This window comes from Kogia breviceps, chromosome 4 (assembly GCF_026419965.1).
Source record: "Kogia breviceps isolate mKogBre1 chromosome 4, mKogBre1 haplotype 1, whole genome shotgun sequence".
Classification (NCBI taxonomy): Eukaryota; Metazoa; Chordata; class Mammalia; order Artiodactyla; family Physeteridae; genus Kogia; species Kogia breviceps.
In genome coordinates this window covers 127028101-127099593 of record NC_081313.1, presented here as the reverse complement: position 1 = coordinate 127099593, position 71493 = coordinate 127028101, and positions in this window count along the sequence as shown.

The following is a 71493-nucleotide window of genomic DNA, read 5'->3' as shown; positions in this document are numbered from 1 at the left end:
TGGGGTCCCTGTGTCTGGTTGATTTTTTCATTTTCCCAAGGTCAACGCCCATGTGTGGAAGTGCACTATGCTCTGTGGTTCTGTGTTTTACATGGTTTGGGAAAGAGGATACATTTGTGAAGATTGGCTGTTGGCCATTGACATCCCGCCCATCAGCTTAACAAGGCTCCCTTGACTCCGTGGGCTGTCCTGCCTTTCTGGTTTTTAGACTGTTTTCGCCTGGCCCTTTTGCCCCGGGGGGGGGCGAGAGATTTCTTTGTAGTGCTGATTTGCTCTCCCAGGTTGCTTGGTTGGCCAAAAAGGGCGTATGCGTTTTATCCTGAATATATTCAGGAAAAAACGCATACGCCCTTTTTGGCCAACCGCATCATTGTCCACGTTCTGGCGCTTTTCATGTGCTCTCGGGGCCATTCCGATGTACCCGTTGACATCCGTTTCCTGCAATTCTGCCTTGCGTTCAACGCCTCTTCGTAGCCTGACCTCAATATATTTTGGGGCGATAGTTATCGTTTAGAACTCTGCAGGTTTGGGAAGTGCAGTGCCCCTGAGCTCCATTTCCCAAGTCGCTTTTTTGTGAGTGGGTCGCAACACGGCTGGATGGCTTCACGCCCTATTGTCGATCCGCGGTGGCAGGCTGAACCTCTGGTGAATTCTTCTTCGTGATGGGAAATGAGAGTGACATGTGCCCGACCAAACACCTCTAGCGAGTCTGTCATTGGTTCCCCCTCTTGCAGTTCATCCTGCGGACAAATTGCAGACGGTACGAAAGAGGCATGGAAAGGCGCCGAGTCTCCAAGTGGGGAGATTGTTAGTAAGGGGGCCTGAATGGAGAACACGAGCACCAGGAGATGAAAACTGAGGTGAGTTTCAGAAAGCTTTCCCGATCCCACGGTGTAGCATCCGCTGGGTTTCCAATGAGTGCTTTCGCTGTCGGAAGATTGCGTTGAACCTGGAGAGTTGGGACCCATGGAATGGGGAGCACGCAGGATTCCTTTCAAGGGTCTGCATTTGCTTTCCCAACCTCACCAATCGTCTCAGCCCCAAGAGTGTCCAGCCTTATGTCTTCTGCCGCTGGGGCTGTAGATGTGGTCAATCCTGGTTGCATGCCAGTCCCTGAACGCATTTTGGAAGAATTTCTCTCTGTTTTGCCCTGCTTGTTTCTTCTTTATGTTGGAAATGTATCCTCAGAATGGGTCTGAGCTGATTTTCCCTGCTGGTTTTAGGCCTCTTTACACACACTTGATGCACTTACACAGAGATATCAAGACTTAGCTTTTAAGATGCTTACTAGTCGGATAGATACTTGTGCGATGAACAGGGTCTGGTGAGTCCAGTTGATTGAGCAAGGAGTAGGTCGTGTCCATTCCATATTCGGTTTTCGGAAGGGTATCTGTGCTCATTTCAAACTCGAGTTTTATGCGTCACCCCACCTCACCTTTCCCCTGAAGCAGGCATAAGTGTGTTTTCTAAAAGCGTGACTCTGTTCTGTTTGGGGATTCAGTGCATGGGGAGCGATTTTTACATTCCCTCGATAAGTGATATCAGTTTCTTTTTTTGTGGGACTTACTTCACTGAGGATGATCGTACCTAAATCCACTCAGGATGCTGCTACCAGCCTCATGACGTGGATTTCATGGCTGAGTGACACTCCATTGGACCTACGTAGCACCACTTGTCCACTTGTCCACTTGTCTTTGTCCACTTGTCCACTTGGCTCTTTCCTGGGATATGAAACGTGTACCGGAGTGGAGGTTCTTGTCAAGACAGCAGCCCTCAACTTTGGGGTCCCTGTGTCTGGTTGATTTTTTCATTTTCCCAAGGTCAACGCCCATGTGTGGAAGTGCCCTATGCTCTGTGGTTCTGTGTTTTACATGGTTTGGGAAAGAGGATACACTTGTGAAGATTGGCTGTTGGCCATTGACATCCCGCCCATCAGCTTAACAAGGCTCCCTTGACTCCGTGGGCTGTCCTGCCTTTCTGGTTTTTAGACTTTTTTCGCCTGGCCCTTTTGCCCCGGGGGGGTCGAGAGATTTCTTTGTAGTGCTGATTTGCTCTCCGAGGTTGCTTGGTTGGCCAAAAACGGCGTATGCGTTTTTTCCTGAATATATTCAGGAAAAAACGCATACGCCCTTTTTGGCCAACCGCATCATTGTCCACGTTCTGGCGCTTTTCATGTGCTCTCGGGGCCATTCCGATGTACCCGTTGACATCCGTTTCCTGCAATTCTGCCTTGCGTTCAACGCCTCTTCGTAGCCTGACCTCAATATATTTTGGGGCGATAGTTATCGTTTAGAACTCTGCAGGTTTGGGAAGTGCAGTGCCCCTGAGCTCCATTTCCCAAGTCGCTTTTTTGTGAGTGGGTCGCAACACGGCTGGATGGCTTCACGCCCTATTGTCGATCCGCGGTGGCAGGCTGAACCTTGGTGAATTCTTCTTTGTGATGGGAAATGAGAGTGACATGTGCCCGACCAAACACCTCCAGCGAGTCTCTCATTGGTTCCCCCTCTTGCAGTTCATCCTGCGGACAAATTGCAGACGGTACGAAAGAGGCATGGAAAGGCGCCGAGTCTCCAAGTGGGGAGATTGTTAGTAAGGGGGCCTGAATGGAGAACACGAGCACCAGGAGATGAAAACTGAGGTGAGTTTCAGAAAGCTTTCCCGATCCCACGGTGTAGCATCCGCTGGGTTTCCAATGAGTGCTTTCGATGTCGGAAGATTGCGTTGAACCTGGAGAGTTGGGACCCATGGAATGGGGAGCACGCAGGATTCCTTTCAAGGGTCTGCATTTGCTTTCCCAACCTCACCAATCGTCTCAGCCCCAAGAGTGTCCAGCCTTATGTCTTCTGCCGCTGGGGCTGTAGATGTGGTCAATCCTGGTTGCATGCCAGTTCCTGAACGCATTTTGGAAGAATTTCTCTCTGTTTTGCCCTGCTTGTTTCTTCTTTATGTTGGAAATGTATCCTCAGAATGGGTCTGAGCTGATTTTCCCTGCTGGTTTTAGGCCGCTTTACACACACTTGATGCACTTACACAGAGATATCAAGACTTAGCTTTTAAGATGCTTACTAGTCGGATAGATACTTGTGCCATGAACAGGGTCTGGTGAGTCCAGTTGATTGAGCAAGGAGTAGGTCGTGTCCATTCCATATTCGGTTTTCGGAAGGGTATCTGTGCTCATTTCAAACTCGAGTTTTATGCGTCACCCCACCTCACCTTTCCCCTGAAGCAGGCATAAGTGTGTTTTCTAAAAGCGTGACTCTGTTCTGTTTGGGGATTCAGTGCATGGGGAGCGATTTTTACATTCCCTCGATAAGTGATATCAGTTTCTTTTTTTGTGGGACTTATTTCACTGAGGATGATCGTACCTAAATCCACTCAGGATGCTGCTACCAGCCTCATGACGTGGATTTCATGGCTGAGTGACACTCCTTTGGACCTCCGTAGCACCACTTGTCCACTTGTCCACTTGTCTTTGTCCACTTGTCCACTCGTCTTTGTCCACTTGGCTCTTTCCTGGGATATGAAACGTGTACCGGAGTGGAGGTTCTTGTCAAGACAGCAGCCCTCAACTTTGGGGTCCCTGTGTCTGGTTGATTTTTTCATTTTCCCAAGGTCAACGCCCATGTGTGGAAGTGCCCTATGCTCTGTGGTTCTGTGTTTTACATGGTTTGGGAAAGAGGATACATTTGTGAAGATTGGCTGTTGGTCATTGACATCCCGCCCATCAGCTTAACAAGGCTCCCTTGACTCCGTGGCCTGTCCTGCCTTTCTGGTTTTTAGACTTTTTTCGCGTGGCCCTTTTGCCCCGGGGGTGGGGCGAGAGATTTCTTTGTAGTGCTGATTTGCTCTCCCAGGTTGCTTGGTTGGCCAAAAAGGGCGTATGCGTTTTTTCCTGAATATATTCAGGAAAAAACGCATACGCCCTTTTTGGCCAACCGCATCATTGTCCACGTTCTGGCGCTTTTCATGTGCTCTCGGGGCCATTCCGATGTACCCGTTGACATCCGTTTCCTGCAATTCTGCCTTGCGTTCAACGCCTCTTCGTAGCCTGACCTCAATATATTTTGGGGCGATAGTTATCGTTTAGAACTCTGCAGGTTTGGGAAGTGCAGTGCCCCTGAGCTCCATTTCCCAAGTCGCTTTTTTGTGAGTGGGACGCAACACGGCTGGATGGCTTCACGCCCTATTGTCGATCCGCGGTGGCAGGCTGAACCGCTGGTGAATTCTTCTTCGTGATGGGAAATGAGAGTGACATGTGCCCGACCAAACACCTCCAGCGAGTCTCTCATTGGTTCCCCCTCTTGCAGTTCATCCTGCGGACAAATTGCAGACGGTACGAAAGAGGCATGGAAAGGCGCCGAGTCTCCAAGTGGGGAGATTGTTAGTAAGGGGGCCTGAATGGAGAACACGAGCACCAGGAGATGAAAACTGAGGTGAGTTTCAGAAAGCTTTCCCGATCCCACGGTGTAGCATCCGCTGGGTTTCCAATGAGTGCTTTCGCTGTCGGAAGATTGCGTTGAACCTGGAGAGTTGGGACCCATGGAATGGGGAGCACGCAGGATTCCTTTCAAGGGTCTGCATTTGCTTTCCCAACCTCACCAATCGTCTCAGCCCCAAGAGTGTCCAGCCTTATGTCTTCTGCCGCTGGGGCTGTAGATGTGGTCAATCCTGGTTGCATGCCAGTCCCTGAACGCATTTTGGAAGAATTTCTCTCTGTTTTGCCCTGCTTGTTTCTTCTTTATGTTGGAAATGTATCCTCAGAATGGGTCTGAGCTGATTTTCCCTGCTGGTTTTAGGCCGCTTTACACACACTTGATGCACTTACACAGAGATATCAAGACTTAGCTTTGAAGATGCTTACTAGTCGGATAGATACTTGTGCGATGAACAGGGTCTGGTGAGTCCAGTTGATTGAGCAAGGAGTAGGTCGTGTCCATTCCATATTCGGTTTTCGGAAGGGTATCTGTGCTCATTTCAAACTCGAGTTTTATGCGTCACCCCACCTCACCTTTCCCCTGAAGCAGGCATAAGTGTGTTTTCTAAAAGCGTGACTCTGTTCTGTTTGGGGATTCAGTGCATGGGGAGCGATTTTTACATTCCCTCGATAAGTGATATCATAAGTTTCTTTTTTTGTGGGACTTATTTCACTGAGGATGATCGTACCTAAATCCACTCAGGATGCTGCTACCAGCCTCATGACGTGGATTTCATGGCTGAGTGACACTCCATTGGACCTACGTAGCACCACTTGTCCACTTGTCCACTTGTCTTTGTCCACTTGTCCACTTGGCTCTTTCCTGGGATATGAAACGTGTACCGGAGTGGAGGTTCTTGTCAAGACAGCAGCCCTCAACTTTGGGGTCCCTGTGTCTGGTTGATTTTTTCATTTTCCCAAGGTCAACGCCCATGTGTGGAAGTGCCCTATGCTCTGTGGTTCTGTGTTTTACATGGTTTGGGAAAGAGGATACACTTGTGAAGATTGGCTGTTGGCCATTGACATCCCGCCCATCAGCTTAACAAGGCTCCCTTGACTCCGTGGGCTGTCCTGCCTTTCTGGTTTTTAGACTTTTTTCGCCTGGCCCTTTTGCCCCGGGGGGGGGGGGTTGAGAGATTTCTTTGTAGTGCTGATTTGCTCTCCCAGGTTGCTTGGTTGGCCAAAAAGGGCGTATGCGTTTTTTCCTGAATATATTCAGGAAAAAACGCATACGCCCTTTTTGGCCAACCGCATCATTGTCCACGTTCTGGCGCTTTTCATGTGCTATCGGGGCCATTCCGATGTACCCGTTGACATCCGTTTCCTGCAGTTCTGCCTTGCGTTCAGCGCCTCTTCGTAGCCTGACCTCAATATATTTTGGGGCGATAGTTATCCTTTAGAACTCTGCAGGTTTGGGAAGTGCAGTGCCCCTGAGCTCCATTTCCCAAGTCGCTTTTTTGTGAGTGGGACGCAACACGGCTGGATGGCTTCACGCCCTATTGTCGATCCGGGGTGGCAGGCTGAACCGCTGGTGAATTCTTCTTCGTGATGGGAAATGAGAGTGACATGTGCCCGACCAAACACCTCCAGCGAGTCTCTCATTGGTTCCCCCTCTTGCAGTTCATCCTGCGGACAAATTGCAGACGGTACGAAAGAGGCATGGAAAGGCGCCGAGTCTCCAAGTGGGGAGATTGTTAGTAAGGGGGCCTGAATGGAGAACACGAGCACCAGGAGATGAAAACTGAGGTGAGTTTCAGAAAGCTTTCCCGATCCCACGGTGTAGCATCCGCTGGGTTTCCAATGAGTGCTTTCGCTGTCGGAAGATTGCGTTGAACCTGGAGAGTTGGGACCCATGGAATGGGGAGCACGCAGGATTCCTTTCAAGGGTCTGCATTTGCTTTCCCAACCTCACCAATCGTCTCAGCCCCAAGAGTGTCCAGCCTTATGTCTTCTGCCGCTGGGGCTGTAGATGTGGTCAATCCTGGTTGCATGCCAGTCCCTGAACGCATTTTGGAAGAATTTCTCTCTGTTTTGCCCTGCTTGTTTCTTCTTTATGTTGGAAATGTATCCTCAGAATGGGTCTGAGCTGATTTTCCCTGCTGGTTTTAGGCCGCTTTACACACACTTGATGCACTTACACAGAGATATCAAGACTTAGCTTTTAAGATGCTTACTAGTCGGATAGATACTTGTGCGATGAACAGGGTCTGGTGAGTCCAGTTGATTGAGCAAGGAGTAGGTCGTGTCCATTCCATATTCGGTTTTCCGAAGGGTATCTGTGCTCATTTCAAACTCGAGTTTTATGCGTCACCCCACCTCACCTTTCCCCTGAAGCAGGCATAAGTGTGTTTTCTAAAAGCGTGACTCTGTTCTGTTTGGGGATTCAGTGCATGGGGAGCGATTTTTACATTCCCTCGATAAGTGATATCATAAGTTTCTTTTTTTGTGGGACTTATTTCACTGAGGATGATCGTACCTAAATCCACTCAGGATGCTGCTACCAGCCTCATGACGTGGATTTCATGGCTAAGTGACACTCCATTGGACCTACGTAGCACCACTTGTCCACTTGTCCACTTGTCTTTGTCCACTTGTCCACTTGGCTCTTTCCTGGGATATGAAACGTGTACCGGAGTGGAGGTTCTTGTCAAGACAGCAGCCCTCAAATTTGGGGTCCCTGTGTCTGGTTGATTTTTTCATTTTCCCAAGGTCAACGCCCATGTGTGGAAGTGCCCTATGCTCTGTGGTTCTGTGTTTTACATGGTTTGGGAAAGAGGATACACTTGTGAAGATTGGCTGTTGGCCATTGACATCCCGCCCATCAGCTTAACAAGGCTCCCTTGACTCCTTGGGCTGTCCTGCCTTTCTGGTTTTTAGACTTTTTTCGCCTGGCCCTTTTGCCCCGGGGGGGGGGTTGAGAGATTTCTTTGTAGTGCTGATTTGCTCTCCCAGGTTGCTTGGTTGGCCAAAAAGGGCGTATGCGTTTTTTCCTGAATATATTCAGGAAAAAACGCATACGCCCTTTTTGGCCAACCGCATCATTGTCCACGTTCTGGCGCTTTTCATGTGCTATCGGGGCCATTCCGATGTACCCGTTGACATCCGTTTCCTGCAGTTCTGCCTTGCGTTCAGCGCCTCTTCGTAGCCTGACCTCAATATATTTTGGGGCGATAGTTATCGTTTAGAACTCTGCAGGTTTGGGAAGTGCAGTGCCCCTGAGCTCCATTTCCCAAGTCGCTTTTTTGTGAGTGGGACGCAACACGGCTGGATGGCTTCACGCCCTATTGTCGATCCGGGGTGGCAGGCTGAACCGCTGGTGAATTCTTCTTCGTGATGGGAAATGAGAGTGACATGTGCCCGACCAAACACCTCCAGCGAGTCTCTCATTGGTTCCCCCTCTTGCAGTTCATCCTGCGGACAAATTGCAGACGGTACGAAAGAGGCATGGAAAGGCGCCGAGTCTCCAAGTGGGGAGATTGTTAGTAAGGGGGCCTGAATGGAGAACACGAGCACCAGGAGATGAAAACTGAGGTGAGTTTCAGAAAGCTTTCCCGATCCCACGGTGTAGCATCCGCTGGGTTTCCAATGAGTGCTTTCGCTGTCGGAAGATTGCGTTGAACCTGGAGAGTTGGGACCCATGGAATGGGGAGCACTCAGGATTCCTTTCAAGGGTCTGCATTTGCTTTCCCAACCTCACCAATCGTCTCAGCCCCAAGAGTGTCCAGCCTTATGTCTTCTGCCGCTGGGGCTGTAGATGTGGTCAATCCTGGTTGCATGCCAGTCCCTGAACGCATTTTGGAAGAATTTCTCTCTGTTTTGCCCTGCTTGTTTCTTCTTTATGTTGGAAATGTATCCTCAGAATGGGTCTGAGCTGATTTTCCCTGCTGGTTTTAGGCCGCTTTACACACACTTGATGCACTTACACAGAGATATCAAGACTTAGCTTTTAAGATGCTTACTAGTCGGATAGATACTTGTGCGATGAACAGGGTCTGGTGAGTCCAGTTGATTGAGCAAGGAGTAGGTCGTGTCCATTCCATATTCGGTTTTCGGAAGGGTATCTGTGCTCATTTCAAACTCGAGTTTTATGCGTCACCCCACCTCACCTTTCCCCTGAAGCAGGCATAAGTGTGTTTTCTAAAAGCGTGACTCTGTTCTGTTTGGGGATTCAGTGCATGGGGAGCGATTTTTACATTCCCTCGATAAGTGATATCATAAGTTTCTTTTTTTGTGGGACTTATTTCACTGAGGATGATCGTACCTAAATCCACTCAGGATGCTGCTACCAGCCTCATGACGTGGATTTCATGGCTGAGTGACACTCCATTGGACCTACGTAGCACCACTTCTGCACTTGTCCACTTGTCCACTCGTCTTTGTCCACTTGGCTCTTTCCTGAGATATGAAACGTGTACCGGAGTGGAGGTTCTTGTCAAGACAGCAGCCCTCAACTTTGGGGTTCCTGTGTCTGGTTGATTTTTTCATTTTCCCAAGGTCAACGCCCATGTGTGGAAGTGCCCTATGCTCTGTGGTTCTGTGTTTTCCATGGTTTGGGAAAGAGGATATACTTGTGAAGATTGGCTGTTGGCCATTGACATCCCGCCCATCAGCTTAACAAGGCTCCCTTGACTCCGTGGGCTGTCCTGCCTTTCTGGTTTTTAGACTTTTTTCGCCTGGCCCTTTTGCCCCGGGGGGGGTGGGGCGAGAGATTTCTTTGTAGTGCTGATTTGCTCTCCCAGGTTGCTTGGTTGGCCAAAAAGGGCGTATGCGTTTTTTCCTGAATATATTCAGGAAAAAACGCATACGCCCTTTTTGGCCAACCGCATCATTGTCCACGTTCTGGCGCTTTTCATGTGCTATCGGGGCCATTCCGATGTAGCCTTTGATATCCGTTTCCTGCAATTCCGCCTTGCGTTCAACGCCTCTTCGTAGCCTGACCTCAATATATTTTGGGGCGATAGTTATCCTTTAGAACTCTGCAGGTTTGGGAAGTGCAGTGCCCCTGAGCTCCATTTCCCAAGTCGCTTTTTTGTGAGTGGGACGCAACACTGCTGGATGGCTTCACGTCCTATTGTCGATCCGGGGTGGCAAGCTGAACCGCTGGTGAATTCTTCTTCGTGATGGGAAATGAGAGTGACATGTGCCCGACCAAACACCTCCAGCGAGTCTCTCATTGGTTCCCCCTCTTGCAGTTCATCCTGCGGACAAATTGCAGACGTTACGAAAGAGGCATGGAAAGGCGCCGAGTCTCCAAGTGGGGAGATTGTAGTAAGGGGGCCTGAATGGAGAACACGAGCACCAGGAGATGAAAACTGAGGTGAGTTTCAGAAAGCTTTCCCGATCCCACGGTGTAGCATCCGCTGGGTTTCCAATGAGTGCTTTCGCTGTCGGAAGATTGCGTTGAACCTGGAGAGTTGGCACCCATGGAATGGGGAGCACGCAGGATTCCTTTCAAGGGTCTGCATTTGCTTTCCCAACCTCACCAATCGTCTCAGCCCCAAGAGTGTCCAGCCTTATGTCTTCTGCCGCTGGGGCTGTAGATGTGGTCAATCCTGGTTGCATGCCAGTCCCTGAACGCATTTTGGAAGAATTTCTCTCTGTTTTGCCCTGCTTGTTTCTTCTTTATGTTGGAAATGTATCCTCAGAATGGGTCTGAGCTGATTTTCCCTGCTGGTTTTAGGCCGCTTTACACACACTTGATGCACTTACACAGAGATATCAAGACTTAGCTTTTAAGATGCTTACTAGTCGGATAGATACTTGTGCGATGAACAGGGTCTGGTGAGTCCAGTTGATTGAGCAAGGAGTAGGTCGTGTCCATTCCATATTCGGTTTTCGGAAGGGTATCTGTGCTCATTTCAAACTCGAGTTTTATGCGTCACCCCACCTCACCTTTCCCCTGAAGCAGGCATAAGTGTGTTTTCTAAAAGCGTGACTCTGTTCTGTTTGGGGATTCAGTGCATGGGGAGCGATTTTTACATTCCCTCGATAAGTGATATCATAAGTTTCTTTTTTTGTGGGACTTATTTCACTGAGGATGATCGTACCTAAATCCACTCAGGATGCTGCTACCAGCCTCATGACGTGGATTTCATGGCTGAGTGACACTCCATTGGACCTACGTAGCACCACTTGTCCACTTGTCCACTTGTCTTTGTCCACTTGTCCACTCGTCTTTGTCCACTTGGCTCTTTCCTGGGATATGAAACGTGTACCGGAGTGGAGGTTCTTGTCAAGACAGCAGCCCTCAACTTTGGGGTCCCTGTGTCTGGTTGATTTTTTCATTTTCCCAAGGTCAACGCCCATGTGTGGAAGTGCCCTATGCTCTGTGGTTCTGTGTTTTACATGGTTTGGGAAAGAGGATACACTTGTGAAGATTGGCTGTTGGCCATTGACATCCCGCCCATCAGCTTAACAAGGCTCCCTTGACTCCGTGGGCTGTCCTGCCTTTCTGGTTTTTAGACTTTTTTCGCCTGGCCCTTTTGCCCCGGGGGGGGGGTGTTGAGAGATTTCTTTGTAGTGCTGATTTGCTCTCCCAGGTTGCTTGGTTGGCCAAAAAGGGCGTATGCGTTTTTTCCTGAATATATTCAGGAAAAAACGCATACGCCCTTTTTGGCCAACCGCATCATTGTCCACGTTCTGGCGCTTTTCATGTGCTATCGGGGCCATTCCGATGTACCCGTTGACATCCGTTTCCTGCAGTTCTGCCTTGCGTTCAGCGCCTCTTCGTAGCCTGACCTCAATATATTTTGGGGCGATAGTTATCGTTTAGAACTCTGCAGGTTTGGGAAGTGCAGTGCCCCTGAGCTCCATTTCCCAAGTCGCTTTTTTGTGAGTGGGACGCAACACGGCTGGATGGCTTCACGCCCTATTGTCGATCCGGGGTGGCAGGCTGAACCGCTGGTGAATTCTTCTTCGTGATGGGAAATGAGAGTGACATGTGCCCGACCAAACACCTCCAGCGAGTCTCTCATTGGTTCCCCCTCTTGCAGTTCATCCTGCGGACAAATTGCAGACGGTACGAAAGAGGCATGGAAAGGCGCCGAGTCTCCAAGTGGGGAGATTGTTAGTAAGGGGGCCTGAATGGAGAACACGAGCACCAGGAGATGAAAACTGAGGTGAGTTTCAGAAAGCTTTCCCGATCCCACGGTGTAGCATCCGCTGGGTTTCCAATGAGTGCTTTCGCTGTCGGAAGATTGCGTTGAACCTGGAGAGTTGGGACCCATGGAATGGGGAGCACGCAGGATTCCTTTCAAGGGTCTGCATTTGCTTTCCCAACCTCACCAATCGTCTCAGCCCCAAGAGTGTCCAGCCTTATGTCTTCTGCCGCTGGGGCTGTAGATGTGGTCAATCCTGGTTGCATGCCAGTCCCTGAACGCATTTTGGAAGAATTTCTCTCTGTTTTGCCCTGCTTGTTTCTTCTTTATGTTGGAAATGTATCCTCAGAATGGGTCTGAGCTGATTTTCCCTGCTGGTTTTAGGCCGCTTTACACACACTTGATGCACTTACACAGAGATATCAAGACTTAGCTTTTAAGATGCTTACTAGTCGGATAGATACTTGTGCGATGAACAGGGTCTGGTGAGTCCAGTTGATTGAGCAAGGAGTAGGTCGTGTCCATTCCATATTCGGTTTTCGGAAGGGTATCTGTGCTCATTTCAAACTCGAGTTTTATGCGTCACCCCACCTCACCTTTCCCCTGAAGCAGGCATAAGTGTGTTTTCTAAAAGCGTGACTCTGTTCTGTTTGGGGATTCAGTGCATGGGGAGCGATTTTTACATTCCCTCGATAAGTGATATCATAAGTTTCTTTTTTTGTGGGACTTATTTCACTGAGGATGATCGTACCTAAATCCACTCAGGATGCTGCTACCAGCCTCATGACGTGGATTTCATGGCTGAGTGACACTCCATTGGACCTACGTAGCACCACTTGTCCACTTGTCCACTTGTCTTTGTCCACTTGTCCACTTGGCTCTTTCCTGGGATATGAAACGTGTACCGGAGTGGAGGTTCTTGTCAAGACAGCAGCCCTCAACTTTGGGGTCCCTGTGTCTGGTTGATTTTTTCATTTTCCCAAGGTCAACGCCCATGTGTGGAAGTGCCCTATGCTCTGTGGTTCTGTGTTTTACATGGTTTGGGAAAGAGGATACACTTGTGAAGATTGGCTGTTGGCCATTGACATCCCGCCCATCAGCTTAACAAGGCTCCCTTGACTCCGTGGGCTGTCCTGCCTTTCTGGTTTTTAGACTTTTTTCGCCTGGCCCTTTTGCCCCGGGGGGGGGTTGAGAGATTTCTTTGTAGTGCTGATTTGCTCTCCCAGGTTGCTTGGTTGGCCAAAAAGGGCGTATGCGTTTTTTCCTGAATATATTCAGGAAAAAACGCATACGCCCTTTTTGGCCAACCGCATCATTGTCCACGTTCTGGCGCTTTTCATGTGCTATCGGGGCCATTCCGATGTACCCGTTGACATCCGTTTCCTGCAGTTCTGCCTTGCGTTCAGCGCCTCTTCGTAGCCTGACCTCAATATATTTTGGGGCGATAGTTATCCTTTAGAACTCTGCAGGTTTGGGAAGTGCAGTGCCCCTGAGCTCCATTTCCCAAGTCGCTTTTTTGTGAGTGGGACGCAACACGGCTGGATGGCTTCACGCCCTATTGTCGATCCGGGGTGGCAGGCTGAACCGCTGGTGAATTCTTCTTCGTGATGGGAAATGAGAGTGACATGTGCCCGACCAAACACCTCCAGCGAGTCTCTCATTGGTTCCCCCTCTTGCAGTTCATCCTGCGGACAAATTGCAGACGGTACGAAAGAGGCATGGAAAGGCGCCGAGTCTCCAAGTGGGGAGATTGTTAGTAAGGGGGCCTGAATGGAGAACACGAGCACCAGGAGATGAAAACTGAGGTGAGTTTCAGAAAGCTTTCCCGATCCCACGGTGTAGCATCCGCTGGTTTTCCAATGAGTGCTTTCGCTGTCGGAAGATTGCGTTGAACCTGGAGAGTTGGGACCCATGGAATGGGGAGCACGCAGGATTCCTTTCAAGGGTCTGCATTTGCTTTCCCAACCTCACCAATCGTCTCAGCCCCAAGAGTGTCCAGCCTTATGTCTTCTGCCGCTGGGGCTGTAGATGTGGTCAATCCTGGTTGCATGCCAGTCCCTGAACGCATTTTGGAAGAATTTCTCTCTGTTTTGCCCTGCTTGTTTCTTCTTTATGTTGGAAATGTATCCTCAGAATGGGTCTGAGCTGATTTTCCCTGCTGGTTTTAGGCCGCTTTACACACACTTGATGCACTTACACAGAGATATCAATACTTAGTTTTAAGATGCTTACTAGTCGGATAGATACTTGTGCGATGAACAGGGTCTGGTGAGTCCAGTTGATTGAGCAAGGAGTAGGTCGTGTCCATTCCATATTCGGTTTTCGGAAGGGTATCTGTGCTCATTTCAAACTCGAGTTTTATGCGTCACCCCACCTCACCTTTCCCCTGAAGCAGGCATAAGTGTGTTTCCTAAAAGCGTGACTCTGTTCTGTTTGGGGATTCAGTGCATGGGGAGCGATTTTTACATTCCCTCGATAAGTGATATCATAAGTTTCTTTCTTTGTGGGACTTATTTCACTGAGGATGATCGTACCTAAATCCACTCAGGATGCTGCTACCAGCCTCATGACGTGGATTTCATGGCTGAGTGACACTCCATTGGACCTACTTAGCACCACTTGTCCACTTGTCCACTTGTCTTTGTCCACTTGTCCACTCGTCTTTGTCCACTTGGCTCTTTCCTGGGATATGAAACGTGTACCGGAGTGGAGGTTCTTGTCAAGACAGCAGCCCTCAACTTTGGGGTCCCTGTGTCTGGTTGATTTTTTCATTTTCCCAAGGTCAACGCCCATGTGTGGAAGTGCCCTATGCTCTGTGGTTCTGTGTTTTACATGGTTTGGGAAAGAGGATACACTTGTGAAGATTGGCTGTTGGCCATTGACATCCCGCCCATCAGCTTAACAAGGCTCCCTTGACTCCGTGGGCTGTCCTGCCTTTCTGGTTTTTAGACTTTTTTCGCCTGGCCCTTTTGCCCCGGGGGGGGGTTGAGAGATTTCTTTGTAGTGCTGATTTGCTCTCCCAGGTTGCTTGGTTGGCCAAAAAGGGCGTATGCGTTTTTTCCTGAATATATTCAGGAAAAAACGCATACGCCCTTTTTGGCCAACCGCATCATTGTCCACGTTCTGGCGCTTTTCATGTGCTATCGGGGCCATTCCGATGTACCCGTTGACATCCGTTTCCTGCAGTTCTGCCTTGCGTTCAGCGCCTCTTCGTAGCCTGACCTCAATATATTTTGGGGCGATAGTTATCGTTTAGAACTCTGCAGGTTTGGGAAGTGCAGTGCCCCTGAGCTCCATTTCCCAAGTCGCTTTTTTGTGAGTGGGACGCAACACGGCTGGATGGCTTCACGCCCTATTGTCGATCCGGGGTGGCAGGCTGAACCGCTGGTGAATTCTTCTTCGTGATGGGAAATGAGAGTGACATGTGCCCGACCAAACACCTCCAGCGAGTCTCTCATTGGTTCCCCCTCTTGCAGTTCATCCTGCGGACAAATTGCAGACGGTACGAAAGAGGCATGGAAAGGCGCCGAGTCTCCAAGTGGGGAGATTGTTAGTAAGGGGGCCTGAATGGAGAACACGAGCACCAGGAGATGAAAACTGAGGTGAGTTTCAGAAAGCTTTCCCGATCCCACGGTGTAGCATCCGCTGGGTTTCCAATGAGTGCTTTCGCTGTCGGAAGATTGCGTTGAACCTGGAGAGTTGGGACCCATGGAATGGGGAGCACGCAGGATTCCTTTCAAGGGTCTGCATTTGCTTTCCCAACCTCACCAATCGTCTCAGCCCCAAGAGTGTCCAGCCTTATGTCTTCTGCCGCTGGGGCTGTAGATGTGGTCAATCCTGGTTGCATGCCAGTCCCTGAACGCATTTTGGAAGAATTTCTCTCTGTTTTGCCCTGCTTGTTTCTTCTTTATGTTGGAAATGTATCCTCAGAATGGGTCTGAGCTGATTTTCCCTGCTGGTTTTAGGCCGCTTTACACACACTTGATGCACTTACACAGAGATATCAAGACTTAGCTTTTAAGATGCTTACTAGTCGGATAGATACTTGTGCGATGAACAGGGTCTGGTGAGTCCAGTTGATTGAGCAAGGAGTAGGTCGTGTCCATTCCATATTCGGTTTTCGGAAGGGTATCTGTGCTCATTTCAAACTCGAGTTTTATGCGTCACCCCACCTCACCTTTCCCCTGAAGCAGGCATAAGTGTGTTTTCTAAAAGCGTGACTCTGTTCTGTTTGGGGATTCAGTGCATGGGGAGCGATTTTTACATTCCCTCGATAAGTGATATCATAAGTTTCTTTTTTTGTGGGACTTATTTCACTGAGGATGATCGTACCTAAATCCACTCAGGATGCTGCTACCAGCCTCATGACGTGGATTTCATGGCTGAGTGACACTCCATTGGACCTACGTAGCACCACTTGTCCACTTGTCCACTTGTCTTTGTCCACTTGTCCACTTGGCTCTTTCCTGGGATATGAAACGTGTACCGGAGTGGAGGTTCTTGTCAAGACAGCAGCCCTCAACTTTGGGGTCCCTGTGTCTGGTTGATTTTTTCATTTTCCCAAGGTCAACGCCCATGTGTGGAAGTGCCCTATGCTCTGTGGTTCTGTGTTTTACATGGTTTGGGAAAGAGGATACACTTGTGAAGATTGGCTGTTGGCCATTGACATCCCGCCCATCAGCTTAACAAGGCTCCCTTGACTCCGTGGGCTGTCCTGCCTTTCTGGTTTTTAGACTGTTTTCGCCTGGCCCTTTTGCCCCGGGGGGGGGGTTGAGAGATTTCTTTGTAGTGCTGATTTGCTCTCCCAGGTTGCTTGGTTGGCCAAAAAGGGCGTATGCGTTTTTTCCTGAATATATTCAGGAAAAAACGCATACGCCCTTTTTGGCCAACCGCATCATTGTCCACGTTCTGGCGCTTTTCATGTGCTATCGGGGCCATTCCGATGTACCCGTTGACATCCGTTTCCTGCAGTTCTGCCTTGCGTTCAACGCCTCTTCGTAGCCTGACCTCAATATATTTTGGGGCAATAGTTATCGTTTAGAACTCTGCAGGTTTGGGAAGTGCAGTGCCCCTGAGCTCCATTTCCCAAGTCGCTTTTTTGTGAGTGGGACGCAACACGGCTGGATGGCTTCACGCCCTATTGTCGATCCGGGGTGGCAGGCTGAACCGCTGGTGAATTCTTCTTCGTGATGGGAAATGAGAGTGACATGTGCCCTACCAAACACCTCCAGCGAGTCTCTCATTGGTTCCCCCTCTTGCAGTTCATCCTGCGGACAAATTGCAGACGGTACGAAAGAGGCATGGAAAGGCGCCGAGTCTCCAAGTGGGGAGATTGTTAGTAAGGGGGCCTGAATGGAGAACACGAGCACCAGGAGATGAAAACTGAGGTGAGTTTCAGAAAGCTTTCCCGATCCCACGGTGTAGCATCCGCTGGGTTTCCAATGAGTGCTTTCGCTGTCGGAAGATTGCGTTGAACCTGGAGAGTTGGGACCCATGGAATGGGGAGCACGCAGGATTCCTTTCAAGGGTCTGCATTTGCTTTCCCAACCTCACCAATCGTCTCAGCCCCAAGAGTGTCCAGCCTTATGTCTTCCGCCGCTGGGGCTGTAGATGTGGTCAATCCTGGTTGCATGCCAGTCCCTGAACGCATTTTGGAAGAATTTCTCTCTGTTTTGCCCTGCTTGTTTCTTCTTTATGTTGGAAATGTATCCTCAGAATGGGTCTGAGCTGATTTTCCCTGCTGGTTTTAGGCCGCTTTACACACACTTGATGCACTTACACAGAGATATCAAGACTTAGCTTTTAAGATGCTTACTAGTCGGATAGATACTTGTGCGATGAACAGGGTCTGGTGAGTCCAGTTGATTGAGCAAGGAGTAGGTCGTGTCCATTCCATATTCGGTTTTCGGAAGGGTATCTGTGCTCATTTCAAACTCGAGTTTTATGCGTCACCCCACCTCACCTTTCCCCTGAAGCAGGCATAAGTGTGTTTTCTAAAAGCGTGACTCTGTTCTGTTTGGGGATTCAGTGCATGGGGAGCGATTTTTACATTCCCTCGATAAGTGATATCATAAGTTTCCTTTTTTGGGGGACTTATTTCACTGAGGATGATCGTACCTAAATCCACTCAGGATGCTGCTACCAGCCTCATGACGTGGATTTCATGGCTGAGTGACACTCCATTGGACCTACGTAGCACCACTTGTCCACTTGTCCACTTGTCTTTGTCCACTTGTCCACTCGTCTTTGTCCACTTGGCTCTTTCCTGGGATATGAAACGTGTACCGGAGTGGAGGTTCTTGTCAAGACAGCAGCCCTCAACTTTGGGGTCCCTGTGTCTGGTTGATTTTTTCATTTTCCCAAGGTCAACGCCCATGTGTGGAAGTGCCCTATGCTCTGTGGTTCTGTGTTTTACATGGTTTGGGAAAGAGGATACACTTGTGAAGATTGGCTGTTGGCCATTGACATCCCGCCCATCAGCTTAACAAGGCTCCCTTGACTCCGTGGGCTGTCCTGCCTTTCTGGTTTTTAGACTTTTTTCGCCTGGCCCTTTTGCCCCGGGGGGGGGGCGAGAGATTTCTTTGTAGTGCTGATTTGCTCTCCCAGGTTGCTTGGTTGGCCAAAAAGGGCGTATGCGTTTTTTCCTGAATATATTCAGGAAAAAACGCATACGCCCTTTTTGGCCAACCGCATCATTGTCCACGTTCTGGCGCTTTTCATGTGCTATCGGGGCCATTCCGATGTACCCGTTGACATCCGTTTCCTGCAGTTCTGCCTTGCGTTCAGCGCCTCTTCGTAGCCTGACCTCAATATATTTTGGGGCGATAGTTATCGTTTAGAACTCTGCAGGTTTGGGAAGTGCAGTGCCCCTGAGCTCCATTTCCCAAGTCGCTTTTTTGTGAGTGGGACGCAACACGGCTGGATGGCTTCACGCCCTATTGTCGATCCGGGGTGGCAGGCTGAACCGCTGGTGAATTCTTCTTCGTGATGGGAAATGAGAGTGACATGTGCCCGACCAAACACCTCCAGCGAGTCTCTCATTGGTTCCCCCTCTTGCAGTTCATCCTGCGGACAAATTGCAGACGGTACGAAAGAGGCATGGAAAGGCGCCGAGTCTCCAAGTGGGGAGATTGTTAGTAAGGGGGCCTGAATGGAGAACACGAGCACCAGGAGATGAAAACTGAGGTGAGTTTCAGAAAGCTTTCCGGATCCCACGGTGTAGCATCCGCTGGTTTTCCAATGAGTGCTTTCGCTGCCGGAAGATTGCGTTGAACCTGGAGAGTTGGGACCCATGGAATGGGGAGCACGCAGGATTCCTTTCAAGGGTCTGCATTTGCTTTCCCAACCTCACCAATCGTCTCAGCCCCAAGAGTGTCCAGCCTTATGTCTTCTGCCGCTGGGGCTGTAGATGTGGTCAATCCTGGTTGCATGCCAGTCCCTGAACGCATTTTGGAAGAATTTCTCTCTGTTTTGCCCTGCTTGTTTCTTCTTCTTTTTTTTTTTTTTTTTGCGGTATGCGGGCCTCTCACTGTTGTGGCCTCTCCCGTTGCGGAGCACAGGCTCCGGACGCGCAGGCCCAGCGGCCATGGCTCACGGGCTTAGTTGCTCCGCGGCATGTGGGATCCCCCCGGACCAGGGCACGAACCCGTGTCTCCTGCGTCGGCAGGCGGATTCTCAACCACTGCGCCACCAGGGAAGCCCGTTGTTTCTTCTTTATGTTGGAAATGTATCCTCAGAATGGGTCTGAGCTGATTTTCCCTGCTGGTTTTAGGCCGCTTTACACACACTTGATGCACTTACACAGAGATATCAAGACTTAGCTTTTAAGATGCTTACTAGTCGGATAGATACTTGTGCGATGAACAGGGTCTGGTGAGTCCAGTTGATTGAGCAAGGAGTAGGTCGTGTCCATTCCATATTCGGTTTTCGGAAGGGTATCTGTGCTCATTTCAAACTCGAGTTTTATGCGTCACCCCACCTCACCTTTCCCCTGAAGCAGGCATAAGTGTGTTTTCTAAAAGCGTGACTCTGTTCTGTTTGGGGATTCAGTGCATGGGGAGCGATTTTTACATTCCCTCGATAAGTGATATCATAAGTTTCTTTTTTTGTGGGACTTATTTCACTGAGGATGATCGTACCTAAATCCACTCAGGATGCTGCTACCAGCCTCATGACGTGGATTTCATGGCTGAGTGACACTCCATTGGACCTACGTAGCACCACTTCTGCACTTGTCCACTTGTCCACTCGTCTTTGTCCACTTGGCTCTTTCCTGGGATATGAAACGTGTACCGGAGTGGAGGTTCTTGTCAAGACAGCAGCCCTCAACTTTGGGGTTCCTGTGTCTGGTTGATTTTTTCATTTTCCCAAGGTCAACGCCCATGTGTGGAAGTGCCCTATGCTCTGTGGTTCTGTGTTTTCCATGGTTTGGGAAAGAGGATATACTTGTGAAGATTGGCTGTTGGCCATTGACATCCCGCCCATCAGCTTAACAAGGCTCCCTTGACTCCGTGGCCTGTCCTGCCTTTCTGGTTTTTAGACTTTTTTCGCCTGGCCCTTTTGCCCCCGGGGGGGGGGGGCGAGAGATTTCTTTGTAGTGCTGATTTGCTCTCCCAGGTTGCTTGGTTGGCCAAAAAGGGCGTATGCGTTTTTTCCTAAATATATTCAGGAAAAAACGCATACGCCCTTTTTGGCCAACCGCATCATTGTCCACGTTCTGGCGCTTTTCATGTGCTATCGGGGCCATTCCGATGTAGCCTTTGATATCCGTTTCCTGCAATTCCGCCTTGCGTTCAACGCCTCTTCGTAGCCTGACCTCAATATATTTTGGGGCGATAGTTATCCTTTAGAACTCTGCAGGTTTGGGAAGTGCAGTGCCCCTGAGCTCCATTTCCCAAGTCGCTTTTTTGTGAGTGGGACGCAACACGGCTGGATGGCTTCACGTCCTATTGTCGATCCGGGGTGGCAGGCTGAACCGCTGGTGAATTCTTCTTCGTGATGGGAAATGAGAGTGACATGTGCCCGACCAAACACCTCCAGCGAGTCTCTCATTGGTTCCCCCTCTTGCAGTTCATCCTGCGGACAAATTGCAGACGTTACGAAAGAGGCATGGAAAGGCGCCGAGTCTCCAAGTGGGGAGATTGTAGTAAGGGGGCCTGAATGGAGAACACGAGCACCAGGAGATGAAAACTGAGGTGAGTTTCAGAAAGCTTTCCCGATCCCACGGTGTAGCATCCGCTGGGTTTCCAATGAGTGCTTTCGCTGTCGGAAGATTGCGTTGAACCTGGAGAGTTGGGACCCATGGAATGGGGAGCACGCAGGATTCCTTTCAAGGGTCTGCATTTGCTTTCCCAACCTCACCAATCGTCTCAGCCCCAAGAGTGTCCAGCCTTATGTCTTCTGCCGCTGGGGCTGTAGATGTGGTCAATCCTGGTTGCATGCCAGTCCCTGAACGCATTTTGGAAGAATTTCTCTCTGTTTTGCCCTGCTTGTTTCTTCTTTATGTTGGAAATGTATCCTCAGAATGGGTCTGAGCTGATTTTCCCTGCTGGTTTTAGGCCGCTTTACACACACTTGATGCACTTACACAGAGATATCAAGACTTAGCTTTTAAGATGCTTACTAGTCGGATAGATACTTGTGCGATGAACAGGGTCTGGTGAGTCCAGTTGATTGAGCAAGGAGTAGGTCGTGTCCATTCCATATTCGGTTTTCGGAAGGGTATCTGTGCTCATTTCAAACTCGAGTTTTATGCGTCACCCCACCTCACCTTTCCCCTGAAGCAGGCATAAGTGTGTTTTCTAAAAGCGTGACTCTGTTCTGTTTGGGGATTCAGTGCATGGGGAGCGATTTTTACATTCCCTCGATAAGTGATATCATAAGTTTCTTTTTTTGTGGGACTTATTTCACTGAGGATGATCGTACCTAAATCCACTCAGGATGCTGCTACCAGCCTCATGACGTGGATTTCATGGCTGAGTGACACTCCATTGGACCTACGTAGCACCACTTCTGCACTTGTCCACTTGTCCACTCGTCTTTGTCCACTTGGCTCTTTCCTGGGATATGAAACGTGTACCGGAGTGGAGGTTCTTGTCAAGACAGCAGCCCTCAACTTTGGGGTTCCTGTGTCTGGTTGATTTTTTCATTTTCCCAAGGTCAACGCCCATGTGTGGAAGTGCCCTATGCTCTGTGGTTCTGTGTTTTCCATGGTTTGGGAAAGAGGATATACTTGTGAAGATTGGCTGTTGGCCATTGACATCCCGCCCATCAGCTTAACAAGGCTCCCTTGACTCCGTGGCCTGTCCTGCCTTTCTGGTTTTTAGACTTTTTTCGCCTGGCCCTTTTGCCCCGGGGGGGGGGGGCGAGAGATTTCTTTGTAGTGCTGATTTGCTCTCCCAGGTTGCTTGGTTGGCCAAAAAGGGCGTATGCGTTTTTTCCTAAATATATTCAGGAAAAAACGCATACGCCCTTTTTGGCCAACCGCATCATTGTCCACGTTCTGGCGCTTTTCATGTGCTATCGGGGCCATTCCGATGTAGCCTTTGATATCCGTTTCCTGCAATTCCGCCTTGCGTTCAACGCCTCTTCGTAGCCTGACCTCAATATATTTTGGGGCGATAGTTATCCTTTAGAACTCTGCAGGTTTGGGAAGTGCAGTGCCCCTGAGCTCCATTTCCCAAGTCGCTTTTTTGTGAGTGGGACGCAACACGGCTGGATGGCTTCACGTCCTATTGTCGATCCGGGGTGGCAGGCTGAACCGCTGGTGAATTCTTCTTCGTGATGGGAAATGAGAGTGACATGTGCCCGACCAAACACCTCCAGCGAGTCTCTCATTGGTTCCCCCTCTTGCAGTTCATCCTGCGGACAAATTGCAGACGTTACGAAAGAGGCATGGAAAGGCGCCGAGTCTCCAAGTGGGGAGATTGTAGTAAGGGGGCCTGAATGGAGAACACGAGCACCAGGAGATGAAAACTGAGGTGAGTTTCAGAAAGCTTTCCCGATCCCACGGTGTAGCATCCGCTGGGTTTCCAATGAGTGCTTTCGCTGTCGGAAGATTGCGTTGAACCTGGAGAGTTGGCACCCATGGAATGGGGAGCACGCAGGATTCCTTTCAAGGGTCTGCATTTGCTTTCCCAACCTCACCAATCGTCTCAGCCCCAAGAGTGTCCAGCCTTATGTCTTCTGCCGCTGGGGCTGTAGATGTGGTCAATCCTGGTTGCATGCCAGTCCCTGAACGCATTTTGGAAGAATTTCTCTCTGTTTTGCCCTGCTTGTTTCTTCTTTATGTTGGAAATGTATCCTCAGAATGGGTCTGAGCTGATTTTCCCTGCTGGTTTTAGGCCGCTTTACACACACTTGATGCACTTACACAGAGATATCAAGACTTAGCTTTGAAGATGCTTACTAGTCGGATAGATACTTGTGCGATGAACAGGGTCTGGTGAGTCCAGTTGATTGAGCAAGGAGTAGGTCGTGTCCATTCCATATTCGGTTTTCGGAAGGGTATCTGTGCTCATTTCAAACTCGAGTTTTATGCGTCACCCCACCTCACCTTTCCCCTGAAGCAGGCATAAGTGTGTTTTCTAAAAGCGTGACTCTGTTCTGTTTGGGGATTCAGTGCATGGGGAGCGATTTTTACATTCCCTCGATAAGTGATATCATAAGTTTCTTTTCTTGTGGGACTTATTTCACTGAGGATGATCGTACCTAAATCCACTCAGGATGCTGCTACCAGCCTCATGACGTGGATTTCATGGCTGAGTGACACTCCATTGGACCTACGTAGCACCACTTCTGCACTTGTCCACTTGTCCACTCGTCTTTGTCCACTTGGCTCTTTCCTGGGATATGAAACGTGTACCGGAGTGGAGGTTCTTGTCAAGACAGCAGCCCTCAACTTTGGGGTTCCTGTGTCTGGTTGATTTTTTCATTTTCCCAAGGTCAACGCCCATGTGTGGAAGTGCCCTATGCTCTGTGGTTCTGTGTTTTCCATGGTTTGGGAAAGAGGATATACTTGTGAAGATTGGCTGTTGGCCATTGACATCCCGCCCATCAGCTTAACAAGGCTCCCTTGACTCCGTGGCCTGTCCTGCCTTTCTGGTTTTTAGACTTTTTTCGCCTGGCCCTTTTGCCCCGGGGGGGGGGGGCGAGAGATTTCTTTGTAGTGCTGATTTGCTCTCCCAGGTTGCTTGGTTGGCCAAAAAGGGCGTATGCGTTTTTTCCTAAATATATTCAGGAAAAAACGCATACGCCCTTTTTGGCCAACCGCATCATTGTCCACGTTCTGGCGCTTTTCATGTGCTATCGGGGCCATTCCGATGTAGCCTTTGATATCCGTTTCCTGCAATTCCGCCTTGCGTTCAACGCCTCTTCGTAGCCTGACCTCAATATATTTTGGGGCGATAGTTATCCTTTAGAACTCTGCAGGTTTGGGAAGTGCAGTGCCCCTGAGCTCCATTTCCCAAGTCGCTTTTTTGTGAGTGGGACGCAACACGGCTGGATGGCTTCACGTCCTATTGTCGATCCGGGGTGGCAGGCTGAACCGCTGGTGAATTCTTCTTCGTGATGGGAAATGAGAGTGACATGTGCCCGACCAAACACCTCCAGCGAGTCTCTCATTGGTTCCCCCTCTTGCAGTTCATCCTGCGGACAAATTGCAGACGTTACGAAAGAGGCATGGAAAGGCGCCGAGTCTCCAAGTGGGGAGATTGTAGTAAGGGGGCCTGAATGGAGAACACGAGCACCAGGAGATGAAAACTGAGGTGAGTTTCAGAAAGCTTTCCCGATCCCACGGTGTAGCATCCGCTGGGTTTCCAATGAGTGCTTTCGCTGTCGGAAGATTGCGTTGAACCTGGAGAGTTGGCACCCATGGAATGGGGAGCACGCAGGATTCCTTTCAAGGGTCTGCATTTGCTTTCCCAACCTCACCAATCGTCTCAGCCCCAAGAGTGTCCAGCCTTATGTCTTCTGCCGCTGGGGCTGTAGATGTGGTCAATCCTGGTTGCATGCCAGTCCCTGAACGCATTTTGGAAGAATTTCTCTCTGTTTTGCCCTGCTTGTTTCTTCTTTATGTTGGAAATGTATCCTCAGAATGGGTCTGAGCTGATTTTCCCTGCTGGTTTTAGGCCGCTTTACACACACTTGATGCACTTACACAGAGATATCAAGACTTAGCTTTGAAGATGCTTACTAGTCGGATAGATACTTGTGCGATGAACAGGGTCTGGTGAGTCCAGTTGATTGAGCAAGGAGTAGGTCGTGTCCATTCCATATTCGGTTTTCGGAAGGGTATCTGTGCTCATTTCAAACTCGAGTTTTATGCGTCACCCCACCTCACCTTTCCCCTGAAGCAGGCATAAGTGTGTTTTCTAAAAGCGTGACTCTGTTCTGTTTGGGGATTCAGTGCATGGGGAGCGATTTTTACATTCCCTCGATAAGTGATATCATAAGTTTCTTTTCTTGTGGGACTTATTTCACTGAGGATGATCGTACCTAAATCCACTCAGGATGCTGCTACCAGCCTCATGACGTGGATTTCATGGCTGAGTGACACTCCATTGGACCTACGTAGCACCACTTGTCCACTTGTCCACTTGTCTTTGTCCACTTGTCCACTCGTCTTTGACCACTTGGCTCTTTCCTGGGATATGAAACGTGTACCGGAGTGGAGGTTCTTGTCAAGACAGCAGCCCTCAACTTTGGGGTCCCTGTGTCTGGTTGATTTTTTCATTTTCCCAAGGTCAACGCCCATGTGTGGAAGTGCCCTATGCTCTGTGGTTCTGTGTTTTACATGGTTTGGGAAAGAGGATACACTTGTGAAGATTGGCTGTTGGCCATTGACATCCCGCCCATCAGCTTAACAAGGCTCCCTTGACTCCGTGGGCTGTCCTGCCTTTCTGGTTTTTAGACTGTTTTCGCCTGGCCCTTTTGCCCCGGGGGGGGGGCGAGAGATTTCTTTGTAGTGCTGATTTGCTCTCCCAGGTTGCTTGGTTGGCCAAAAAGGGCGTATGCGTTTTTTCCTGAATATATTCAGGAAAAAACGCATACGCCCTTTTTGGCCAACCGCATCATTGTCCACGTTCTGGCGCTTTTCATGTGCTATCGGGGCCATTCCGATGTACCCGTTGACATCCGTTTCCTGCAGTTCTGCCTTGCGTTCAACGCCTCTTCGTAGCCTGACCTCAATATATTTTGGGGCAATAGTTATCGTTTAGAACTCTGCAGGTTTGGGAAGTGCAGTGCCCCTGAGCTCCATTTCCCAAGTCGCTTTTTTGTGAGTGGGACGCAACACGGCTGGATGGCTTCACGCCCTATTGTCGATCCGCGGTGGCAGGCTGAACCTCTGGTGAATTCTTCTTCGTGATGGGAAATGAGAGTGACATGTGCCCGACCAAACACCTCCAGCGAGTCTCTCATTGGTTCCCCCTCTTGCAGTTCATCCTGCGGACAAATTGCAGACGGTACGAAAGAGGCATGGAAAGGCGCCGAGTCTCCAAGTGGGGAGATTGTTAGTAAGGGGGCCTGAATGGAGAACACGAGCACCAGGAGATGAAAACTGAGGTGAGTTTCAGAAAGCTTTCCCGATCCCACGGTGTAGCATCCGCTGGGTTTCCAATGAGTGCTTTCGCTGTCGGAAGATTGCGTTGAACCTGGAGAGTTGGGACCCATGGAATGGGGAGCACGCAGGATTCCTTTCAAGGGTCTGCATTTGCTTTCCCAACCTCACCAATCGTCTCAGCCCGAAGAGTGTCCAGCCTTATGTCTTCCGCCGCTGGGGCTGTAGATGTGGTCAATCCTGGTTGCATGCCAGTCCCTGAACGCATTTTGGAAGAATTTCTCTCTGTTTTGCCCTGCTTGTTTCTTCTTTATGTTGGAAATGTATCCTCAGAATGGGTCTGAGCTGATTTTCCCTGCTGGTTTTAGGCCGCTTTACACACACTTGATGCACTTACACAGAGATATCAAGACTTAGCTTTTAAGATGCTTACTAGTCGGATAGATACTTGTGCGATGAACAGGGTCTGGTGAGTCCAGTTGATTGAGCAAGGAGTAGGTCGTGTCCATTCCATATTCGGTTTTCGGAAGGGTATCTGTGCTCATTTCAAACTCGAGTTTTATGCGTCACCCCACCTCACCTTTCCCCTGAAGCAGGCATAAGTGTGTTTTCTAAAAGCGTGACTCTGTTCTGTTTGGGGATTCAGTGCATGGGGAGCGATTTTTACATTCCCTCGATAAGTGATATCATAAGTTTCCTTTTTTGGGGGACTTATTTCACTGAGGATGATCGTACCTAAATCCACTCAGGATGCTGCTACCAGCCTCATGACGTGGATTTCATGGCTGAGTGACACTCCATTGGACCTACGTAGCACCACTTGTCCACTTGTCCACTTGTCTTTGTCCACTTGTCCACTCGTCTTTGTCCACTTGGCTCTTTCCTGGGATATGAAACGTGTACCGGAGTGGAGGTTCTTGTCAAGACAGCAGCCCTCAACTTTGGGGTCCCTGTGTCTGGTTGATTTTTTCATTTTCCCAAGGTCAACGCCCATGTGTGGAAGTGCCCTATGCTCTGTGGTTCTGTGTTTTACATGGTTTGGGAAAGAGGATACACTTGTGAAGATTGGCTGTTGGCCATTGACATCCCGCCCATCAGCTTAACAAGGCTCCCTTGACTCCGTGGGCTGTCCTGCCTTTCTGGTTTTTAGACTTTTTTCGCCTGGCCCTTTTGCCCCGGGGGGGGGGCGAGAGATTTCTTTGTAGTGCTGATTTGCTCTCCCAGGTTGCTTGGTTGGCCAAAAAGGGCGTATGCGTTTTTTCCTGAATATATTCAGGAAAAAACGCATACGCCCTTTTTGGCCAACCGCATCATTGTCCACGTTCTGGCGCTTTTCATGTGCTATCGGGGCCATTCCGATGTACCCGTTGACATCCGTTTCCTGCAGTTCTGCCTTGCGTTCAGCGCCTCTTCGTAGCCTGACCTCAATATATTTTGGGGCGATAGTTATCGTTTAGAACTCTGCAGGTTTGGGAAGTGCAGTGCCCCTGAGCTCCATTTCCCAAGTCGCTTTTTTGTGAGTGGGACGCAACACGGCTGGATGGCTTCACGCCCTATTGTCGATCCGGGGTGGCAGGCTGAACCGCTGGTGAATTCTTCTTCGTGATGGGAAATGAGAGTGACATGTGCCCGACCAAACACCTCCAGCGAGTCTCTCATTGGTTCCCCCTCTTGCAGTTCATCCTGCGGACAAATTGCAGACGGTACGAAAGAGGCATGGAAAGGCGCCGAGTCTCCAAGTGGGGAGATTGTTAGTAAGGGGGCCTGAATGGAGAACACGAGCACCAGGAGATGAAAACTGAGGTGAGTTTCAGAAAGCTTTCCTGATCCCACGGTGTAGCATCCGCTGGTTTTCCAATGAGTGCTTTCGCTGCCGGAAGATTGCGTTGAACCTGGAGAGTTGGGACCCATGGAATGGGGAGCACGCAGGATTCCTTTCAAGGGTCTGCATTTGCTTTCCCAACCTCACCAATCGTCTCAGCCCCAAGAGTGTCCAGCCTTATGTCTTCTGCCGCTGGGGCTGTAGATGTGGTCAATCCTGGTTGCATGCCAGTCCCTGAACGCATTTTGGAAGAATTTCTCTCTGTTTTGCCCTGCTTGTTTCTTCTTCTTTTTTTTTTTTTTTTGCGGTATGCGGGCCTCTCACTGTTGTGGCCTCTCCCGTTGCGGAGCACAGGCTCCGGACGCGCAGGCCCAGCGGCCATGGCTCACGGGCTTAGTTGCTCCGCGGCATGTGGGATCCCCCCGGACCAGGGCACGAACCCGTGTCTCCTGCGTCGGCAGGCGGATTCTCAACCACTGCGCCACCAGGGAAGCCCGTTGTTTCTTCTTTATGTTGGAAATGTATCCTCAGAATGGGTCTGAGCTGATTTTCCCTGCTGGTTTTAGGCCGCTTTACACACACTTGATGCACTTACACAGAGATATCAAGACTTAGCTTTTAAGATGCTTACTAGTCGGATAGATACTTGTGCGATGAACAGGGTCTGGTGAGTCCAGTTGATTGAGCAAGGAGTAGGTCGTGTCCATTCCATATTCGGTTTTCGGAAGGGTATCTGTGCTCATTTCAAACTCGAGTTTTATGCGTCACCCCACCTCACCTTTCCCCTGAAGCAGGCATAAGTGTGTTTTCTAAAAGCGTGACTCTGTTCTGTTTGGGGATTCAGTGCATGGGGAGCGATTTTTACATTCCCTCGATAAGTGATATCATAAGTTTCTTTTTTTGTGGGACTTATTTCACTGAGGATGATCGTACCTAAATCCACTCAGGATGCTGCTACCAGCCTCATGACGTGGATTTCATGGCTGAGTGACACTCCATTGGACCTACGTAGCACCACTTGTCCACTTGTCCACTTGTCTTTGTCCACTTGTCCACTCGTCTTTGTCCACATGGCTCTTTCCTGGGATATGAAACGTGTACCGGAGTGGAGGTTCTTGTCAAGACAGCAGCCCTCAACTTTGGGGTCCCTGTGTCTGGTTGATTTTTTCATTTTCCCAAGGTCAACGCCCATGTGTGGAAGTGCCCTATGCTCTGTGGTTCTGTGTTTTACATGGTTTGGGAAAGAGGATACACTTGTGAAGATTGGCTGTTGGCCATTGACATCCCGCCCATCAGCTTAACAAGGCTCCCTTGACTCCGTGGGCTGTCCTGCCTTTCTGGTTTTTAGACTTTTTTCGCCTGGCCCTTTTGCCCCGGGGGGGGGGGGGCGAGAGATTTCTTTGTAGTGCTGATTTGCTCTCCCAGGTTGCTTGGTTGGCCAAAAAGGGCGTATGCGTGTTTTCCTGAATATATTCAGGAAAACACGCATACGCCCTTTTTGGCCAACCGCATCATTGTCCACGTTCTGGCGCTTTTCATGTGCTATCGGGGCCATTCCGATGTACCCGTTGACATCCGTTTCCTGCAATTCTGCCTTGCGTTCAACGCCTCTTCGTAGCCTGACCTCAATATATTTTGGGGCGATAGTTATCGTTTAGAACTCTGCAGGTTTGGGAAGTGCAGTGCCCCTGAGCTCCATTTCCCAAGTCGCTTTTTTGTGAGTGGGACGCAACACGGCTGGATGGCTTCACGCCCTATTGTCGATCCGCGGTGGCAGGCTGAACCTCTGGTGAATTCTTCTTCGTGATGGGAAATGAGAGTGACATGTGCCCGACCAAACACCTCCAGCGAGTCTCTCATTGGTTCCCCCTCTTGCAGTTCATCCTGCGGACAAATTGCAGACGGTACGAAAGAGGCATGGAAAGGCGCCGAGTCTCCAAGTGGGGAGATTGTTAGTAAGGGGGCCTGAATGGAGAACACGAGCACCAGGAGATGAAAACTGAGGTGAGTTTCAGAAAGCTTTCCCGATCCCACGGTGTAGCATCCGCTGGGTTTCCAATGAGTGCTTTCGCTGTCGGAAGATTGCGTTGAACCTGGAGAGTTGGGACCCATGGAATGGGGAGCACGCAGGATTCCTTTCAAGGGTCTGCATTTGCTTTCCCAACCTCACCAATCGTCTCAGCCCCAAGAGTGTCCAGCCTTATGTCTTCTGCCGCTGGGGCTGTAGATGTGGTCAATCCTGGTTGCATGCCAGTCCCTGAACGCATTTTGGAAGAATTTCTCTCTGTTTTGCCCTGCTTGTTTCTTCTTTATGTTGGAAATGTATCCTCAGAATGGGTCTGAGCTGATTTTCCCTGCTGGTTTTAGGCCGCTTTACACACACTTGATGCACTTACACAGAGATATCAAGACTTAGCTTTGAAGATGCTTACTAGTCGGATAGATACTTGTGCGATGAACAGGGTCTGGTGAGTCCAGTTGATTGAGCAAGGAGTAGGTCGTGTCCATTCCATATTCGGTTTTCGGAAGGGTATCTGTGCTCATTACAAACTCGAGTTTTATGCGTCACCCCACCTCACCTTTCCCCTGAAGCAGGCATAAGTGTGTTTTCTAAAAGCGTGACTCTGTTCTGTTTGGGGATTCAGTGCATGGGGAGCGATTTTTACATTCCCTCGATAAGTGATATCATAAGTTTCTTTTTTTGTGGGACTTATTTCACTGAGGATGATCGTACCTAAATCCACTCAGGATGCTGCTACCAGCCTCATGACGTGGATTTCATGGCTGAGTGACACTCCATTGGACCTACGTAGCACCACTTCTGCACTTGTCCACTTGTCCACTCGTCTTTGTCCACTTGGCTCTTTCCTGAGATATGAAACGTGTACCGGAGTGGAGGTTCTTGTCAAGACAGCAGCCCTCAACTTTGGGGTTCCTGTGTCTGGTTGATTTTTTCATTTTCCCAAGGTCAACGCCCATGTGTGGAAGTGCCCTATGCTCTGTGGTTCTGTGTTTTCCATGGTTTGGGAAAGAGGATATACTTGTGAAGATTGGCTGTTGGCCATTGACATCCCGCCCATCAGCTTAACAAGGCTCCCTTGACTCCGTGGCCTGTCCTGCCTTTCTGGTTTTTAGACTTTTTTCGCCTGGCCCTTTTGCCCCGGGGGGGGGGGGGCGAGAGATTTCTTTGTAGTGCTGATTTGCTCTCCCAGGTTGCTTGGTTGGCCAGAAAGGGCGTATGCGTTTTTTCAGGAAAAAACGCATACGCCCTTTTTGGCCAACCACATCATTGTCCACGTTCTGGCGCTTTTCATGTGCTATCGCGGCCATTCCGATGTAGCCTTTGATATCCGTTTCCTGCAATTCCGCCTTGCGTTCAACGCCTCTTCGTAGCCTGACCTCAATATATTTTGGGGCGATAGTTATCCTTTAGAACTCTGCAGGTTTGGGAAGTGCAGTGCCCCTGAGCTCCATTTCCCAAGTCGCTTTTTTGTGAGTGGGACGCAACACGGCTGGATGGCTTCACGTCCTATTGTCGATCCGGGGTGGCAGGCTGAACCGCTGGTGAATTCTTCTTCGTGATGGGAAATGAGAGTGACATGTGCCCGACCAAACACCTCCAGCGAGTCTCTCATTGGTTCCCCCTCTTGCAGTTCATCCTGCGGACAAATTGCAGACGTTACGAAAGAGGCATGGAAAGGCGCCGAGTCTCCAAGTGGGGAGATTGTAGTAAGGGGGCCTGAATGGAGAACACGAGCACCAGGAGATGAAAACTGAGGTGAGTTTCAGAAAGCTTTCCCGATCCCACGGTGTAGCATCCGCTGGGTTTCCAATGAGTGCTTTCGCTGTCGGAAGATTGCGTTGAAGCTGGAGAGTTGGCACCCATGGAATGGGGAGCACGCAGGATTCCTTTCAAGGGTCTGCATTTGCTTTCCCAACCTCACCAATCGTCTCAGCCCCAAGAGTGTCCAGCCTTATGTCTTCTGCCGCTGGGGCTGTAGATGTGGTCAATCCTGGTTGCATGCCAGTCCCTGAACGCATTTTGGAAGAATTTCTCTCTGTTTTGCCCTGCTTGTTTCTTCTTTATGTTGGAAATGTATCCTCAGAATGGGTCTGAGCTGATTTTCCCTGCTGGTTTTAGGCCGCTTTACACACACTTGATGCACTTACAAAGAGATATCAAGACTTACCTTTTAAGATGCTTACTAGTCGGATAGATACTTGTGCGATGAACAGGGTCTGGTGAGTCCAGTTGATTGAGCAAGGAGTAGGTCGTGTCCATTCCATATTCGGTTTTCGGAAGGGTATGTGTGCTCATTTCAAACTCGAGTTTTATGCGTCACCCCACCTCACCTTTCCCCTGAAGCAGGCATAAGTGTGTTTTCTAAAAGCGTGACTCTGTTCTGTTTGGGGATTCAGTGCATGGGGAGCGATTTTTACATTCCCTCGATAAGTGATATCATAAGTTTCTTTTTTTGTGGGACTTATTTCACTTAGGATGATCGTACCTAAATCCACTCAGGATGCTGCTACCAGCCTCATGACGTGGATTTCATGGCTGAGTGACACTCCATTGGACCTACGTAGCACCACTTGTCCACTTGTCCACTTGTCTTTGTCCACTTGTCCACTCGTCTTTGTCCACTTGGCTCTTTCCTGGGATATGAAACGTGTACCGGAGTGGAGGTTCTTGTCAAGACAGCAGCCCTCAACTTTGGGGTCCCTGTGTCTGGTTGATTTTTTCATTTTCCCAAGGTCAACGCCCATGTGTGGAAGTGCCCTATGCTCTGTGGTTCTGTGTTTTACATGGTTTGGGAAAGAGGATACACTTGTGAAGATTGGCTGTTGGTCATTGACATCCCGCCCATCAGCTTAACAAGGCTCCCTTGACTCCGTGGGCTGTCCTGCCTTTCTGGTTTTTAGACTTTTTTCGCCTGGCCCTGTTGCCCCGGGGGGGGGGGTTGAGAGATTTCTTTGTAGTGCTGATTTGCTCTCCCAGGTTGCTTGGTTGGCCAAAAAGGGCGTATGCGTTTTTTCCTGAATATATTCAGGAAAAAACGCATACGCCCTTTTTGGCCAACCGCATCATTGTCCACGTTCTGGCGCTTTTCATGTGCTATCGGGGCCATTCCGATGTACCCGTTGACATCCGTTTCCTGCAGTTCTGCCTTGCGTTCAGCGCCTCTTCGTAGCCTGACCTCAATATATTTTGGGGCGATAGTTATCGTTTAGAACTCTGCAGGTTTGGGAAGTGCAGTGCCCCTGAGCTCCATTTCCCAAGTCGCTTTTTTGTGAGTGGGACGCAACACGGCTGGATGGCTTCACGCCCTATTGTCGATCCGGGGTGGCAGGCTGAACCGCTGGTGAATTCTTCTTCGTGATGGGAAATGAGAGTGACATGTGCCCGACCAAACACCTCCAGCGAGTCTCTCATTGGTTCCCCCTCTTGCAGTTCATCCTGCGGACAAATTGCAGACGGTACGAAAGAGGCATGGAAAGGCGCCGAGTCTCCAAGTGGGGAGATTGTTAGTAAGGGGGCCTGAATGGAGAACACGAGCACCAGGAGATGAAAACTGAGGTGAGTTTCAGAAAGCTTTCCCGATCCCACGGTGTAGCATCCGCTGGGTTTCCAATGAGTGCTTTCGCTGTCGGAAGATTGCGTTGAACCTGGAGAGTTGGGACCCATGGAATGGGGAGCACGCAGGATTCCTTTCAAGGGTCTGCATTTGCTTTCCCAACCTCACCAATCGTCTCAGCCCCAAGAGTGTCCAGCCTTATGTCTTCTGCCGCTGGGGCTGTAGATGTGGTCAATCCTGGTTGCATGCCAGTCCCTGAACGCATTTTGGAAGAATTTCTCTCTGTTTTGCCCTGCTTGTTTCTTCTTTATGTTGGAAATGTATCCTCAGAATGGGTCTGAGCTGATTTTCCCTGCTGGTTTTAGGCCTCTTTACACACACTTGATGCACTTACACAGAGATATCAAGACTTAGCTTTGAAGATGCTTACTAGTCGGATAGATACTTGTGCGATGAACAGGGTCTGGTGAGTCCAGTTGATTGAGCAAGGAGTAGGTCGTGTCCATTCCATATTCGGTTTTCGGAAGGGTATCTGTGCTCATTTCAAACTCGAGTTTTATGCGTCACCCCACCTCACCTTTCCCCTGAAGCAGGCATAAGTGTGTTTTCTAAAAGCGTGACTCTGTTCTGTTTGGGGATTCCGTTCATGGGGAGCGATTTTTACATTCCCTCGATAAGTGATATCATAAGTTTCTTTTTTTGTGGGACTTATTTCACTGAGGATGATCGTACCTAAATCCACTCAGGATGCTGCTACCAGCCTCATGACGTGGATTTCATGGCTGAGTGACACTCCATTGGACCTACGTAGCACCACTTGTCCACTTGTCCACTTGTCTTTGTCCACTTGTCCACTCGTCTTTGTCCACTTGGCTCTTTCCTGGGATATGAAACGTGTACCGGAGTGGAGGTTCTTGTCAAGACAGCAGCCCTCAACTTTGGGGTCCCTGTGTCTGGTTGATTTTTTCATTTTCCCAAGGTCAACGCCCATGTGTGGAAGTGCCCTATGCTCTGTGGTTCTGTGTTTTACATGGTTTGGGAAAGAGGATACACTTGTGAAGATTGGCTGTTGGACATTGACATCCCGCCCATCAGCTTAACAAGGCTCCCTTGACTCCGTGGGCTGTCCTGCCTTTCTGGTTTTTAGACTTTTTTCGCCTGGCCCTTTTGCCCCGGGGGGGGGGGTCGAGAGATTTCTTTGTAGTGCTGATTTGCTCTCCCAGGTTGCTTGGTTGGCCAAAAAGGGCGTATGCGTTTTTTCCTGAATATATTCAGGAAAAAACGCATACGCCCTTTTTGGCCAACCGCATCATTGTCCACGTTCTGGCGCTTTTCATGTGCTATCGGGGCCATTCCGATGTACCCGTTGACATCCGTTTCCTGCAATTCTGCCTTGCGTTCAACGCCTCTTCGTAGCCTGACCTCAATATATTTTGGGGCGATAGTTATCGTTTAGAACTCTGCAGGTTTGGGAAGTGCAGTGCCCCTGAGCTCCATTTCCCAAGTCGCTTTTTTGTGAGTGGGACGCAACACGGCTGGATGGCTTCACGCCCTATTGTCGATCCGCGGTGGCAGGCTGAACCTCTGGTGAATTCTTCTTCGTGATGGGAAATGAGAGTGACATGTGCCCGACCAAACACCTCCAGCGAGTCTCTCATTGGTTCCCCCTCTTGCAGTTCATCCTGCGGACAAATTGCAGACGGTACGAAAGAGGCATGGAAAGGCGCCGAGTCTCCAAGTGGGGAGATTGTTAGTAAGGGGGCCTGAATGGAGAACACGAGCACCAGGAGATGAAAACTGAGGTGAGTTTCAGAAAGCTTTCCCGATCCCACGGTATAGCATCCGCTGGGTTTCCAATGAGTGCTTTCGCTGTCGGAAGATTGCGTTGAACCTGGAGAGTTGGGACCCATGGAATGGGGAGCACGCAGGATTCCTTTCAAGGGTCTGCATTTGCTTTCCCAACCTCACCAATCGTCTCAGCCCCAAGAGTGTCCAGCCTTATGTCTTCCGCCGCTGGGGCTGTAGATGTGGTCAATCCTGGTTGCATGCCAGTCCCTGAACGCATTTTGGAAGAATTTCTCTCTGTTTTGCCCTGCTTGTTTCTTCTTTATGTTGGAAATGTATCCTCAGAATGGGTCTGAGCTGATTTTCCCTGCTGTTTTTAGGCCGCTTTACACACACTTGATGCACTTACACAGAGATATCAAGACTTAGCTTTTAAGATGCTTACTAGTCGGATAGATACTTGTGCGATGAACAGGGTCTGGTGAGTCCAGTTGATTGAGCAAGGAGTAGGTCGTGTCCATTCCATATTCGGTTTTCGGAAGGGTATCTGTGCTCATTTCAAACTCGAGTTTTATGCGTCACCCCACCTCACCTTTCCCCTGAAGCAGGCATAAGTGTGTTTTCTAAAAGCGTGACTCTGTTCTGTTTGGGGATTCCGTTCATGGGGAGCGATTTTTACATTCCCTCGATAAGTGATATCATAAGTTTCTTTTTTTGTGGGACTTATTTCACTGAGGATGATCGTACCTAAATCCACTCAGGATGCTGCTACCAGCCTCATGACGTGGATTTCATGGCTGAGTGACACTCCATTGGACCTACGTAGCACCACTTGTCCACTTGTCCACTTGTCTTTGTCCACTTGTCCACTCGTCTTTGTCCACTTGGCTCTTTCCTGGGATATGAAACGTGTACCGGAGTGGAGGTTCTTGTCAAGACAGCAGCCCTCAACTTTGGGGTCCCTGTGTCTGGTTGATTTTTTCATTTTCCCAAGGTCAACGCCCATGTGTGGAAGTGCCCTATGCTCTGTGGTTCTGTGTTTTACATGGTTTGGGAAAGAGGATACACTTGTGAAGATTGGCTGTTGGCCATTGACATCCCGCCCATCAGCTTAACAAGGCTCCCTTGACTCCGTGGGCTGTCCTGCCTTTCTGGTTTTTAGACTTTTTTCGCCTGGCCCTTTTGCCCCGGGGTGGGGGGCGAGAGATTTCTTTGTAGTGCTGATTTGCTCTCCCAGGTTGCTTGGTTGGCCAAAAAGGGCGTATGCGTTTTTTCCTGAATATATTCAGGAAAAAACGCATACGCCCTTTTTGGCCAACCGCATCATTGTCCACGTTCTGGCGCTTTTCATGTGCTATCGGGGCCATTCCGATGTACCCGTTGACATCCGTTTCCTGCAATTCTGCCTTGCGTTCAACGCCTCTTCGTAGCCTGACCTCAATATATTTTGGGGCGATAGTTATCGTTTAGAACTCTGCAGGTTTGGGAAGTGCAGTGCCCCTGAGCTCCATTTCCCAAGTCGCTTTTTTGTGAGTGGGACGCAACACGGCTGGATGGCTTCACGCCCTATTGTCGATCCGCGGTGGCAGGCTGAACCTCTGGTGAATTCTTCTTCGTGATGGGAAATGAGAGTGACATGTGCCCGACCAAACACCTCCAGCGAGTCTGTCATTGGTTCCCCCTCTTGCAGTTCATCCTGCGGACAAATTGCAGACGGTACGAAAGAGGCATGGAAAGGCGCCGAGTCTCCAAGTGGGGAGATTGTTAGTAAGGGGGCCTGAATGGAGAACACGAGCACCAGGAGATGAAAACTGAGGTGAGTTTCAGAAAGCTTTCCCGATCCCACGGTGTAGCATCCGCTGGGTTTCCAATGAGTGCTTTCGCTGTCGGAAGATTGCGTTGAACCTGGAGAGTTGGGACCCATGGAATGGGGAGCACGCAGGATTCCTTTCAAGGGTCTGCATTTGCTTTCCCAACCTCACCAATCGTCTCAGCCCCAAGAGTGTCCAGCCTTATGTCTTCCGCCGCTGGGGCTGTAGATGTGGTCAATCCTGGTTGCATGCCAGTCCCTGAACGCATTTTGGAAGAATTTCTCTCTGTTTTGCCCTGCTTGTTTCTTCTTTATGTTGGAAATGTATCCTCAGAATGGGTCTGAGCTGATTTTCCCTGCTGGTTTTAGGCCGCTTTACACACACTTGATGCACTTACACAGAGATATCAAGACTTAGCTTTTAAGATGCTTACTAGTCGGATAGATACTTGTGCGATGAACAGGGTCTGGTGAGTCCAGTTGATTGAGCAAGGAGTAGGTCGTGTCCATTCCATATTCGGTTTTCGGAAGGGTATCTGTGCTCATTTCAAACTCGAGTTTTATGCGTCACCCCACCTCACCTTTCCCCTGAAGCAGGCATAAGTGTGTTTTCTAAAAGCGTGACTCTGTTCTGTTTGGGGATTCCGTTCATGGGGAGCGATTTTTACATTCCCTCGATAAGTGATATCATAAGTTTCTTTTTTTGTGGGACTTATTTCACTGAGGATGATCGTACCTAAATCCACTCAGGATGCTGCTACCAGCCTCATGACGTGGATTTCATGGCTGAGTGACACTCCATTGGACCTACGTAGCACCACTTGTCCACTTGTCCACTTGTCTTTGTCCACTTGTCCACTTGGCTCTTTCCTGGGATATGAAACGTGTACCGGAGTGGAGGTTCTTGTCAAGACAGCAGCCCTCAACTTTGGGGTCCCTGTGTCTGGTTGATTTTTTCATTTTCCCAAGGTCAACGCCCATGTGTGGAAGTGCCCTATGCTCTGTGGTTCTGTGTTTTACATGGTTTGGGAAAGAGGATACACTTGTGAAGATTGGCTGTTGGCCATTGACATCCCGCCCATCAGCTTAACAAGGCTCCCTTGACTCCGTGGGCTGTCCTGCCTTTCTGGTTTTTAGACTTTTTTCGCCTGGCCCTTTTGCCCCGGGGGAGGAGGGGCGAGAGATTTCTTTGTAGTGCTGATTTGCTCTCCCAGGTTGCTTGGTTGGCCAAAAAGGGCGTATGCGTTTTTTCCTGAATATATTCAGGAAAAAACGCATACGCCCTTTTTGGCCAACCGCATCATTGTCCACGTTCTGGCGCTTTTCATGTGCTATCGGGGCCATTCCGATGTACCCGTTGACATCCGTTTCCTGCAATTCTGCCTTGCGTTCAACGCCTCTTCGTAGCCTGACCTCAATATATTTTGGGGCGATAGTTATCGTTTAGAACTCTGCAGGTTTGGGAAGTGCAGTGCCCCTGAGCTCCATTTCCCAAGTCGCTTTTTTGTGAGTGGGACGCAACACGGCTGGATGGCTTCACGCCCTATTGTCGATCCGCGGTGGCAGCCTGAACCTCTGGTGAATTCTTCTTCGTGATGGGAAATGAGAGTGACATGTGCCCGACCAAACACCTCCAGCGAGTCTCTCATTGGTTCCCCCTCTTGCAGTTCATCCTGCGGACAAATTGCAGACGGTACGAAAGAGGCATGGAAAGGCGCCGAGTCTCCAAGTGGGGAGATTGTTAGTAAGGGGGCCTGAATGGAGAACACGAGCACCAGGAGATGAAAACTGAGGTGAGTTTCAGAAAGCTTTCCCGATCCCACGGTGTAGCATCCGCTGGGTTTCCAATGAGTGCTTTCGCTGTCGGAAGATTGCGTTGAACCTGGAGAGTTGGGACCCATGGAATGGGGAGCACGCAGGATTCCTTTCAAGGGTCTGCATTTGCTTTCCCAACCTCACCAATCGTCTCAGCCCCAAGAGTGTCCAGCCTTATGTCTTCTGCCGCTGGGGCTGTAGATGTGGTCAATCCTGGTTGCATGCCAGTCCCTGAACGCATTTTGGAAGAATTTCTCTCTGTTTTGCCCTGCTTGTTTCTTCTTTATGTTGGAAATGTATCCTCAGAATGGGTCTGAGCTGATTTTCCATGCTGGTTTTAGGCCGCTTTACACACACTTGATGCACTTACACAGAGATATCAAGACTTAGCTTTTAAGATGCTTACTAGTCGGATAGATACTTGTGCGATGAACACGGTCTGGTGAGTCCAGTTGATTGAGCAAGGAGTAGGTCGTGTCCATTCCATATTCGGTTTTCGGAAGGGTATCTGTGCTCATTTCAAACTCGAGTTTTATGCGTCACCCCACCTCACCTTTCCCCTGAAGCAGGCATAAGTGTGTTTTCTAAAAGCGTGACTCTGTTCTGTTTGGGGATTCAGTGCATGGGGAGCGATTTTTACATTCCCTCGATAAGTGATATCAGTTTCTTTTTTTGTGGGACTTATTTCACTGAGGATGATCGTACCTAAATCCACTCAGGATGCTGCTACCAGCCTCATGACGTGGATTTCATGGCTGAGTGACACTCCTTTGGACCTCCGTAGCACCACTTGTCCACTTGTCCACTTGTCTTTGTCCACTTGTCCACTCGTCTTTGTCCACTTGGCTCTTTCCTGGGATATGAAACGTGTACCGGAGTGGAGGTTCTTGTCAAGACAGCAGCCCTCAACTTTGGGGTCCCTGTGTCTGGTTGATTTTTTCATTTTCCCAAGGTCAACGCCCATGTGTGGAAGTGCCCTATGCTCTGTGGTTCTGTGTTTTACATGGTTTGGGAAAGAGGATACATTTGTGAAGATTGGCTGTTGGTCATTGACATCCCGCCCATCAGCTTAACAAGGCTCCCTTGACTCCGTGGCCTGTCCTGCCTTTCTGGTTTTTAGACTTTTTTCGCGTGGCCCTTTTGCCCCGGGGGTGGGGCGAGAGATTTCTTTGTAGTGCTGATTTGCTCTCCCAGGTTGCTTGGTTGGCCAAAAAGGGCGTATGCGTTTTTTCCTGAATATATTCAGGAAAAAACGCATACGCCCTTTTTGGCCAACCGCATCATTGTCCACGTTCTGGCGCTTTTCATGTGCTCTCGGGGCCATTCCGATGTACCCGTTGACATCCGTTTCCTGCAATTCTGCCTTGCGTTCAACGCCTCTTCGTAGCCTGACCTCAATATATTTTGGGGCGATAGTTATCGTTTAGAACTCTGCAGGTTTGGGAAGTGCAGTGCCCCTGAGCTCCATTTCCCAAGTCGCTTTTTTGTGAGTGGGACGCAACACGGCTGGATGGCTTCACGCCCTATTGTCGATCCGCGGTGGCAGGCTGAACCTCTGGTGAATTCTTCTTCGTGATGGGAAATGAGAGTGACATGTGCCCGACCAAACACCTCCAGCGAGTCTCTCATTGGTTCCCCCTCTTGCAGTTCATCCTGCGGACAAATTGCAGACGGTACGAAAGAGGCATGGAAAGGCGCCGAGTCTCCAAGTGGGGAGATTGTTAGTAAGGGGGCCTGAATGGAGAACACGAGCACCAGGAGATGAAAACTGAGGTGAGTTTCAGAAAGCTTTCCCGATCCCACGGTGTAGCATCCGCTGGGTTTCCAATGAGTGCTTTCGCTGTCGGAAGATTGCGTTGAACCTGGAGAGTTGGGACCCATGGAATGGGGAGCACGCAGGATTCCTTTCAAGGGTCTGCATTTGCTTTCCCAACCTCACCAATCGTCTCAGCCCCAAGAGTGTCCAGCCTTATGTCTTCTGCCGCTGGGGCTGTAGATGTGGTCAATCCTGGTTGCATGCCAGTCCCTGAACGCATTTTGGAAGAATTTCTCTCTGTTTTGCCCTGCTTGTTTCTTCTTTATGTTGGAAATGTATCCTCAGAATGGGTCTGAGCTGATTTTCCCTGCTGGTTTTAGGCCGCTTTACACACACTTGATGCACTTACACAGAGATATCAAGACTTAGCTTTTAAGATGCTTACTAGTCGGATAGATACTTGTGCGATGAACAGGGTCTGGTGAGTCCAGTTGATTGAGCAAGGAGTAGGTCGTGTCCATTCAATATTCGGTTTTCGGAAGGGTATCTGTGCTCATTTCAAACTCGAGTTTTATGCGTCACCCCACCTCACCTTTCCCCTGAAGCAGGCATAAGTGTGTTTTCTAAAAGCGTGACTCTGTTCTGTTTGGGGATTCAGTGCATGGGGAGCGATTTTTACATTCCCTCGATAAGTGATATCAGTTTCTTTTTTTGTGGGACTTATTTCACTGAGGATGATCGTACCTAAATCCACTCAGGATGCTGCTACCAGCCTCATGACGTGGATTTCATGGCTGAGTGACACTCCTTTGGACCTCCGTAGCACCACTTGTCCACTTGTCCACTTGTCTTTGTCCACTTGTCCACTCGTCTTTGTCCACTTGGCTCTTTCCTGGGATATGAAACGTGTACCGGATTGGAGGTTCTTGTCAAGACAGCAGCCCTCAACTTTGGGGTCCCTGTGTCTGGTTGATTTTTTCATTTTCCCAAGGTCAACGCCCATGTGTGGAAGTGCCCTATGCTCTGTGGTTCTGTGTTTTACATGGTTTGGGAAAGAGGATACATTTGTGAAGATTGGCTGTTGGTCATTGACATCCCGCCCATCAGCTTAACAAGGCTCCCTTGACTCCGTGGCCTGCCCTGCCTTTCTGGTTTTTAGACTTTTTTCGCTGGCCCTTTTGCCCCGGGGGGGGGGGCGAGAGATTTCTTTGTAGTGCTGATTTGCTCTCCCAGGTTGCTTGGTTGGCCAAAAAGGGCGTATGCGTTTTTTCCTGAATATATTCAGGAAAAAACGCATACGCCCTTTTTGGCCAACGGCATCATTGTCCACGTTCTGGCGATTTTCATGTGCTATCGGGGCCATTCCGATGTACCCGTTGACATCCGTTTCCTGCAGTTCTGCCTTGCGTTCAGCGCCTCTTCGTAGCCTGACCTCAATATATTTTGGGGCGATAGTTATCGTTTAGAACTCTGCAGGTTTGGGAAGTGCAGTGCCCCTGAGCTCCATTTCCCAAGTCGCTTTTTTGTGAGTGGGACGCAACACGGCTGGATGGCTTCACGCCCTCTTGTCGATCCGCGGTGGCAGGCTGAACCTCTGGTGAATTCTTCTTCGTGATGGGAAATGAGAGTGACATGTGCCCGACCAAACACCTCCAGCGAGTCTCTCATTGGTTCCCCCTCTTGCAGTTCATCCTGCGGACAAATTGCAGACGGTACGAAAGAGGCATGGAAAGGCGCCGAGTCTCCAAGTGGGGAGATTGTTAGTAAGGGGGCCTGAATGGAGAACACGAGCACCAGGAGATGAAAACTGAGGTGAGTTTCAGAAAGCTTTCCCGATTCCACGGTGTAGCATCCGCTGGGTTTCCAATGAGTGCTTTCGCTGTCGGAAGATTGCGTTGAACCTGGAGAGTTGGGACCCATGGAATGGGGAGCACGCAGGATTCCTTTCAAGGGTCTGCATTTGCTTTCCCAACCTCACCAATCGTCTCAGCCCCAAGAGTGTCCAGCCTTATGTCTTCCGCCGCTGGGGCTGTAGATGTGGTCAATCCTGGTTGCATGCCAGTCCCTGAACGCATTTTGGAAGAATTTCTCTCTGTTTTGCCCTGCTTGTTTCTTCTTTATGTTGGAAATGTATCCTCAGAATGGGTCTGAGCTGATTTTCCCTGCTGGTTTTAGGCCGCTTTACACACACTTGATGCACTTACACAGAGATATCAAGACTTAGCTTTTAAGATGCTTACTAGTCGGATAGATACTTGTGCGATGAACAGGGTCTGGTGAGTCCAGTTGATTGAGCAAGGAGTAGGTCGTGTCCATTCCATATTCGGTTTTCGGAAGGGTATCTGTGCTCATTTCAAACTCGAGTTTTATGCGTCACCCCACCTCACCTTTCCCCTGAAGCAGGCATAAGTGTGTTTTCTAAAAGCGTGACTCTGTTCTGTTTGGGGATTCAGTGCATGGGGAGCGATTTTTACATTCCCTCGATAAGTGATATCATAAGTTTCTTTTTTTGTGGGACTTATTTCACTGAGGATGATCGTACCTAAATCCACTCAGGATGCTGCTACCAGCCTCATGACGTGGATTTCATGGCTGAGTGACACTCCATTGGACCTACGTAGCACCACTTGTCCACTTGTCCACTTGTCTTTGTCCACTTGTCCACTCGTCTTTGTCCACTTGGCTCTTTCCTGGGATATGAAACGTGTACCGGAGTGGAGGTTCTTGTCAAGACAGCAGCCCTCAACTTTGGGGTCCCTGTGTCTGGTTGATTTTTTCATTTTCCCAAGGTCAACGCCCATGTGTGGAAGTGCCCTATGCTCTGTGGTTCTGTGTTTTACATGGTTTGGGAAAGAGGATACACTTGTGAAGATTGGCTGTTGGCCATTGACATCCCGCCCATCAGCTTAACAAGGCTCCCTTGTCTCCGTGGGCTGTCCTGCCTTTCTGGTTTTTAGACTTTTTTCGCCTGGCCCTTTTGCCCCGGGGGGGGGGCGAGAGATTTCTTTGTAGTGCTGATTTGCTCTCCCAGGTTGCTTGGTTGGCCAAAAAGGGCGTATGCGTTTTTTCCTGAATATATTCAGGAAAAAACGCATACGCCCTTTTTGGCCAGCCGCATCATTGTCCACGTTCTGGCGCTTTTCATGTGCTATAGGGGCCATTCCGATGTACCCGTTGACATCCGTTTCCTGCAATTCTGCCTTGTGTTCAACGCCTCTTCGTAGCCTGACCTCAATATATTTTGGGGCGATAGTTATCGTTTAGAACTCTGCAGGTTTGGGAAGTGCAGTGCCCCTGAGCTCCATTTCCCAAGTCGCTTTTTTGTGAGTGGGATGCAACACGGCTGGATGGCTTCACGCCCTATTGTCGATCCGCGGTGGCAGGCTGAACCTCTGGTGAATTCTTCTTCGTGATGGGAAATGAGAGTGACATGTGCCCGACCAAACACCTCCAGCGAGTCTCTCATTGGTTCCCCCTCTTGCAGTTCATCCTGCGGACAAATTGCAGACGGTACGAAAGAGGCATGGAAAGGCGCCGAGTCTCCAAGTGGGGAGATTGTTAGTAAGGGGGCCTGAATGGAGAACACGAGCACCGGGAGATGAAAACTGAGGTGCGTTTCAGAAAGCTTTCCCGATCCCACGGTGTAGCATCCGCTGGGTTTCCAATGAGTGCTTTCGCTTTCGGAAGATTGCGTTGAACCTGGAGAGTTGGGACCCATGGAATGGGGAGCACGCAGAATTCCTTTCAAGGGTCTGCATTTGCTTTCCCAACCTCACCAATCGTCTCAGCCCCAAGAGTGTCCAGCCTTATGTCTTCTGCCGCTGGGGCTGTAGATGTGGTCAATCCTGGTTGTATGCCAGTCCCTGAACGCATTTTGGAAGAATTTCTCTCTGTTTTGCCCTGCTTGTTTCTTCTTTATTTTGGAAATGTATCATCAGAATGGGTCTGAGCTGATTTTCCCTGCTGGTTTTAGGCCGCTTTACACACACTTGATGCACTTACACAGAGATATCAAGACTTAGCTTTTAAGATGCTTACTAGTCGGATAGATACTTGTGCGATGAACAGGGTCTGGTGAGTCCAGTTGATTGAGCAAGGAGTAGGTCGTGTCCATTCCATATTCGGTTTTCGGAAGGGTATCTGTGCTCATTTCAAACTCGAGTTTTATGCGTCACCCCACCTCACCTTTCCCCTGAAGCAGGCATAAGTGTGTTTTCTAAAAGCGTGACTCTGTTCTGTTTGGGGATTCAGTTCATGGGGAGCGATTTTTACATTCCCTCGATAAGTGATATCATAAGTTTCTTTTTTTGTGGGACTTATTTGACTGAGGATGATCGTACCTAAATCCACTCAGGATGCTGCTACCAGCCTCATGACGTGGATTTCATGGCTGAGTGACACTCCATTGGACCTACGTAGCACCACTTGTCCACTTGTCCACTTGTCGTTGTCCACTTGTCCACTCGTCTTTGTCCACTTGGCTCTTTCCTGGGATATGAAACGTGTACCGGAGTGGAGGTTCTTGTCAAGACAGCAGCCCTCAACTTTGGGGTCCCTGTGTCTGGTTGATTTTTTCATTTTCCCAAGGTCAACGCCCATGTGTGGAAGTGCCCTATGCTCTGTGGTTCTGTGTTTTACATGGTTTGGGAAAGAGGATACACTTGTGAAGATTGGCTGTTGGCCATTGACATCCCGCCCATCAGCTTAACAAGGCTCCCTTGACTCCGTGGGCTGTCCTGCCTTTCTGGTTTTTAGACTTTTTTCGCCTGGCCCTTTTGCCCCGGGGGGGGGGGCGAGAGATTTCTTTGTAGTGCTGATTTGCTCTCCCAGGTTGCTTGGTTGGCCAAAAAGGGCGTATGCGTTTTTTCCTGAATATATTCAGGAAAAAACGCATACGCCCTTTTTGGCCAACCGCATCATTGTCCACGTTCTGGCGCTTTTCATGTGCTATCGGGCCATTCCGATGTACCTGTTGACATCCGTTTCCTGCAATTCTGCCTTGCGTTCAACGCCTCTTCGTAGCCTGACCTCAATATATTTTGGGGCGATAGTTATCGTTTAGAACTCTTCAGGTTTGGGAAGTGCAGTGCCCCTGAGCTCCATTTCCCAAGTCGCTTTTTTGTGAGTGGGACGCAACACGGCTGGATGGCTTCACGCCCTCTTGTCGATCCGCGGTGGCAGGCTGAACCTCTGGTGAATTCTTCTTCGTGATGGGAAATGAGAGTGACATGTGCCCGACCAAACACCTCCAGCGAGTCTCTCATTGGTTCCCCCTCTTGCAGTTCATCCTGCGGACAAATTGCAGACGGTACGAAAGAGGCATGGAAAGGCGCCGAGTCTCCAAGTGGGGAGATTGTTAGTAAGGGGGCCTGAATGGAGAACACGAGCACCAGGAGATGAAAACTGAGGTGAGTTTCAGAAAGCTTTCCCGATCCCACGGTGTAGCATCCGCTGGGTTTCCAATGAGTGCTTTCGCTGTCGGAAGATTGCGTTGAACCTGGAGAGTTGGGACCCATGGAATGGGGAGCACGCAGGATTCCTTTCAAGGGTCTGCATTTGCTTTCCCAACCTCACCAATCGTCTCAGCCCCAAGAGTGTCCAGCCTTATGTCTTCCGCCGCTGGGGCTGTAGATGTGGTCAATCCTGGTTGCATGCCAGTCCCTGAACGCATTTTGGAAGAATTTCTCTCTGTTTTGCCCTGCTTGTTTCTTCTTTATGTTGGAAATGTATCCTCAGAATGGGTCTGAGCTGATTTTCCCTGCTGGTTTTAGGCCGCTTTACACACACTTGATGCACTTACACAGAGATATCAAGACTTAGCTTTTAAGATGCTTACTAGTCGGATAGATACTTGTGCGATGAACAGGGTCTGGTGAGTCCAGTTGATTGAGCAAGGAGTAGGTCGTGTCCATTCCATATTCGGTTTTCGGAAGGGTATCTGTGCTCATTTCAAACTCGAGTTTTATGCGTCACCCCACCTCACCTTTCCCCTGAAGCAGGCATAAGTGTGTTTTCTAAAAGCGTGACTCTGTTCTGTTTGGGGATTCCGTTCATGGGGAGCGATTTTTACATTCCCTCGATAAGTGATATCATAAGTTTCTTTTTTTGTGGGACTTATTTCACTGAGGATGATCGTACCTAAATCCACTCAGGATGCTGCTACCAGCCTCATGACGTGGATTTCATGGCTGAGTGACACTCCATTGGACCTACGTAGCACCACTTGTCCACTTGTCCACTTGTCTTTGTCCACTTGTCCACTCGTCTTTGTCCACTTGGCTCTTTCCTGGGATATGAAACGTGTACCGGAGTGGAGGTTCTTGTCAAGACAGCAGCCCTCAACTTTGGGGTCCCTGTGTCTGGTTGATTTTTTCATTTTCCCAAGGTCAACGCCCATGTGTGGAAGTGCCCTATGCTCTGTGGTTCTGTGTTTTACATGGTTTGGGAAAGAGGATACACTTGTGAAGATTGGCTGTTGGACATTGACATCCCGCCCATCAGCTTAACAAGGCTCCCTTGACTCCGTGGGCTGTCCTGCCTTTCTGGTTTTTAGACTTTTTTCGCCTGGCCCTTTTGCCCCGGGGGGGGGGGGGCGAGAGATTTCTTTGTAGTGCTGATTTGCTCTCCCAGGTTGCTTGGTTGGCCAAAAAGGGCGTATGCGTTTTTTCCTGAATATATTCAGGAAAAAACGCATACGCCCTTTTTGGCCAACCGCATCATTGTCCACGTTCTGGCGCTTTTCATGTGCTCTCGGGGCCATTCCGATGTACCCGTTGACATCCGTTTCCTGCAATTCTGCCTTGCGTTCAACGCCTCTTCGTAGCCTGACCTCAATATATTTTGGGGCGATAGTTATCGTTTAGAACTCTGCAGGTTTGGGAAGTGCAGTGCCCCTGAGCTCCATTTCCCAAGTCGCTTTTTTGTGAGTGGGACGCAACACGGCTGGATGGCTTCACGCCCTATTGTCGATCCGCGGTGGCAGGCTGAACCTCTGGTGAATTCTTCTTCGTGATGGGAAATGAGAGTGACATGTGCCCGACCAAACACCTCCAGCGAGTCTCTCATTGGTTCCCCCTCTTGCAGTTCATCCTGCGGACAAATTGCAGACGGTACGAAAGAGGCATGGAAAGGCGCCGAGTCTCCAAGTGGGGAGATTGTTAGTAAGGGGGCCTGAATGGAGAACACGAGCACCAGGAGATGAAAACTGAGGTGAGTTTCAGAAAGCTTTCCCGATCCCACGGTGTAGCATCCGCTGGGTTTCCAATGAGTGCTTTCGCTGTCGGAAGATTGCGTTGAACCTGGAGAGTTGGGACCCATGGAATGGGGAGCACGCAGGATTCCTTTCAAGGGTCTGCATTTGCTTTCCCAACCTCACCAATCGTCTCAGCCCCAAGAGTGTCCAGCCTTATGTCTTCTGCCGCTGGGGCTGTAGATGTGGTCAATCCTGGTTGCATGCCAGTCCCTGAACGCATTTTGGAAGAATTTCTCTCTGTTTTGCCCTGCTTGTTTCTTCTTTATGTTGGAAATGTATCCTCAGAATGGGTCTGAGCTGATTTTCCCTGCTGGTTTTAGGCCGCTTTACACACACTTGATGCACTTACACAGAGATATCAAGACTTAGCTTTTAAGATGCTTACTAGTCGGATAGATACTTGTGCGATGAACAGGGTCTGGTGAGTCCAGTTGATTGAGCAAGGAGTAGGTCGTGTCCATTCAATATTCGGTTTTCGGAAGGGTATCTGTGCTCATTTCAAACTCGAGTTTTATGCGTCACCCCACCTCACCTTTCCCCTGAAGCAGGCATAAGTGTGTTTTCTAAAAGCGTGACTCTGTTCTGTTTGGGGATTCAGTGCATGGGGAGCGATTTTTACATTCCCTCGATAAGTGATATCAGTTTCTTTTTTTGTGGGACTTATTTCACTGAGGATGATCGTACCTAAATCCACTCAGGATGCTGCTACCAGCCTCATGACGTGGATTTCATGGCTGAGTGACACTCCATTGGACCTACGTAGCACCACTTGTCCACTTGTCCACTTGTCTTTGTCCACTTGTCCACTCGTCTTTGTCCACTTGGCTCTTTCCTGGGATATGAAACGTGTACCGGATTGGAGGTTCTTGTCAAGACAGCAGCCCTCAACTTTGGGGTCCCTGTGTCTGGTTGATTTTTTCATTTTCCCAAGGTCAACGCCCATGTGTGGAAGTGCCCTATGCTCTGTGGTTCTGTGTTTTACATGGTTTGGGAAAGAGGATACATTTGTGAAGATTGGCTGTTGGTCATTGACATCCCGCCCATCAGCTTAACAAGGCTCCCTTGACTCCGTGGCCTGCCCTGCCTTTCTGGTTTTTAGACTTTTTTCGCTGGCCCTTTTGCCCCGGGGGGGGGGGCGAGAGATTTCTTTGTAGTGCTGATTTGCTCTCCCAGGTTGCTTGGTTGGCCAAAAAGGGCGTATGCGTTTTTTCCTGAATATATTCAGGAAAAAACGCATACGCCCTTTTTGGCCAACGGCATCATTGTCCACGTTCTGGCGATTTTCATGTGCTATCGGGGCCATTCCGATGTACCCGTTGACATCCGTTTCCTGCAGTTCTGCCTTGCGTTCAGCGCCTCTTCGTAGCCTGACCTCAATATATTTTGGGGCGATAGTTATCGTTTAGAACTCTGCAGGTTTGGGAAGTGCAGTGCCCCTGAGCTCCATTTCCCAAGTCGCTTTTTTGTGAGTGGGACGCAACACGGCTGGATGGCTTCACGCCCTCTTGTCGATCCGCGGTGGCAGGCTGAACCTCTGGTGAATTCTTCTTCGTGATGGGAAATGAGAGTGACATGTGCCCGACCAAACACCTCCAGCGAGTCTCTCATTGGTTCCCCCTCTTGCAGTTCATCCTGCGGACAAATTGCAGACGGTACGAAAGAGGCATGGAAAGGCGCCGAGTCTCCAAGTGGGGAGATTGTTAGTAAGGGGGCCTGAATGGAGAACACGAGCACCAGGAGATGAAAACTGAGGTGAGTTTCAGAAAGCTTTCCCGATCCCACGGTGTAGCATCCGCTGGGTTTCCAATGAGTGCTTTCGCTGTCGGAAGATTGCGTTGAACCTGGAGAGTTGGGACCCATGGAATGGGGAGCACGCAGGATTCCTTTCAAGGGTCTGCATTTGCTTTCCCAACCTCACCAATCGTCTCAGCCCCAAGAGTGTCCAGCCTTATGTCTTCCGCCGCTGGGGCTGTAGATGTGGTCAATCCTGGTTGCATGCCAGTCCCTGAACGCATTTTGGAAGAATTTCTCTCTGTTTTGCCCTGCTTGTTTCTTCTTTATGTTGGAAATGTATCCTCAGAATGGGTCTGAGCTGATTTTCCCTGCTGGTTTTAGGCCGCTTTACACACACTTGATGCACTTACACAGAGATATCAAGACTTAGCTTTTAAGATGCTTACTAGTCGGATAGATACTTGTGCGATGAACAGGGTCTGGTGAGTCCAGTTGATTGAGCAAGGAGTAGGTCGTGTCCATTCCATATTCGGTTTTCGGAAGGGTATCTGTGCTCATTTCAAACTCGAGTTTTATGCGTCACCCCACCTCACCTTTCCCCTGAAGCAGGCATAAGTGTGTTTTCTAAAAGCGTGACTCTGTTCTGTTTGGGGATTCAGTGCATGGGGAGCGATTTTTACATTCCCTCGATAAGTGATATCATAAGTTTCTTTTTTTGTGGGACTTATTTCACTGAGGATGATCGTACCTAAATCCACTCAGGATGCTGCTACCAGCCTCATGACGTGGATTTCATGGCTGAGTGACACTCCATTGGACCTACGTAGCACCACTTGTCCACTTGTCCACTTGTCTTTGTCCACTTGTCCACTCGTCTTTGTCCACTTGGCTCTTTCCTGGGATATGAAACGTGTACCGGAGTGGAGGTTCTTGTCAAGACAGCAGCCCTCAACTTTGGGGTCCCTGTGTCTGGTTGATTTTTTCATTTTCCCAAGGTCAACGCCCATGTGTGGAAGTGCCCTATGCTCTGTGGTTCTGTGTTTTACATGGTTTGGGAAAGAGGATACACTTGTGAAGATTGGCTGTTGGCCATTGACATCCCGCCCATCAGCTTAACAAGGCTCCCTTGTCTCCGTGGGCTGTCCTGCCTTTCTGGTTTTTAGACTTTTTTCGCCTGGCCCTTTTGCCCCGGGGGGGGGGGCGAGAGATTTCTTTGTAGTGCTGATTTGCTCTCCCAGGTTGCTTGGTTGGCCAAAAAGGGCGTATGCGTTTTTTCCTGAATATATTCAGGAAAAAACGCATACGCCCTTTTTGGCCAGCCGCATCATTGTCCACGTTCTGGCGCTTTTCATGTGCTATAGGGGCCATTCCGATGTACCCGTTGACATCCGTTTCCTGCAATTCTGCCTTGTGTTCAACGCCTCTTCGTAGCCTGACCTCAATATATTTTGGGGCGATAGTTATCGTTTAGAACTCTGCAGGTTTGGGAAGTGCAGTGCCCCTGAGCTCCATTTCCCAAGTCGCTTTTTTGTGAGTGGGATGCAACACGGCTGGATGGCTTCACGCCCTATTGTCGATCCGCGGTGGCAGGCTGAACCTCTGGTGAATTCTTCTTCGTGATGGGAAATGAGAGTGACATGTGCCCGACCAAACACCTCCAGCGAGTCTCTCATTGGTTCCCCCTCTTGCAGTTCATCCTGCGGACAAATTGCAGACGGTACGAAAGAGGCATGGAAAGGCGCCGAGTCTCCAAGTGGGGAGATTGTTAGTAAGGGGGCCTGAATGGAGAACACGAGCACCGGGAGATGAAAACTGAGGTGCGTTTCAGAAAGCTTTCCCGATCCCACGGTGTAGCATCCGCTGGGTTTCCAATGAGTGCTTTCGCTTTCGGAAGATTGCGTTGAACCTGGAGAGTTGGGACCCATGGAATGGGGAGCACGCAGAATTCCTTTCAAGGGTCTGCATTTGCTTTCCCAACCTCACCAATCGTCTCAGCCCCAAGAGTGTCCAGCCTTATGTCTTCTGCCGCTGGGGCTGTAGATGTGGTCAATCCTGGTTGTATGCCAGTCCCTGAACGCATTTTGGAAGAATTTCTCTCTGTTTTGCCCTGCTTGTTTCTTCTTTATTTTGGAAATGTATCATCAGAATGGGTCTGAGCTGATTTTCCCTGCTGGTTTTAGGCCGCTTTACACACACTTGATGCACTTACACAGAGATATCAAGACTTAGCTTTTAAGATGCTTACTAGTCGGATAGATACTTGTGCGATGAACAGGGTCTGGTGAGTCCAGTTGATTGAGCAAGGAGTAGGTCGTGTCCATTCCATATTCGGTTTTCGGAAGGGTATCTGTGCTCATTTCAAACTCGAGTTTTATGCGTCACCCCACCTCACCTTTCCCCTGAAGCAGGCATAAGTGTGTTTTCTAAAAGCGTGACTCTGTTCTGTTTGGGGATTCAGTTCATGGGGAGCGATTTTTACATTCCCTCGATAAGTGATATCATAAGTTTCTTTTTTTGTGGGACTTATTTGACTGAGGATGATCGTACCTAAATCCACTCAGGATGCTGCTACCAGCCTCATGACGTGGATTTCATGGCTGAGTGACACTCCATTGGACCTACGTAGCACCACTTGTCCACTTGTCCACTTGTCGTTGTCCACTTGTCCACTCGTCTTTGTCCACTTGGCTCTTTCCTGGGATATGAAACGTGTACCGGAGTGGAGGTTCTTGTCAAGACAGCAGCCCTCAACTTTGGGGTCCCTGTGTCTGGTTGATTTTTTCATTTTCCCAAGGTCAACGCCCATGTGTGGAAGTGCCCTATGCTCTGTGGTTCTGTGTTTTACATGGTTTGGGAAAGAGGATACACTTGTGAAGATTGGCTGTTGGCCATTGACATCCCGCCCATCAGCTTAACAAGGCTCCCTTGACTCCGTGGGCTGTCCTGCCTTTCTGGTTTTTAGACTTTTTTCGCCTGGCCCTTTTGCCCCGGGGGGGGGGCGAGAGATTTCTTTGTAGTGCTGATTTGCTCTCCCAGGTTGCTTGGTTGGCCAAAAAGGGCGTATGCGTTTTTTCCTGAATATATTCAGGAAAAAACGCATACGCCCTTTTTGGCCAACCGCATCATTGTCCACGTTCTGGCGCTTTTCATGTGCTATCGGGCCATTCCGATGTACCTGTTGACATCCGTTTCCTGCAATTCTGCCTTGCGTTCAACGCCTCTTCGTAGCCTGACCTCAATATATTTTGGGGCGATAGTTATCGTTTAGAACTCTTCAGGTTTGGGAAGTGCAGTGCCCCTGAGCTCCATTTCCCAAGTCGCTTTTTTGTGAGTGGGACGCAACACGGCTGGATGGCTTCACGCCCTCTTGTCGATCCGCGGTGGCAGGCTGAACCTCTGGTGAATTCTTCTTCGTGATGGGAAATGAGAGTGACATGTGCCCGACCAAACACCTCCAGCGAGTCTCTCATTGGTTCCCCCTCTTGCAGTTCATCCTGCGGACAAATTGCAGACGGTACGAAAGAGGCATGGAAAGGCGCCGAGTCTCCAAGTGGGGAGATTGTTAGTAAGGGGGCCTGAATGGAGAACACGAGCACCAGGAGATGAAAACTGAGGTGAGTTTCAGAAAGCTTTCCCGATCCCACGGTGTAGCATCCGCTGGGTTTCCAATGAGTGCTTTCGCTGTCGGAAGATTGCGTTGAACCTGGAGAGTTGGGACCCATGGAATGGGGAGCACGCAGGATTCCTTTCAAGGGTCTGCATTTGCTTTCCCAACCTCACCAATCGTCTCAGCCCCAAGAGTGTCCAGCCTTATGTCTTCCGCCGCTGGGGCTGTAGATGTGGTCAATCCTGGTTGCATGCCAGTCCCTGAACGCATTTTGGAAGAATTTCTCTCTGTTTTGCCCTGCTTGTTTCTTCTTTATGTTGGAAATGTATCCTCAGAATGGGTCTGAGCTGATTTTCCCTGCTGGTTTTAGGCCGCTTTACACACACTTGATGCACTTACACAGAGATATCAAGACTTAGCTTTTAAGATGCTTACTAGTCGGATAGATACTTGTGCGATGAACAGGGTCTGGTGAGTCCAGTTGATTGAGCAAGGAGTAGGTCGTGTCCATTCCATATTCGGTTTTCGGAAGGGTATGTGTGCTCATTTCAAACTCGAGTTTTATGCGTCACCCCACCTCACCTTTCCCCTGAAGCAGGCATAAGTGTGTTTTCTAAAAGCGTGACTCTGTTCTGTTTGGGGATTCCGTTCATGGGGAGCGATTTTTACATTCCCTCGATAAGTGATATCATAAGTTTCTTTTTTTGTGGGACTTATTTCACTGAGGATGATCGTACCTAAATCCACTCAGGATGCTGCTACCAGCCTCATGACGTGGATTTCATGGCTGAGTGACACTCCATTGGACCTACGTAGCACCACTTGTCCACTTGTCCACTTGTCTTTGTCCACTTGTCCACTCGTCTTTGTCCACTTGGCTCTTTCCTGGGATATGAAACGTGTACCGGAGTGGAGGTTCTTGTCAAGACAGCAGCCCTCAACTTTGGGGTCCCTGTGTCTGGTTGATTTTTTCATTTTCCCAAGGTCAACGCCCATGTGTGGAAGTGCCCTATGCTCTGTGGTTCTGTGTTTTACATGGTTTGGGAAAGAGGATACACTTGTGAAGATTGGCTGTTGGACATTGACATCCCGCCCATCAGCTTAACAAGGCTCCCTTGACTCCGTGGGCTGTCCTGCCTTTCTGGTTTTTAGACTTTTTTCGCCTGGCCCTTTTGCCCCGGGGGGGGGGGGGGCGAGAGATTTCTTTGTAGTGCTGATTTGCTCTCCCAGGTTGCTTGGTTGGCCAAAAAGGGCGTATGCGTTTTTTCCTGAATATATTCAGGAAAAAACGCATACGCCCTTTTTGGCCAACCGCATCATTGTCCACGTTCTGGCGCTTTTCATGTGCTATCGGGGCCATTCCGATGTACCCGTTGACATCCGTTTCCTGCAATTCTGCCTTGCGTTCAACGCCTCTTCGTAGCCTGACCTCAATATATTTTGGGGCGATAGTTATCGTTTAGAACTCTGCAGGTTTGGGAAGTGCAGTGCCCCTGAGCTCCATTTCCCAAGTCGCTTTTTTGTGAGTGGGACGCAACACGGCTGGATGGCTTCACGCCCTATTGTCGATCCGGGGTGGCAGGCTGAACCTCTGGTGAATTCTTCTTCGTGATGGGAAATGAGAGTGACATGTGCCCGACCAAACACCTCCAGCGAGTCTCTCATTGGTTCCCCCTCTTGCAGTTCATCCTGCGGACAAATTGCAGACGGTACGAAAGAGGCATGGAAAGGCGCCGAGTCTCCAAGTGGGGAGATTGTTAGTAAGGGGGCCTGAATGGAGAACACGAGCACCAGGAGATGAAAACTGAGGTGAGTTTCAGAAAGCTTTCCCGATCCCACGGTATAGCATCCGCTGGGTTTCCAATGAGTGCTTTCGCTGTCGGAAGATTGCGTTGAACCTGGAGAGTTGGGACCCATGGAATGGGGAGCACGCAGGATTCCTTTCAAGGGTCTGCATTTGCTTTCCCAACCTCACCAATCGTCTCAGCCCCAAGAGTGTCCAGCCTTATGTCTTCCGCCGCTGGGGCTGTAGATGTGGTCAATCCTGGTTGCATGCCAGTCCCTGAACGCATTTTGGAAGAATTTCTCTCTGTTTTGCCCTGCTTGTTTCTTCTTTATGTTGGAAATGTATCCTCAGAATGGGTCTGAGCTGATTTTCCCTGCTGTTTTTAGGCCGCTTTACACACACTTGATGCACTTACACAGAGATATCAAGACTTAGCTTTTAAGATGCTTACTAGTCGGATAGATACTTGTGCGATGAACAGGGTCTGGTGAGTCCAGTTGATTGAGCAAGGAGTAGGTCGTGTCCATTCCATATTCGGTTTTCGGAAGGGTATCTGTGCTCATTTCAAACTCGAGTTTTATGCGTCACCCCACCTCACCTTTCCCCTGAAGCAGGCATAAGTGTGTTTTCTAAAAGCGTGACTCTGTTCTGTTTGGGGATTCCGTTCATGGGGAGCGATTTTTATATTCCCTCGATAAGTGATATCATAAGTTTCTTTTTTTGTGGGACTTATTTCACTGAGGATGATCGTACCTAAATCCACTCAGGATGCTGCTACCAGCCTCATGACGTGGATTTCATGGCTGAGTGACACTCCATTGGACCTACGTAGCACCACTTGTCCACTTGTCCACTTGTCTTTGTCCACTTGTCCACTCGTCTTTGTCCACTTGGCTCTTTCCTGGGATATGAAACGTGTACCGGAGTGGAGGTTCTTGTCAAGACAGCAGCCCTCAACTTTGGGGTCCCTGTGTCTGGTTGATTTTTTCATTTTCCCAAGGTCAACGCCCATGTGTGGAAGTGCCCTATGCTCTGTGGTTCTGTGTTTTACATGGTTTGGGAAAGAGGATTCACTTGTGAAGATTGGCTGTTGGCCATTGACATCCCGCCCATCAGCTTAACAAGGCTCCCTTGACTCCGTGGGCTGTCCTGCCTTTCTGGTTTTTAGACTTTTTTCGCCTGGCCCTTTTGCCCCGGGGTGGGGGGCGAGAGATTTCTTTGTAGTGCTGATTTGCTCTCCCAGGTTGCTTGGTTGGCCAAAAAGGGCGTATGCGTTTTTTCCTGAATATATTCAGGAAAAAACGCATACGCCCTTTTTGGCCAACCGCATCATTGTCCACGTTCTGGCGCTTTTCATGTGCTATCGGGGCCATTCCGATGTACCCGTTGACATCCGTTTCCTGCAATTCTGCCTTGCGTTCAACGCCTCTTCGTAGCCTGACCTCAATATATTTTGGGGCGATAGTTATCGTTTAGAACTCTGCAGGTTTGGGAAGTGCAGTGCCCCTGAGCTCCATTTCCCAAGTCGCTTTTTTGTGAGTGGGACGCAACACGGCTGGATGGCTTCACGCCCTATTGTCGATCCGCGGTGGCAGGCTGAACCTCTGGTGAATTCTTCTTCGTGATGGGAAATGAGAGTGACATGTGCCCGACCAAACACCTCCAGCGAGTCTCTCATTGGTTCCCCCTCTTGCAGTTCATCCTGCGGACAAATTGCAGACGGTACGAAAGAGGCATGGAAAGGCGCCGAGTCTCCAAGTGGGGAGATTGTTAGTAAGGGGGCCTGAATGGAGAACACGAGCACCAGGAGATGAAAACTGAGGTGAGTTTCAGAAAGCTTTCCCGATCCCACGGTGTAGCATCCGCTGGGTTTCCAATGAGTGCTTTCGCTGTCGGAAGATTGCGTTGAACCTGGAGAGTTGGGACCCATGGAATGGGGAGCACGCAGGATTCCTTTCAAGGGTCTGCATTTGCTTTCCCAACCTCACCAATCGTCTCAGCCCCAAGAGTGTCCAGCCTTATGTCTTCCGCCGCTGGGGCTGTAGATGTGGTCAATCCTGGTTGCATGCCAGTCCCTGAACGCATTTTGGAAGAATTTCTCTCTGTTTTGCCCTGCTTGTTTCTTCTTTATGTTGGAAATGTATCCTCAGAATGGGTCTGAGCTGATTTTCCCTGCTGGTTTTAGGCCGCTTTACACACACTTGATGCACTTACACAGAGATATCAAGACTTAGCTTTTAAGATGCTTACTAGTCGGATAGATACTTGTGCGATGAACAGGGTCTGGTGAGTCCAGTTGATTGAGCAAGGAGTAGGTCGTGTCCATTCCATATTCGGTTTTCGGAAGGGTATGTGTGCTCATTTCAAACTCGAGTTTTATGCGTCACCCCACCTCACCTTTCCCCTGAAGCAGGCATAAGTGTGTTTTCTAAAAGCGTGACTCTGTTCTGTTTGGGGATTCCGTTCATGGGGAGCGATTTTTACATTCCCTCGATAAGTGATATCATAAGTTTCTTTTTTTGTGGGACTTATTTCACTGAGGATGATCGTACCTAAATCCACTCAGGATGCTGCTACCAGCCTCATGACGTGGATTTCATGGCTGAGTGACACTCCATTGGACCTACGTAGCACCACTTGTCCACTTGTCTTTGTCCACTTGTCCACTCGTCTTTGTCCACTTGGCTCTTTCCTGGGATATGAAACGTGTACCGGAGTGGAGGTTCTTGTCAAGACAGCAGCCCTCAACTTTGGGGTCCCTGTGTCTGGTTGATTTTTTCATTTTCCCAAGGTCAACGCCCATGTGTGGAAGTGCCCTATGCTCTGTGGTTCTGTGTTTTACATGGTTTGGGAAAGAGGATACACTTGTGAAGATTGGCTGTTGGCCATTGACATCCCGCCCATCAGCTTAACAAGGCTCCCTTGACTCCGTGGGCTGTCCTGCCTTTCTGGTTTTTAGACTTTTTTCGCCTGGCCCTTTTGCCCCGGGGGAGGAGGGGCGAGAGATTTCTTTGTAGTGCTGATTTGCTCTCCCAGGTTGCTTGGTTGGCCAAAAAGGGCGTATGCGTTTTTTCCTGAATATATTCAGGAAAAAACGCATACGCCCTTTTTGGCCAACCGCATCATTGTCCACGTTCTGGCGCTTTTCATGTGCTATCGGGGCCATTCCGATGTACCCGTTGACATCCGTTTCCTGCAATTCTGCCTTGCGTTCAACGCCTCTTCGTAGCCTGACCTCAATATATTTTGGGGCGATAGTTATCGTTTAGAACTCTGCAGGTTTGGGAAGTGCAGTGCCCCTGAGCTCCATTTCCCAAGTCGCTTTTTTGTGAGTGGGACGCAACACGGCTGGATGGCTTCACGCCCTATTGTCGATCCGCGGTGGCAGCCTGAACCTCTGGTGAATTCTTCTTCGTGATGGGAAATGAGAGTGACATGTGCCCGACCAAACACCTCCAGCGAGTCTCTCATTGGTTCCCCCTCTTGCAGTTCATCCTGCGGACAAATTGCAGACGGTACGAAAGAGGCATGGAAAGGCGCCGAGTCTCCAAGTGGGGAGATTGTTAGTAAGGGGGCCTGAATGGAGAACACGAGCACCAGGAGATGAAAACTGAGGTGAGTTTCAGAAAGCTTTCCCGATCCCACGGTGTAGCATCCGCTGGGTTTCCAATGAGTGCTTTCGCTGTCGGAAGATTGCGTTGAACCTGGAGAGTTGGGACCCATGGAATGGGGAGCACGCAGGATTCCTTTCAAGGGTCTGCATTTGCTTTCCCAACCTCACCAATTGTCTCAGCCCCAAGAGTGTCCAGCCTTATGTCTTCCGCCGCTGGGGCTGTAGATGTGGTCAATCCTGGTTGCATGCCAGTCCCTGAACGCATTTTGGAAGAATTTCTCTCTGTTTTGCCCTGCTTGTTTCTTCTTTATGTTGGAAATGTATCCTCAGAATGGGTCTGAGCTGATTTTCCCTGCTGGTTTTAGGCCGCTTTACACACACTTGATGCACTTACACAGAGATATCAAGACTTAGCTTTGAAGATGCTTACTAGTCGGATAGATACTTGTGCGATGAACAGGGTCTGGTGAGTCCAGTTGATTGAGCAAGGAGTAGGTCGTGTCCATTCCATATTCGGTTTTCGGAAGGGTATCTGTGCTCATTTCAAACTCGAGTTTTATGCGTCACCCCACCTCACCTTTCCCCTGAAGCAGGCATAAGTGTGTTTTCTAAAAGCGTGACTCTGTTCTGTTTGGGGATTCAGTGCATGGGGAGCGATTTTTACATTCCCTCGATAAGTGATATCATAAGTTTCTTTTTTTGTGGGACTTATTTCACTGAGGATGATCGTACCTAAATCCACTCAGGATGCTGCTACCAGCCTCATGACGTGGATTTCATGGCTGAGTGACACTCCATTGGACCTACGTAGCACCACTTGTCCACTTGTCCACTTGTCTTTGTCCACTTGTCCACTTGGCTCTTTCCTGGGATATGAAACGTGTACCGGAGTGGAGGTTCTTGTCAAGACAGCAGCCCTCAACTTTGGGGTCCCTGTGTCTGGTTGATTTTTTCATTTTCCCAAGGTCAACGCCCATGTGTGGAAGTGCCCTATCCTCTGTGGTTCTGTGTTTTACATGGTTTGGGAAAGAGGATACATTTGTGAAGATTGGCTGTTGGCCATTGACATCCCGCCCATCAGCTTAACAAGGCTCCCTTGACTCCGTGGGCTGTCCTGCCTTTCTGGTTTTTAGACTGTTTTCGCCTGGCCCTTTTGCCCCGGGGGGGGGGGGCGAGAGATTTCTTTGTAGTGCTGATTTGCTCTCCCAGGTTGCTTGGTTGGCCAAAAAGGGCGTATGCGTTTTATCCTGAATATATTCAGGAAAAAACGCATACGCCCTTTTTGGCCAACCGCATCATTGTCCACGTTCTGGCGCTTTTCATGTGCTCTCGGGGCCATTCCGATGTACCCGTTGACATCCGTTTCCTGCAATTCTGCCTTGCGTTCAACGCCTCTTCGTAGCCTGACCTCAATATATTTTGGGGCGATAGTTACCGTTTAGAACTCTGCAGGTTTGGGAAGTGCAGTGCCCCTGAGCTCCATTTCCCAAGTCGCTTTTTTGTGAGTGGGTCGCAACACGGCTGGATGGCTTCACGCCCTATTGTCGATCCGCGGTAGCAGGCTGAACCTCTGGTGAATTCTTCTTCGTGATGGGAAATGAGAGTGACATGTGCCCGACCAAACACCTCCAGCGAGTCTGTCATTGGTTCCCCCTCTTGCAGTTCATCCTGCGGACAAATTGCAGACGGTACGAAAGAGGCATGGAAAGGCGCCGAGTCTCCAAGTGGGGAGATTGTTAGTAAGGGGGCCTGAATGGAGAACACGAGCACCAGGAGATGAAAACTGAGGTGAGTTTCAGAAAGCTTTCCCGATCCCACGGTGTAGCATCCGCTGGGTTTCCAATGAGTGCTTTCGCTGTCGGAAGATTGCGTTGAACCTGGAGAGTTGGGACCCATGGAATGGGGAGCACGCAGGATTCCTTTCAAGGGTCTGCATTTGCTTTCCCAACCTCACCAATCGTCTCAGCCCCAAGAGTGTCCAGCCTTATGTCTTCTGCCGCTGGGGCTGTAGATGTGGTCAATCCTGGTTGCATGCCAGTCCCTGAACGCATTTTGGAAGAATTTCTCTCTGTTTTGCCCTGCTTGTTTCTTCTTTATGTTGGAAATGTATCCTCAGAATGGGTCTGAGCTGATTTTCCCTGCTGGTTTTAGGCCGCTTTACACACACTTGATGCACTTACACAGAGATATCAAGACTTAGCTTTGAAGATGCTTACTAGTCGGATAGATACTTGTGCGATGAACAGGGTCTGTTGAGTCCAGTTGATTGAGCAAGGAGTAGGTCGTGTCCATTCCATATTCGGTTTTCGGAAGGGTATCTGTGCTCATTTCAAACTCGAGTTTTATGCGTCACCCCACCTCACCTTTCCCCTGAAGCAGGCATAAGTGTGTTTTCTAAAAGCGTGACTCTGTTCTGTTTGGGGATTCAGTGCATGGGGAGCGATTTTTACATTCCCTCGATAAGTGATATCAGTTTCTTTTTTTGTGGGACTTATTTCACTGAGGATGATCGTACCTAAATCCACTCAGGATGCTGCTACCAGCCTCATGACGTGGATTTCATGGCTGAGTGACACTCCATTGGACCTACGTAGCACCACTTGTCCACTTGTCCACTTGTCTTTGTCCACTTGTCCACTCGTCTTTGTCCACATGGCTCTTTCCTGGGATATGAAACGTGTACCGGAGTGGAGGTTCTTGTCAAGACAGCAGCCCTCAACTTTGGGGTCCCTGTGTCTGGTTGATTTTTTCATTTTCCCAAGGTCAACGCCCATGTGTGGAAGTGCCCTATGCTCTGTGGTTCTGTGTTTTCCATGGTTTGGGAAAGAGGATACACTTGTGAAGATTGGCTGTTGGCCATTGACATCCCGCCCATCAGCTTAACAAGGCTCCCTTGACTCCGTGGGCTGTCCTGCCTTTCTGGTTTTTAGACTTTTTTCGCCTGGCCATTTTGCCCCGGGGGGGTCGAGAGATTTCTTTGTAGTGCTGATTTGCTCTCCCAGGTTGCTTGGTTGGCCAAAAAGGGCGTATGCGTTTTTTCCTGAATATATTCAGGAAAAAACGCATACGCCCTTTTTGGCCAACCGCATCATTGTCCACGTTCTGGCGCTTTTCATGTGCTCTCGGGGCCATTCCGATGTACCCGTTGACATCCGTTTCCTGCAATTCTGCCTTGCGTTCAACGCCTCTTCGTAGCCTGACCTCAATATATTTTGGGGCGATAGTTATCGTTTAGAACTCTGCAGGTTTGGGAAGTGCAGTGCCCCTGAGCTCCATTTCCCAAGTCGCTTTTTTGTGAGTGGGACGCAACACGGCTGGATGGCTTCACGCCCTATTGTCGATCCGCGGTGGCAGGCTGAACCTCTGGTGAATTCTTCTTCGTGATGGGAAATGAGAGTGACATGTGCCCGACCAAACACCTCCAGCGAGTCTCTCATTGGTTCCCCCTCTTGCAGTTCATCCTGCGGACAAATTGCAGACGGTACGAAAGAGGCATGGAAAGGCGCCGAGTCTCCAAGTGGGGAGATTGTTAGTAAGGGGGCCTGAATGGAGAACACGAGCACCAGGAGATGAAAACTGAGGTGAGTTTCAGAAAGCTTTCCCGATCCCACGGTGTAGCATCCGCTGGGTTTCCAATGAGTGCTTTCGCTGTCGGAAGATTGCGTTGAACCTGGAGAGTTGGGACCCATGGAATGGGGAGCACGCAGGATTCCTTTCAAGGGTCTGCATTTGCTTTCCCAACCTCACCAATCGTCTCAGCCCCAAGAGTGTCCAGCCTTATGTCTTCCGCCGCTGGGGCTGTAGATGTGGTCAATCCTGGTTGCATGCCAGTCCCTGAACGCATTTTGGAAGAATTTCTCTCTGTTTTGCCCTGCTTGTTTCTTCTTTATGTTGGAAATGTATCCTCAGAATGGGTCTGAGCTGATTTTCCCTGCTGGTTTTAGGCCGCTTTACACACACTTGATGCACTTACACAGAGATATCAAGACTTAGCTTTTAAGATGCTTACTAGTCGGATAGATACTTGTGCGATGAACAGGGTCTGGTGAGTCCAGTTGATTGAGCAAGGAGTAGGTCGTGTCCATTCCATATTCGGTTTTCGGAAGGGTATCTGTGCTCATTTCAAACTCGAGTTTTATGCGTCACCCCACCTCACCTTTCCCCTGAAGCAGGCATAAGTGTGTTTTCTAAAAGCGTGACTCTGTTCTGTTTGGGGATTCAGTGCATGGGGAGCGATTTTTACATTCCCTCGATAAGTGATATCATAAGTTTCTTTTTTTGTGGGACTTATTTCACTGAGGATGATCGTACCTAAATCCACTCAGGATGCTGCTACCAGCCTCATGACGTGGATTTCATGGCTGAGTGACACTCCATTGGACCTACGTAGCACCACTTGTCCACTTGTCCACTTGTCTTTGTCCACTTGTCCACTTGGCTCTTTCCTGGGATATGAAACGTGTACCGGAGTGGAGGTTCTTGTCAAGACAGCAGCCCTCAACTTTGGGGTCCCTGTGTCTGGTTGATTTTTTCATTTTCCCAAGGTCAACGCCCATGTGTGGAAGTGCCCTATGCTCTGTGGTTCTGTGTTTTACATGGTTTGGGAAAGAGGATACATTTGTGAAGATTGGCTGTTGGCCATTGACATCCCGCCCATCAGCTTAACAAGGCTCCCTTGACTCCATGGGCTGTCCTGCCTTTCTGGTTTTTAGACTGTTTTCGCCTGGCCCTTTTGCCCCGGGGGGGGCCGAGAGATTTCTTTGTAGTGCTGATTTGCTCTCCCAGGTTGCTTGGTTGCCCAAAAAGGCCGTATGCGTTTTATCCTGAATATATTCAGGAAAAAACGCATACGCCCTTTTTGGCCAACCGCATCATTGTCCACGTTCTGGCGCTTTTCATGTGCTCTCGGGGCCATTCTGATGTACCCGTTGACATCCGTTTCCTGCAATTCTGCCTTGCGTTCAACGCCTCTTCGTAGCCTGACCTCAATATATTTTGGGGCGATAGTTATCGTTTAGAACTCTGCAGGTTTGGGAAGTGCAGTGCCCCTGAGCTCCATTTCCCAAGTCGCTTTTTTGTGAGTGGGTCGCAACACGGCTGGATGGCTTCACGCCCTATTGTCGATCCGCGGTGGCAGGCTGAACCTCTGGTGAATTCTTCTTCGTGATGGGAAATGAGAGTGACATGTGCCCGACCAAACACCTCCAGCGAGTCTGTCATTGGTTCCCCCTCTTGCAGTTCATCCTGCGGACAAATTGCAGACGGTACGAAAGAGGCATGGAAAGGCGCCGAGTCTCCAAGTGGGGAGATTGTTAGTAAGGGGGCCTGAATGGAGAACACGAGCACCAGGAGATGAAAACTGAGGTGAGTTTCAGAAAGCTTTCCGGATCCCACGGTGTAGCATCCGCTGGGTTTCCAATGAGTGCTTTCGCTGTCGGAAGATTGCGTTGAACCTGGAGAGTTGGGACCCATGGAATGGGGAGCACGCAGGATTCCTTTCAAGGGTCTGCATTTGCTTTCCCAACCTCACCAATCGTCTCAGCCCCAAGAGTGTCCAGCCTTATGTCTTCTGCCGCTGGGGCTGTAGATGTGGTCAATCCTGGTTGCATGCCAGTCCCTGAACGCATTTTGGAAGAATTTCTCTCTGTTTTGCCCTGCTTGTTTCTTCTTTATGTTGGAAATGTATCCTCAGAATGGGTCTGAGCTGATTTTCCCTGCTGGTTTTAGGCCGCTTTACACACACTTGATGCACTTACACAGAGATATCAAGACTTAGCTTTTAAGATGCTTACTAGTCGGATAGATACTTGTGCGATGAACAGGGTCTGGTGAGTCCAGTTGATTGAGCAAGGAGTAGGTCGTGTCCATTCCATATTCGGTTTTCGGAAGGGTATCTGTGCTCATTTCAAACTCGAGTTTTATGCGTCACCCCACCTCACCTTTCCCCTGAAGCAGGCATAAGTGTGTTTTCTAAAAGCGTGACTCTGTTCTGTTTGGGGATTCAGTGCATGGGGAGCGATTTTTACATTCCCTCGATAAGTGATATCAGTTTCTTTTTTTGTGGGACTTATTTCACTGAGGATGATCGTACCTTAATCCACTCAGGATGCTGCTACCAGCCTCATGACGTGGATTTCATGGCTGAGTGACACTCCATTGGACCTACGTAGCACCACTTGTCCAGTTGTCCACTTGTCTTTGTCCACTTGTCCACTCGTCTTTGTCCACTTGGCTCTTTCCTGGGATATGAAACGTGTACCGGAGTGGAGGTTCTTGTCAAGATAGCAGCCCTCAACTTTGGGGTCCCTGTGTCTGGTTGATTTTTTCATTTTCCCAAGGTCAACGCCCATGTGTGGAAGTGCCCTATGCTCTGTGGTTCTGTGTTTTACATGGTTTGGGAAAGAGGATACACTTGTGAAGATTGGCTGTTGGCCATTGACATCCCGCCCATCAGCTTAACAAGGCTCCCTTGACTCCGTGGGCTGTCCTGCCTTTCTGGTTTTTAGACTTTTTTCGCCTGGCCCTTTTGCCCCGGGGGGGTCGAGAGATTTCTTTGTAGTGCTGATTTGCTCTCCCAGGTTGCTTGGTTGGCCAAAAAGGGCGTATGCGTTTTTTCCTGAATATATTCAGGAAAAAACGCATACGCCCTTTTTGGCCAACCGCATCATTGTCCACGTTCTGGCGCTTTTCATGTGCTATCGGGGCCATTCCGATGTACCCGTTGACATCCGTTTCCTGCAGTTCTGCCTTGCGTTCAACGCCTCTTCGTAGCCTGACCTCAATATATTTTGGGGCGATAGTTATCGTTTAGAACTCTGCAGGTTTTGGAAGTGCAGTGCCCCTGAGCTCCATTTCCCAAGTCGCTTTTTTGTGAGTGGGACGCAACACGGCTGGATGGCTTCACGCCCTATTGTCGATCCGCGGTGGCAGGCTGAACCTCTGGTGAATTCTTCTTCGTGATGGGAAATGAGAGTGACATGTGCCCGACCAAACACCTCCAGCGAGTCTCTCATTGGTTCCCCCTCTTGCAGTTCATCCTGCGGACAAATTGCAGACGGTACGAAAGAGGCATGGAAAGGCGCCGAGTCTCCAAGTGGGGAGATTGTTAGTAAGGGGGCCTGAATGGAGAACACGAGCACCAGGAGATGAAAACTGAGGTGAGTTTCAGAAAGCTTTCCCGATCCCACGGTGTAGCATCCGCTGGGTTTCCAATGAGTGCTTTCGCTGTCGGAAGATTGCGTTGAACCTGGAGAGTTGGGACCCATGGAATGGGGAGCACGCAGGATTCCTTTCAAGGGTCTGCATTTGCTTTCCCAACCTCACCAATTGTCTCAGCCCCAAGAGTGTCCAGCCTTATGTCTTCCGCCGCTGGGGCTGTAGATGTGGTCAATCCTGGTTGCATGCCAGTCCCTGAACGCATTTTGGAAGAATTTCTCTCTGTTTTGCCCTGCTTGTTTCTTCTTTATGTTGGAAATGTATCCTCAGAATGGGTCTGAGCTGATTTTCCCTGCTGGTTTTAGGCCGCTTTACACACACTTGATGCACTTACACAGAGATATCAAGACTTAGCTTTTAAGATGCTTACTAGTCGGATAGATACTTGTGCGATGAACAGGGTCTGGTGAGTCCAGTTGATTGAGCAAGGAGTAGGTCGTGTCCATTCCATATTCGGTTTTCGGAAGGGTATCTGTGCTCATTTCAAACTCGAGTTTTATGCGTCACCCCACCTCACCTTTCCCCTGAAGCAGGCATAAGTGTGTTTTCTAAAAGCGTGACTCTGTTCTGTTTGGGGATTCAGTGCATGGGGAGCGATTTTTACATTCCCTCGATAAGTGATATCATAAGTTTCTTTTTTTGTGGGACTTATTTCACTGAGGATGATCGTACCTAAATCCACTCAGGATGCTGCTACCAGCCTCATGACGTGGATTTCATGGCTGAGTGACACTCCATTGGACCTACGTAGCACCACTTGTCCACTTGTCCACTTGTCTTTGTCCACTTGTCCACTTGGCGCTTTCCCGGGATATGAAACGTGTACCGGAGTGGAGGTTCTTGTCAAGGCAGCAGCCCTCAACTTTGGGGTCCCTGTGTCTGGTTGATTTTTTCATTTTCCCAAGGTCAACGCCCATGTGTGGAAGTGCCCTATGCTCTGTGGTTCTGTGTTTTACATGGTTTGGGAAAGAGGATACACTTGTGAAGATTGGCTGTTGGCCATTGACATCCCGCCCATCAGCTTAACAAGGCTCCCTTGACTCCGTGGGCTGTCCTGCCTTTCTGGTTTTTAGACTTTTTTCGCCTGGCCCTTTTGCCCCGGGAGGGTCGAGAGATTTCTTTGTAGTGCTGATTTGCTCTCCCAGGTTGCTTGGTTGGCCAAAAAGGGCGTATGCGTATTTTCCTGAATATATTCAGGAAAACACGCATACGCCCTTTTTGGCCAACCGCATCATTGTCCACGTTCTGGCGCTTTTCATGTGCTATCGGGGCCATTCCGATGTACCCGTTGACATCCGTTTCCTGCAATTCTGCCTTGGGTTCAACGCCTCTTCGTAGCCTGACCTCAATATATTTTGGGGCGATAGTTATCGTTTAGAACTCTGCAGGTTTGGGAAGTGCAGTGCCCCTGAGCTCCATTTCCCAAGTCGCTTTTTTGTGAGTGGGACGCAACACGGCTGGATGGCTTCACGCCCTATTGTCGATCCGCGGTGGCAGGCTGAACCTCTGGTGAATTCTTCTTCGTGATGGGAAATGAGAGTGACATGTGCCCGACCAAACACCTCCAGCGAGTCTCTCATTGGTTCCCCCTCTTGCAGTTCATCCTGCGGACAAATTGCAGACGGTACGAAAGAGGCATGGAAAGGCGCCGAGTCTCCAAGTGGGGAGATTGTTAGTAAGGGGGCCTGAATGGAGAACACGAGCACCAGGAGATGAAAACTGAGGTGAGTTTCAGAAAGCTTTCCCGATCCCACGGTGTAGCATCCGCTGGGTTTCCAATGAGTGCTTTCGCTGTCGGAAGATTGCGTTGAACCTGGAGAGTTGGGACCCATGGAATGGGGAGCACGCAGGATTCCTTTCAAGGGTCTGCATTTGCTTTCCCAACCTCACCAATTGTCTCAGCCCCAAGAGTGTCCAGCCTTATGTCTTCCGCCGCTGGGGCTGTAGATGTGGTCAATCCTGGTTGCATGCCAGTCCCTGAACGCATTTTGGAAGAATTTCTCTCTGTTTTGCCCTGCTTGTTTCTTCTTTATGTTGGAAATGTATCCTCAGAATGGGTCTGAGCTGATTTTCCCTGCTGGTTTTAGGCCGCTTTACACACACTTGATGCACTTACACAGAGATATCAAGACTTAGCTTTGAAGATGCTTACTAGTCGGATAGATACTTGTGCGATGAACAGGGTCTGGTGAGTCCAGTTGATTGAGCAAGGAGTAGGTCGTGTCCATTCCATATTCGGTTTTCGGAAGGGTATCTGTGCTCATTTCAAACTCGAGTTTTATGCGTCACCCCACCTCACCTTTCCCCTGAAGCAGGCATAAGTGTGTTTTCTAAAAGCGTGACTCTGTTCTGTTTGGGGATTCAGTGCATGGGGAGCGATTTTTACATTCCCTCGATAAGTGATATCATAAGTTTCTTTTTTTGTGGGACTTATTTCACTGAGGATGATCGTACCTAAATCCACTCAGGATGCTGCTACCAGCCTCATGACGTGGATTTCATGGCTGAGTGACACTCCATTGGACCTACGTAGCACCACTTGTCCACTTGTCCACTTGTCTTTGTCCACTTGTCCACTTGGCTCTTTCCTGGGATATGAAACGTGTACCGGAGTGGAGGTTCTTGTCAAGACAGCAGCCCTCAACTTTGGGGTCCCTGTGTCTGGTTGATTTTTTCATTTTCCCAAGGTCAACGCCCATGTGTGGAAGTGCCCTATGCTCTGTGGTTCTGTGTTTTCCATGGTTTGGGAAAGAGGATACACTTGTGAAGATTGGCTGTTGGCCATTGACATCCCGCCCATCAGCTTAACAAGGCTCCCTTGACTCCGTGGGCTGTCCTGCCTTTCTGGTTTTTAGACTTTTTTCGCCTGGCCCTTTTGCCCCGGTGGGGGCGAGAGATTTCTTTGTAGTGCTGATTTGCTCTCCCAGGTTGCTTGGTTGGCCAAAAAGGGCGTATGCGTGTTTTCCTGAATATATTCAGGAAAACACGCATACGCCCTTTTTGGCCAACCGCATCATTGTCCACGTTCTGGCGCTTTTCATGTGCTATCGGGGCCATTCCGATGTACCCGTTGACATCCGTTTCCTGCAGTTCTGCCTTGCGTTCAGCGCCTCTTCGTAGCCTGACCTCAATATATTTTGGGGCGATAGTTATCGTTTAGAACTCTGCAGGTTTGGGAAGTGCAGTGCCCCTGAGCTCCATTTCCCAAGTCGCTTTTTTGTGAGTGGGACGCAACACGGCTGGATGGCTTCACGCCCTATTGTCGATCCGCGGTGGCAGGCTGAACCTCTGGTGAATTCTTCTTCGTGATGGGAAATGAGAGTGACATGTGCGCGACCAAACACCTCCAGCGAGTCTCTCATTGGTTCCCCCTCTTGCAGTTCATCCTGCGGACAAATTGCAGACGGTACGAAAGAGGCATGGAAAGGCGCCGAGTCTCCAAGTGGGGAGATTGTTAGTAAGGGGGCCTGAATGGAGAACACGAGCACCAGGAGATGAAAACTGAGGTGAGTTTCAGAAAGCTTTCCCGATCCCACGGTGTAGCATCCGCTGGGTTTCCAATGAGTGCTTTCGCTGCCGGAAGATTGCGTTGAACCTGGAGAGTTGGGACCCATGGAATGGGGAGCACGCAGGATTCCTTTCAAGGGTCTGCATTTGCTTTCCCAACCTCACCAATCGTCTCAGCCCCAAGAGTGTCCAGCCTTATGTCTTCTGCCGCTGGGGCTGTAGATGTGGTCAATCCTGGTTGCATGCCAGTCCCTGAACGCATTTTGGAAGAATTTCTCTCTGTTTTGCCCTGCTTGTTTCTTCTTTATGTTGGAAATGTATCCTCAGAATGGGTCTGAGCTGATTTTCCCTGCTGGTTTTAGGCCGCTTTACACACACTTGATGCACTTACACAGAGATATCAAGACTTAGCTTTGAAGATGCTTACTAGTCGGATAGATACTTGTGCGATGAAGAGGGTCTGGTGAGTCCAGTTGATTGAGCAAGGAGTAGGTCGTGTCCATTCCATATTCGGTTTTCGGAAGGGTATCTGTGCTCATTTCAAACTCGAGTTTTATGCGTCACCCCACCTCACCTTTCCCCTGAAGCAGGCATAAGTGTGTTTTCTAAAAGCGTGACTCTGTTCTGTTTGGGGATTCAGTGCATGGGGAGCGATTTTTACATTCCCTCGATAAGTGATATCATAAGTTTCTTTTTTTGTGGGACTTATTTCACTGAGGATGATCGTACCTAAATCACTCAGGATGCTGCTACCAGCCTCATGACGTGGATTTCATGGCTGAGTGACACTCCATTGGACCTACGTAGCACCACTTGTCCACTTGTCCACTTGTCTTTGTCCACTTGTCCACTTGGCTCTTTCCTGGGATATGAAACGTGTATCGGAGTGGAGGTTCTTGTCAAGACAGCAGCCCTCAACTTTGGGGTCCCTGTGTCTGGTTGATTTTTTCATTTTCCCAAGGTCAACGCCCATGTGTGGAAGTGCCCTATGCTCTGTGGTTCTGTGTTTTACATGGTTTGGGAAAGAGGATACACTTGTGAAGATTGGCTGTTGGCCATTGACATCCCGCCCATCAGCTTAACAAGGCTCCCTTGACTCCGTGGCCTGTCCTGCCTTTCTGGTTTTTAGACTTTTTTCGCCTGGCCCTTTTGCCCCGGGGGGGGCGAGAGATTTCTTTGTAGTGCTGATTTGCTCTCCCAGGTTGCTTGGTTGGCCAAAAAGGGCGTATGCGTTTTTTCCTGAATATATTCAGGAAAAAACGCATACGCCCTTTTTGGCCAACCGCATCATTGTCCACGTTCTGGCGCTTTTCATGTGCTATCGGGGCCATTCCGATGTACCCGTTGACATCCGTTTCCTGCAGTTCTGCCTTGCGTTCAGCGCCTCTTCGTAGCCTGACCTCAATATATTTTGGGGCGATAGTTATCGTTTAGAACTCTGCAGGTTTGGGAAGTGCAGTGCCCCTGAGCTCCATTTCCCAAGTCGCTTTTTTGTGAGTGGGACGCAACACGGCTGGATGGCTTCACGCCCTATTGTCGATCCGGGGTGGCAGGCTGAACCGCTGGTGAATTCTTCTTCGTGATGGGAAATGAGAGTGACATGTGCCCGACCAAACACCTCCAGCGAGTCTCTCATTGGTTCCCCCTCTTGCAGTTCATCCTGCGGACAAATTGCAGACGGTACGAAAGAGGCATGGAAAGGCGCCAAGTCTCCAAGTGGGGAGATTGTTAGTAAGGGGGCCTGAATGGAGAACACGAGCACCAGGAGATGAAAACTGAGGTGAGTTTCAGAAAGCTTTCCCGATCCCACGGTGTAGCATCCGCTGGGTTTCCAATGAGTGCTTTCGCTGTCGGAAGATTGCGTTGAACCTGGAGAGTTGGGACCCATGGAATGGGGAGCACGCAGGATTCCTTTCAAGGGTCTGCATTTGCTTTCCCAACCTCACCAATCGTCTCAGCCCCAAGAGTGTCCAGCCTTATGTCTTCTGCCGCTGGGGCTGTAGATGTGGTCAATCCTGGTTGCATGCCAGTCCCTGAACGCATTTTGGAAGAATTTCTCTCTGTTTTGCCCTGCTTGTTTCTTCTTT